The following is a 60,948-nucleotide window of genomic DNA, read 5'->3' as shown; positions in this document are numbered from 1 at the left end:
TTTTTTCCGTCGTGGTGGTGGTCATCTTAATTACTTCTGGCCACTTGGAGTGGGCATCTACCGCTATTAGGAACATCGAGTCCATAAATGGACCAGCAAAGTCGATGTGTACTCTTTGCCAGGGAGATGAGGGCCACTCCCATGGGTGCAGAGGAGCCTGTGGTGGCGCATTCTGAACCCTCTGACATCCTAGGCAATTCTTCGTGATCTCCTCTATGTCCCCATCGATGCCTGGCCACCACACAAACGCCCTTGCTAGATTCTTCATCTTTACGCCACCCAGGTGTCCTTCGTGCAGCTCCTTGAGTACCCTCTTTTGGAGTTTGGGTGGAATCACCACTCTAGACCCACACATCAGGGTTCCTCGACACACTGACAGTTGTTCTTTCCTCTGTGCAAATGCTTGCAGTGTTGGTTCGCACTGTGCTGGCCATCCCTCCACCGTTAAATCATAGACTCGTGAAAGAGTCGGGTCATTCCTTGTCTCATTCTCAATCATTGAGTTTGTTATCGGCAGACACTCCACTATTGATGAGTGGAACAACTCTACTGGGTCCACTGTCCTCGCTTCTTCTACCATCGGCAATGGCAAGCGTGATAGCCCATCAGCGTTTCCATGCTGTTTGGACCGTTTGTATTCAATATCATACTGGTGTGCCCCAAGTAACACGGACCACCTTTGTAACCTTTGTGCTGTCATGGTGGAAACGGCCTTATTTGGGTTGAATATGGACACCAACGGCTGGTGGTCTGTCAGCAATGTGAACTTCTTACACTGCAGGTAATGGTTGAATTTCTTCACGCCCCACACAAGACTGAGGGCCTCCCTATCTATCTGGGCGTAATTTCGTTCCGCTGGTGTCAATGATCGGGACGCGAATGCCACCGGCCTTTCCGAGCCATTTGGTAGTCTGTGCGAAAGTACTGCCCCAATTCCGTACGGGGAAGCATCACAAGCTAGCCGAAGGGGTAATGCTGGGTTGAAATGAGCCAACACTTCTTCAGAGGTAATCAACTCCTTGCTCCTGCGAAAAGCCTTTTTGCATTCTTCACTCCACCTCCATGGTGTTTCTTTCCGCAACAGCTCATTTAGCGAATGCAGCACCGTAGATAAATTTGGCAGAAACTTGTGATAATAATTAATCAACCCCAAGAATGACCTTAGCTGTGACACGTTTCCTGGAGCGGGGGCCTTCACGACCGCTTCTATCTTTTCCGGTGACTTATGTAGTCCCTCTCGGTCAATGACATGACCGCAGTATGAGATCCGTTTTTGGAAAAACTCACACTTCTTGCGATTAACCCGAAGGCCATACTCCTTCAACCTGGTGAGTACCAGTTTCAAATTCGTGAGGTGTTCTTCCTCATCTTTTCCCGTGATTAGAATATCATCTAAGTAGCACTGCGTGCTTGGAATTCCTTGTAACACCTGTTCCATGGCCCTCTGCCAAATTGCTGGCGCCGAAGCTACTCCAAAGACCAGTCTATTATAGCGATACAAGCCTCTGTGAGTGTTGATGGTGAGGTATTGGCGTGACTCTTCCTCAACCTCCATCTGTAAATATGCCTGAGCCAAGTCTATCTTCGTGAAGTGCTTCCCTCCAGCCAATGAAGCAAAAATATCTTCAATCCGCGGAAGCGGGTATTGTACCGTGTGAAGTACCGGATTCACTGTGATCTTGAAATCTCCGCAGATACGGACCTTCCCCGGTCCCCCGGCTTATTACTTGGTGAGGATTTCATGACGGGAACAATGGGCGTGGCCCACTCACTCCAGTCTACTTTTGACAGAACCCCTGATCGTTCAAGTTCTTCTAGTTCTGCCTCTACTGCTGGTCGTATTGCGTACGGTACCGATCTGGCCTTAAAAAACTTTGGGCTTGCATGTTCTGCAATCTTGACCTTTGCTTTAATACCTCGCAGCGTTCCCAGTCCTTGCTGGAATACCTCTTTAGCTTCGTCTAATATTCTGGACAACCGTTCAGGTTTGACATCCTCTTTATCGGACTCCACCGTCATGGTGTTTAGTGCATGCCAGTCCATCTTTATTTTTCGGATCCACTCTCGTCCCAGAAGTGGTGGACCTCCCTCAGGCAACACATACAGATCTAACCGGTGGTGAACTTTATCCTGGTATCTCACCTTAACCTCTAGTTTTCCGATGGGGAATACTTTGTGCCCCGTGTATGTCTGCAGCACTAGATCCGTATTCCGTAGTGGAATATGCTTGAAAAACTTTTTATAGTCATGCTTATTCATGACAGTCAACGCCGATCTGGTGTCTTCTTCCATTTTTACTTGGACCCTCTCAATCTGTAACGTTATCCAAATAGTTTGTCGGTCGGCTTCATTGCTCACGTTGTGGATTCTCAGACTGTCCAGTCCTTTGTGTTTGGAGTGTGAGTCCGACTTCTGTATCTTCAGACTCTTCCTAGTCGCCTCTTGTACCTTTCTGTACCATTTTTGTGAGGACTCGTCATTGTTGTACGTCGTTCCTGACCGGCACACTTTAGCTATGTGCCCGATCTTGCCACATTTCCGGCATTCTTGGTTTTTACCCCAGCAACGCTTCTGGTCGTGTGTTGTCTTCCCACAACGATAGCATTTCGTAGTCCTCGAGGTGATGTGGTCCACCCCTAGTGCCACCGTCTTCCGCTGTATTACCGCCGTTCCTTTTGCTGCGGCTTCGTATGATGCGGCTATAAGGACAGCCCTGTCAAGTGTGAGGTTGTTCTCTTCCAGTAGTCGCTTTTGCGTCCCTTCTTTGGATAATCCACATACGAACTTGTCTCGCAGTGCCTCTGTCAGATTCCCTCCGAACTGGCAGTGTTTCGCTAGCCTCCGCAGTTCGACCAAGTATTCCGCGTTGCTTTCGTCTTTCTTCTGCGTTCTCGCATAGAATCTGAATCGTTCAGCCAGCTTCAACGGTGTGGGGTTCAAGTGATCCTTCAGCACCGCTACTATATCCTCGAAAGTCTGATCCGCCGGTTTAGCTGGAGAGAGAAGATGTTTCAACAACCCGAATGTTTTCGCACCCATCATGTTAAGTAAGGTTACAGCTTTTTCCTCCTTAGCTATTTTGTTAGCCTTACAATGTATCTCAATACGTTCCACGTACGTGGGCCAGTCTTCTACTTCGGAGTTAAAATCGTTGCTGTCCCCACGCTTAGGCATCTTCCTTTCTTTGGGTACAACACAAATATTTCTTTAAATTCTTATGTATTTTTTTTTTTCTAAGATGGCGGCTTTTCCCGCGAATTTGGCGGTTTCCCGCTCTTCCTTTCTCTCCCCGCCCACTTCAATGGCGGTTTCCCGCTTCTGTCAGCTCCTCCGCCTAATGGCGGCTTCCCGCGTTTCTTCCTGGTGGAAGGGGTACGTTTTCCCCGCAGCGGACAGGTTCAGCCACTGGGCTGGCTCTCGCACAGCTCCCCCTACTCGGCTCTGTCTTCTCCTCCCGCCCGCACGGCTCTACCGGCGCTGGGTACACCCCGTTAACGGAGGACAGTTCAGCCGCTGGACTGGCTCTCGCGCAGTCTCTCACCCCGTTTTCGGCTGTGTCTCTCTCCCACTCCCGCACGTTCGGTTTTGCCGGCTCTGAGTACCCCGTTGGTGGAGAACAGCTCAGCCGCTGGACTGGCTCCTCGCAGTCTCTCTCTCCGCCCCCGGCTCTCACCCGCACGGTTCCCGTTCGCCTCCCCAGCCCTCTCGCAGACCGGTGTTTCCCTCCCCGGCTGCGGCTGGGTTTCTCTTCCCGCGCCTACTCGCAGGCTCAGCGCTTCGTGGCTGCGGTCGCTGCCCGGATTTTTCCCGCCGATCGCGGTCCGGCTGTCACCCGACACCGTTGGACCTGACTTTTGACTGGCTCAGCTCCCCCTCGACCGAGGTCGAGTGCTCTGCCCTTATCCTCCGGATATTCTCTACACCTTCCCCTACTCACAGTCTCTTCGGCCGCCTTGTTCCCTGCTGATCGGCTCACTCCGCACCATGGTAGAAGGGTAGTCAGTGCCTGTTGCAGACGGAAGCTTTTGTTGCTAAAGTCTTCCACCTTTCTCCTGCTGCAGCCTCGTGTTTTCTTCCAGCAGCACGACGAGGGCGGTTGCCTCTCTTCGACGCTCTTCTTGCTTTGGTAATCTTGCCGCAGGGTACGATCGGACTCGTCGCCACTGTAAAGTCTGTGGGTTGTGCAGTTAATAAATACACAGACTTCAGGAGTAACAAACAAACAGGTCTTTACTATTCGAAGGTCCGGGCGAATCTGCCCCAGTTATCCTGTCACAACACTTATATACTGGTGTGGTCACTGTCAGTATTACAGTATACAGAAGCCAAACAAGTAGTGCCACACTTAAAGTAGTTCCCTTAAAGGTGAACGGTTACATACAATAATTTCCTTAAGGGTAGACGGGTACATACACTACACAGTCCATGAGACTGGAACACTTAATCCAGGTCGACACTCCCAGTGGCAGTACTGAGGGAGTGCAGCACTGTCAGAGGTGCCGTCTTTCAGGTGAGACACAAAACCGAGGCTCCGTCTGCCCTCTCAGGTGGACGTAAAATATCCCAGGGCAGTACATTGAAGTAGAGCAGGGGAGTTATCCCCGGTGTCCTGGGCCAATATTTATCCCTCAATCAACATCACTGAAAAACTGATTATCTGATCATTGCTGTTTGTGGGAAATTGTCTGCTGGGGTTCCTGCATTGCAGCAGTTACTACACTTCAAAACGTACTTCATTGACTGTAAAGCTCTTTGGGACGTCCTGAGGCAATTAAATGTAAGTCTTTCTTACTACTTGCTGTTCCTTCAGTGTGCAGCCCGTTGTTTACCGTGTTTTCGGTTTTCCCGCACCTCTTCCTTCTCTCAATGCCCCGCCGTGTGTAAGATTCCTCTGATGAAAATCACATCTCAGAAAGAGTAGTTTTCCTGACTGAAGCAGTTCTTTCTGCAGACATTCCCGCGACGCCTGCTTATTGAGGGGGTTGTTTGTACATCTGTGTTCCTGAGCAAATCCACTGTCATCTTCTTAAGATCAAGATATTACTTCAAACACGATCAGCAAGTGGTCAGAACATTCTGTACTCTTTCATTCTGAACAAGCGTTCCAAATACCAGGACACATTCTTTCACATTTTATTATCATCAAATTCTACACAAGATTATCATCCAGTTTCAGCCATGTGGGCAGTTGGTGGTTAATACACAACATTATTACAGCAGAGGGGATACAGCAAGGGTCACATGTAGGCAGGGACCATGCGTGGTGCCCAGGCCAGAGAGGGCAGCAATAGCACAGGGGGTGGGGTGAAAGGAAGGTAGAGTCTATTTTGGGGGCTTTGAATCAGTGGCTGTTCCAGACTCGCTCGGTGCGGCTGGAGCGTAACTCCGGCATTGCCTGGGGGACCAGGAATTTCAGGTCAGTGGCTCGGCTAAAATCGCAGCCAAAGGAAGGTCCCAGGAAATGAAGTTAACTGTTGATCGGGTAATATCTCCCCAGGAATTCCAGGCTGTGGTCTCTGGAGGGGCAGAGACTCTATTCCAGTCCAGGTTGGGCGGGGATGATAAGTTGCAGGGTGAGGGTGGGAGGGTTATTCAGTGACCCCGGCCCTGCTGGGGTTCCAGTCAAACACTGATTACAAACTGAGTTACAATTGGAAATGTTTATTACACAGAAACACCCGGGAGGAAATGGAATGAGAAACTGAAATTGGAGGCAAAATGGTGGAAACAGACCCATTACTGTTAGTGACCTTTAACCCCGCAGATTGTCAGTGGGGCGGAGTTTTTCCCTCCGACATTCCCTCCTGGACTGAAGAAGGGAAAGATTCTCTCAGTGAAAGTGTGGGTGAAAGTGTGGAGATGGGACATGTTGTCCGCATTGTAAAATGACACCTGTCCGCCCTCATAGTCCAGGTACACCCCGATCTTCCGGGGATCCATACTCGGGCTGAGGGGGGTCATTGGGGAGGTGCCGGTAAGATAGCCTCTTCCGGGTAACAGCCCCACAATCCAGTATCCGGTCTCAGGGCTCAGTCTGATTCCCCCTTTCCTCCCGGCAGATTCTCGGGCCACTCCCACACTCCACTCAGTCTTGTTCCCCATCTCCACCTCCCAGTAGTGTCTCCCTGATGTGAATCCCTCCGATCCCAGGACACAGGCCCAGTGATCAAACCTCTCCGGGGTGTCAGGGACTGGCTGCCGTTTGTTTCTGAGTCTCACTCTGGTCCGGTCCTCAGACAGGATGAGCCAGGGATTCGCTGTGTTCGGATCCAGAGTCAGAGAGGCTGGAGCTGGGGGAAAGTTAAAATAACACAGTCAGTGATTTCGGCCGCGATTTCCCCTTCCTCGACGTGTCCGTGATGGGCTGAGTTGATGGCGGGTCCCGACACCACGGCTGGCTCCAGTCCGCTGTGTGGAATGATTTCCCTCTGATTGGGTGTGTTAAGTCCCGCCCAGCACGTTTGCCGCCAATTGAAGAAAGCGGATCTGATGACGTCTATGATGACGCATCATCAGCCAGTTTCCTTAAAGGGACCATGCGCAAATTGATACTGACAGTTGAGTTATCAGTGTTCTACAGCATTGAGGTGCTGCAAACACTGACAAGCTTTGCACAGAGTTGCACGGCTACACCCAGGTTCTCCTATGACTCCTTCCGTATGCGTATGGAGGGAGTCACTGCAAACAGGGACGTTCTCTTCCCTTCCAATGGGCAGAAGAGACCTCCCAGGAGACCAATGCAGCCTGGTTGCACCTTCCACAGGAGGACACAAGCAGGGGTGTTGTCAGGAGGACCAGGCTGCAGTGACACAAAACTTTCAATGATCTCAGTAGATCACGAGACGTTACTGCCAAGCAAAACTCAACCTCTCATGCTGTGCCACTCATCACATCTCCAAAACTCTGCCTTCCCTACCCTATTCTGCACATCCTTACTCACAGCTTGCACCTCCACCCATCCCTCTCTATCTACATTATCACTTCCCCATCTCACTAGCCACCCCTCACACTCACCCTCATTCTAGTCCAATCATACCAACTGACTACACACAAGGGTAGGCACTTGTGTATTTAGCCAACGTTCGTGTGAAGTTTCTGTTAATGTGGCGGCGGGCTGACAGAGGGATCCCGACTGACCCAGCACCCAACGAGCCCGCTGACCCCCCGAAAAATTCCCCCCTTAGTTTCTTGCTCTGAGTTAATCAAACTCTGAGCGACTTTCCTCTTTAAATCCTCCGCCCTGCTGCATATTATTGAATAATTACTTCGCCTCAGTATTTATCAGCACGACTGGCAAGGTGAACATGGCATTAGAAAAAGATCAAACAAGATGTGAGGTCATTTAAGGTAGAAATGGGGTGTTAATTGATAAACTAATCAAACGTAGACAGGATAAAAGCCCTGGTTTGGATGGATTGCACCGACATGCATTAAAATAAATTAGCAAAAATATGGCACCATTACATGTATAGATAAATACTAGCTGGCGTGCCTGGCGGTGCCGAGGCTTTTTCGAGGGCATGTTGTTGTTGGAAGAGAGAGAGAGAGCGACTGGGGGGGGAAGAGAGAGAGCGACTGGGGGGGGGGGGAAGAGAGAGAGCGACTGGGGGGGAAGAGAGAGAGCGATGGGGGGAAGAGAGAGAGCGACTGGGGGGGAAGAGAGAGAGCGACTGGGGGGGAAGAGAGGGAGCGACTGGGGGGGAAGAGAGAGAGCGACTGGGGGGGAAGAGAGAGAGCGACTGGGGGGGAAGAGAGAGAGCGACTGGGGGGAAGAGAGAGAGCGACTGGGGGGAAGAGAGAGAGCGACTGGGGGAAGAGAGAGAGCGACTGGGGGAAGAGAGAGAGCGACTGGGGGGAAGAGAGAGAGCGACTGGGGGGAAGAGAGAGAGCGACTGGGGGGAAGAGAGAGAGCGACTGGGGGGAAGAGAGAGAGCGACTGGGGGGAAGAGAGAGAGCGACTGGGGGAAGAGAGAGAGCGACTGGGGGGAAGAGAGAGAGCGACTGGGGGGAAGAGAGAGAGCGACTGGGGGGAAGAGAGAGAGCGACTGGGGGGGAGGAGAGAGAGCGACTGGGCGGAAGAGAGAGAGCAACTGGGGGGAAGAGAGAGAGCGACTGGGGGGAAGAGAGAGAGCGACTGGGGGGAAGAGAGAGAGCGACTGGGGGAAGAGAGAGAGCGACTGGGGGGAAGAGAGAGAGCGACTGGGGGGAAGAGAGAGAGCGACTGGGGGAAGAGAGAGCGCGACTGGGGGAAGAGAGAGCGCGACTGGGGGAAGAGAGAGCGCGACTGGGGGGAAGAGAGAGAGCGACTGGGGGGAAGAGAGAGAGCGACTGGAGGGGAAGAGAGAGAGCGACTGGGGGGGAAGAGAGAGAGCGACTGGGGGGAAGAGAGAGAGCGACTGGGGGAAAGAGAGAGAGAGACTGGGGGGAAGAGAGAGAGCGACTGGGGGGAAGAGAGAGAGCGACGGGGGGAAGAGAGAGAGCGACGGGGGGAAGAGAGAGCGACTGGGGGGAAGAGAGAGAGCGACTGGGGGGAAGAGAGCGGCGGGGGGAAGAGCGAGAGCGACTGGGGGGAAGAGAGAGAGCGACTGGGGGGAATAGAGAGAGTGACGGGGAAGAGAGAGAGCGACTGGGGGAAGAGAGAGAGCGACTGGGGAAGAGAGAGAGCGACTGGGGGAAGAGAGAGCGACTGGGGGAAGAGAGAGTGACTCGGGGGAAGAGAGAGAGCGACTGGGGGGAAGAGAGAGAGCGACTGTGGGGAAGAGAGCCAATGACTGGGGGGAAGAGAGAGAGCGACTGGGGGGAAGAGAGAGGGCGACGGGGGGAAGAGAGAGCGACTGGGGGGAAGAGAGAGAGCGACTGGGGAGAAGAGAGAGAGCGACTGGGGGGAAGAGAGAGAGTGACTGGGTGGATGAGAGAGAGCGACTGGGGGGAAGAGAGCGACTGGGGGGAAGAGAGAGCGACTGGGGGGGAAGAGAGAGCGACTGGGGGGAAGAGAGAGAGACTGGGGGGAAGAGAGAGAGCGACTGGGGGGAAGAGAGAGCGACTGGGGGGAAGAGAGAGAGCGACGGGGGGAAGAGAGAGAGCGACTGGGGGAAGAGAGAGAGCGACTGGGGGGAAGAGAGCGAGCGACTGGGGGGAAGAGAGAGAGCGACTGGGGGGAAGAGAGAGAGCGACTGGGGGGAAGAGAGAGAGCGACTGGGTGGAAGAGAGAGAGCGACTGGGCGGAAGGGGGGGAAAGGGGAGGGGGGGTGGGGGGGTGGGAGGGGGGAGAGGGGGAGGGGGAGCGGTGGGGAGGGGAGGGGGAAGAGGGGAGTGGGGGGAGAGGAGGGGAAGGGGAGCGGGGGGGAGATAAGGGGAGGGGGAGGGGAGGGGGGAAAGGGGAGGGAAGTGGAGGGGGGGAGTGGGGGGGAGGGAGGGGGAGGGGGAGAGGGGAGGGAGAGGGGGGAGGGGAGGGGGAGAGAGAGGTGAGGAGAGGGGGGTGAGGGGGGAGGGGAGGGGGATAGGGGGGAGCGGAGGGGGATAGGGGGCAGGGGGAAAGGGGAGGGGGATAGGGGGTGGGGGGGAGGGGAGCGGGGGGTAGCGGAGGGGGAGGGGGAGGGAGAGGGGGGGCGGAGGAGGGGAGGGGGAGGGGAGGGGAGGGAGAGGAGGGGAGGGGGAGAGGGGGGAGGTGGGGGGGAGGTGGAGGGGAGGGGGAGAGGAGGGGAGGGGAGGGGGAGAGGGGGGCGAGGGGGGAGGGGAGGGGAGGTGTGGGAAGGAGGAGGGGAGAAAGGGAGGGGGGAGCCAGCAGACCCTCTCCCCTCTGCCGGCGATGGCTCCACTGAGCTCCGTGCCGCCCCATGCACTGACATGCCGAGCGCAGCGCCCCGCTCAGCCCGAGCCCTGCCCTCCCGAGACCGGGACTGAGGCGGCTTGAGACGGCCGATTGCGGCTGGCCGGGCCCGGTTGCCTTGGTAACCCTCTTCCCCTATCCGCCTGCTGATCTCCGGGACCGGGCCTGGGCCTGAGCGGCTTGAGATGGCCGATTGCGGCTGGCGAGCCCAGTTGCTGGGGTAACCCTCTCCTCTCCCGCTCACCCTCCCCTCCTGAGCCCCGCCCCCCCACCGCCCCCAGCTAACCTGCTCGCTTCCCTCTGGCCGCACTCTGTGTGGAGGTGCGCGTGCGCCGTGCAGCGCGAGGAGCTTGCATGGAGCCCAGCCAGCCTTTACCAAGATGGCTGGCCGCTGGTTCGGAATCGGGCCCAGCGGGGGGGGTGGGGGGTGAGGTGTGGGAGGAGCTTGCCACAAAACAATTGCCTAGGATCCAGCATGGCTGGCAACAGACGCCCAGGCTTCGAGGCCCACCTGCAAAACCGGGGAAAGGTAGGAAAATTAATGAGATTAGATAAAAGATTTAGAAAGTAATTAACTTTTTTTTTAAAAATGTGTTTTAAAAGCAACTTTTTTTTTAAAGACGCAGAAAGCGGGAAAAAGAAATGAAAAGTTTGGAATCAAGATGGCGGTGACTCACCTCGATTCAGAACGATAAGGCCTGCCCACACACGCAGGTGACCATCAGGTCACCGAAGCGTAGGATTGGTCAATCGTCCCGTCACTCGATTCTAAGAGGGCCCGCCCGCACGCGCCAGGAACCCGCCCCCGCCACGCAGCGATTGGTCGACCGTCGGGTCGCTCGACCGTACGATTGGTCGACCTCGACGTCACTCTATTGCTAATGAGCGGATAATGAGATGCTAATGAGCAGAATTTTGAACGTTTTTTGGATACCGCAGGCGCAATTTTTGTCTCGCCAAAACGTAAATACGCTTATGACCGTTCCGGAATCGTAAGCTTTCCTTTGATGTGACGCACATGTAGGTATGCTCTATAACTTTAGAGTGTATAGCCGGACAAACACACCGAAGGACAGACAGACAGACAAGACAGATCAATCCTTTTATATATATAGATAATGAGAAAAGGGAATAGAAACATAGAAGATAGGAGCAGGAGTAGGCCATTCGGCCCCTTGAGTCTGCTCCGCCATTCAATGAGATCAGGCTGATCATCCAAATTCAGTACCCTGTCCCTGCTTTCTCCCCATATCCCTTGATCCCTTTAGCCTTAAGAAATATATCTAACTCCTTCTTGAATATAATAGAAACATTATAGTGCCAGAGGACTGGTGGACAGCTAATGTGATTCCTGTATTTACACAGGGAGATGGAACAAGTACAACGAACTATAGGCCAGTTAGTTTAATGTGGGTGGTAGGACAGATCATGGAATCTTTACTCAAACATGTAATTGAAAAACATCTAGAAACTGAAAATATGATAAAGTTGTCAGGATGGATTTCAAAAGGGAAGGCCATGCTTGACCAACTTTATTGAATTGTTTGAAGAACTAACAGAAGAGTAGACAAGGGTAATGTAGTAGATGGACTATATTTGGATTTCCGAAACTCCTTAGATAAGGTACCGCATAGTAGACTCGTGATTAAGGTCAGAACATGTGGAGTCAGAGGATAAGTAGCAGAATGGATAGCAATCTCGTTCAAAACAGAAAACAGAGAAAGGGTTAAGGGTAGCGACTCAGACTGGCAAAAGGTGGGAAGTGGTGTTCCACAAGGATCAATGCTGGAACTACTGTTGTTAACCAATTACAGAAACGATTTGGACTCTGGAATGAGAAGTACAATTGTGGATGACACCAAATTTGGGGGGCGGGGGTCTAATTAATGCAGAGGAGGACTGTGACAAAATACAAGAAGATGTTAATGAACTTGCAGAAGGGGCGTGTAATTCCCAAATTAACTTCAATATAGATAAGTGTGAGGTGGTGAATTTTGGTAGGAAGAATTAGGAGCTCACACACTCGTTGAAAATAACAATCTAAATGGGGTAGAGGAGCGAAGGATCTGGGGGTACAGATACACAAATCACTAAAAGTAGCGATGCAGGTTAATAAGGTATTAAAAGGCAAACTGATCACCGATGTTCATTTCTAGAGTGATAGGGCTGAAAATCAGGGAAGTTATATTAAACGTGTATAGAAACTTGGTTAGACCTCACTTAGAGTATTGTGAACTTTACTGGATTTCATATTATAAAAAGGATATAGAGGCTTTGGAGGAGGTGAAAATAGATTTACAAGGGTGATATCATTCAAGGGTGAGAGGTTATAATTATCAGGAAAGACTGAACAGACTGGGGCATTTTCTCTAGAGCTGGGAAAGCTGAGGGGTGACCTGATAGAGGACTTAATATTATGAAAGAGTTTGATTGGGTAGACGTAGAGAAGATGTTTCCACTTGTGGGCGAGACCAAAACAAGGGATCATAAATCTAAGATGTTCACTAATAAATGTAACAGGCGATTAAGGAGAAACTTCTTTACCCAGAGAGTGGAGAGAATGTGCAACTCGCTCCCACATAGAGTGGTTGAGGTGAATCGCACAGATGCATTTAGGGGAAGCTCGATAAATACATGAGGGAGAAAGGAATAGAAGGATATGGTGATGGAGTGTGATGAAGAGGGGTGGGAGGAGGCTCGTGTGGAGCATAAACACCGACATGGACCTGTTGGGCCGAATGGCCTCTTGCTGTGTTGTAAAGACTTTGTAAAAATAAATCATCAGGCTGGGGCATCGAAGCATTGTTAGGGAACCAAAGGGGCAGGACAGTGCACCAGGAGGGCGGGGAGGACCCCTCGAGGGAACAGGTTGGGGGGTGGTTTGATGGGACGGTGCTTCTCGAAGGTGGGGGAGGCCCTTGGAGGCGGAGGGAGGGGGGGGCACAGGCCGCTGAGCCAAGTTCCTGCCAGGGGAGGAGGAATCGTGGATTCCATTCCATTGTATCTTGAACCTTTTTGTGACCAGCAGTCTGGGTATTTTTCAGACGCTGCAGAGTGACCCGTCAGTCTGAAGGGTGAGAACATTGTTCTGTGTCACCAATAATACACACTGCTTCTGTACAGCATCGTCACTCCTGGATCTGATGTGTGGTCAGAGACAGGAACACTGATTTCACAAACCAGTTTCAAACTCCTTGTGGAGATTATTTCATGATGTTTTTGTTCCTAATTGTCTAAATACTGTAGCTGTATTTCATTTGTTCGATGCGATCACACGACGAGACTTTTACAAAGTCTGAAAAAGGGGTGATGAAAACTCTTTACCTGGGCTGATGCTCTCTATCATTTCTTTCCACGCTATGTACTGTCCGGGCCCTTTGAATATTCCCAGCGGCAGATTCCGGCTGTCCAATGAAAGGAGATTTCTCTCTTCACTGATTCTGAAAATATCAAACATTCAACTCTAGAATTCTCGCCGTTTGTTCCTTTAACAGGTTAAATAACATTTCAGTAGAGAGAACGTCATACCTTCTTATCCGGGAAGCTGCCTCCTGAAATAAAACAGAAACACGGATCTGAGTTCACAGTCAGGGTCTGGGAGCAGAAATTCAGAATTCAGCATCACACACTGCAACATGACAACAAGTGTGAAATATTTCAGCTGTGTCAGTGGGAGGAACAGCCCCGAACAGTGAGAGGACCGAGTTACTGTTCGGATTTACACCGGGAAATGACCTTGGTAAAGTTATATAAGATAGTATTTAGTTAAATACACAGAGCAACACCTGAAGTCAGATACGTTATACTTTTCTGTAAAACTGTGTTGTTGATATTAACAGTTTATTGATTCATTCCTTGGACGGCAGCGCTGTGACAACTGAATCACGAGAGCTGACAGAGTCGTGGCAAACTGTGAGGGAGATGGCTATCCCCAAACTTGAGAACAATAAAGATATTTAATAATGTAGAAATCCTGGGTGTGTATCTATATATTGTCTCACAGCCATGTGCGGTTTCTAGGGCTTATAGTTTTGAAGGTGAGAATAACCAGAGACTAACTGTGATATTTCAACTTGTGGCCAAACTATTTCACAATAAGGTCAAGAGCTGTGAGGAGGTACTGACTTAATTCAATCCCCATTTTATAGTCATCCTGTCCGCATTGTGACTGTTCTGGATTTATGGACATTACGGACATTTTACATGCAGATAGCACCCTCTGGTGGTGGTTATTGTGTTAGCATTGTTTGTATGTAGCAGAGGTCCTTTGACCTTTCTACCTTTCTTCTTGTTTGACCCAGGAAGTAGAATTCCAGGAAGAACCTGGCTTGAGTAATGGAGAATTCCATGAGGGATTTGCAATCCAATGTAATCTGATCTCATATGTTAGGCCAGGTGCAATATCTGTGAGTATCTTTGTCTGGTAGCATGATAGTAACTTTGTCAGCGTAGTATTTTGATAACACTATGTTTATAAAAGGTTAATATTTGATATTTACAGAAGTACAGTCATAGAAACATAGAAACATAGAAGATAGGAGCAGGAGTAGGCCATTCGAGCCTGCTCCGCCATTCAATGAGATCATGGCTGATCATCCAAATTCAGTACCCTGTCCCTGCCTTCTCCCCATATCCCTTGATCCCTTTACCCTCAAGAAATATATCCAACTCTTTCTTGAATATATTTAATGAACTGGCCTCCACCGCCCTCTGTGGCAGAGAGTTCCACAGGTTCACCACTCTCTGGGTGAAGAAATTCCTCCTCATTTCAGTCCTAAATGGCTTACCCCTTATCCTTAGACTATGACCCCTGGTTCTGGACTCCCCGGCCATCAGAAACATCCTTTCTGCATCTAGTCTGTCCAGACCTGACAGAATTTTATAGGTTTCGATGAGATCCCCTCTCAATCTTCTAAACTCCAGTGAGTATAAGCCTAATTGACACAATCTCTCCTCGTACGTCATTCCTGCCATCCCAGGTATCAGCCTGGTGAATCTTCGCTGCACTCCCTCCATGGCAAGAACGTCCTTCCTCAGGTAAGGTGACCAAAACTGCACACAATACTCAAGGTGCGGTCTCACCAAGGCCCTGTACAACTGCAGCAAGACATACTTGTTCTTGTACTCGAAACCTCTTGCTACGAAGGCCAACATACCATTTGCCTTCTTAACCGGCTGCTGCACCTGCATGCTTACCTTCAGCGACTGGTGCACAAGAACACCCAGGTCTCTTTGCACTTCCCCTTCTCCCAATCTATTGCCATTCAAATAATAATCTGCCGCCTTGTTTTTGCCACCAAAGTGGATAACCTCACATTTATCCACATTATAGTGCATTTGCCATGTTTCTGCCCAATCACCCAACCTGTCCAAATCGTACTGGAGTTTCATGACATCCTCCTCACAGCATACCCTCCCACCCAGCTTTGTGTCGTCTGCAAATTTGGAGATATTACATCCAATTCCCTCGTCCAGATCATTAATATATATTGTGAACAGCTGGGGTCCTAGGACCGATGCTTGCGGTACCCCACTAGTCACTGCCTGCCACTCGGAAAATGACCCATTTATTGCAACTCTTTGCTTTCTGTCCGCCAACCAGTTCTCTATCCAAGTCAATACCTTGCCCCCAATCCCATGTGCCTTAATTTTGCACGCTAATCTCTTATGCGGGACCTTATCGAAAGCCTTCTGAAAGTCCAAATACACCACATCCACTGGTTCTCCCTTATCTATTTTACCAGTTACATCCTCAAAAAATTCCAGTAGATTAGTCAAGCATGATTTACCTTTTGTAAATCCATGTTGACTTTGTCCAATCCTGTCACTGCTTTCCAAGTGCTCTGCTATTACATCTTTTATAATGGACTCTAGCATTTTCCCCACTACCGATGTCAGGCTTACTGGTCTATAATTCCCCGCTTTTTCTCTGCCACCTTTTTTGAATAGTGGGGTAACATTAGCTACCCTCCAATCCATGGGTACTCTTCCAGAGTCTATTGAGTTCTGGAAGATGACCAGCAATGCATCTACTATTTCTAGGGCCACTTCCTTAAGTACCCTGGGATGTAGATTATCAGGCCCTGGTGATTTATCTGCCTTCAGTCCCATCAATTTTCCTAACACCATTTCCCTACAAATACTGATATCTTTCAGTTCCACCCTTTCATCAGACCCTATGTTCCGCGGTATTTCTGGGAGGTTATTTGTGTCCTCCTTTGTGAAGACAGAACCAAAATATGTATTTAGTTGGTCTGCCATTTCTTTGCTCCCCATTATAAATTACCCCGATTCTGACTGCAAGGGACCTACGCTTGACTTCACTAATCTTTTTCTCTTTACATATCTATAAAAGCTTTTACAGTCAGTTTTTATGTTCGCTGCAAGCTTATTCTCATATTCTATTTTCCCTTTCTTAATTAATCCCTTTGTCCTCCTTTGTTGAATCCTAAACTGCTCCCAATCCTCAGAATTATTGCTTTTTCTGGCCAATTTGTATGTCCTCTCCTTGGATCTTATGCTATCCCTAATTTCCCTTGTTAGCCACGGTTGAGTCACCTTTTTTGTTTTATTTTTATGCCAAACTGGGATGAACAACTTCTGTAGTTCATCCATTCGGTCTTTGAATGTTTGCCATTGCCTATCCACCGTCAACCCTTTGAGTGACATTCCCCAATCAATCCTTCCCAACTCGCTCCTCAGACCATTGTAGTTTCCTTTATTTAAATTGTCCAAATGTTAGTTAGTTGTACAATTAGTCTATTCTACTGTTGTAAATATGTTTATATCTTATGTAATATCGAATGTATAGTACTCAGTTTATGTACAAAACATACTTTGTCTACAGTTTCACAAATTTGTTCAAGTAAAGCTTCAAAACAGCAAAACGGCTTCACGAGGAATTATTTGAATGAGTGTTTAACTTGCTGGATAACTAGATAGGAGCACGTCTAGCGAGGCCAGTACAGTGAAAAGATAGCAATGTGGCTAGCTGTAAAGAGTGGAGCAGGAGGAACCCAGTGTAAACCTTAACCTCGTAGAGCACACCTACCTCACATCAACATGTCAGAAGATAATAACAAAAATGCTTTGCAGCGAGGAGAAGACCTTAAACGGGCAGACAAAACTGTAAAAGGTGACAATCGGTCTATAAGCTCCGGTTACGTTAAATCGCAAGCTGGTTCACGTTCATCAGGTGGTTCTAGAGTAAGCGTGGCCATCACCAGAGCACGGGCTAAGCTAGTAGCAGCTCAAGCCAGAGCTGCGCATGCGAAGAGTGAAATAGAAATAAAAGTAAGACAGGCCCGTCTCCGAGCTGAACCCCAAGCTGAACAGGCCCGATTCCAAGCCGAACAGGCCCATCACCAAGTTGAACGCCAGGCTGAACAGGCCTGTCTCCAAGCCACATTAGAAGCTCTGCAGCAACAAAAAGAGATAGATGCTGCATTAGCCGAGACACAAGTATTCGAGGCAATTTTGGAGGCAGCTGATCCCGAGACAGCTTATAAACCTTTAATTCCCGTTTCGTGACAGAGTCCACGACAGCGCACCATAGATTACGTGAGTGACCATGCCGACATACAGTTTACAAGAGAAAGGGATGAAGGCCCGCTCATCTCTACAGACGCAAGCACTTCATATAACATGCCACAAGTTACCAACCAAGGTCAAAGCAGACGGCGTCCCTCAAGCTGCAGAGTCTCCCCCAGCAGGATGGAAGACACGGTGCAGAGGAATAGAACGTTGAATAGAGAAAGTCAGCAGCAAATCCCTTTCGTTTCCTTGAGACCCCCAGAAGCAGAGCCCCTAGTCAAGGCAACCCTGGCACAGGTCCCAGTACCTACGACCTTGCCAAATACCTTGCACGCACCCAGCTGGTGACTACAGGGTTAACCAAGTTTGATGACAGGCCGGAGGATTATCGGGCTTGGAAGTCCTGCTTCCACGATGCCATATCGGGCTTAGACCTGTCGGCAGGAGAAGAGCTCGGCCTCCTTATCAAATGGCTCGGCCCAGAGTCCGCCGGACAGGCCTGCAGGATAAAAGCGGCCAATGTGGGACGTCTGCCAGCGGGGTTGAAGATGGCTTGGGCGAGGCTGGAAAAAAGCTACGGCTCGCCGAAGCCATTGAAAGGGCTCTCTTTGACAGGTTGGAGAACTTTCCGAGGTTGACGAAGCTCCGCGACCTTGGAGATCTGCTGTCGGAACTCGAAGCCGCAAAGCAGGACGGCTACCTACCTGGTCTATCGTACTTAGACAGTTCCGGAGGGGTAAGTCCCATCGTTGAAAAGCTTCCATCTAACCTGCAGGAGAAGTGGATAACGTTTGGATCAGAGTTCAAGCTAAAGCACAACGTGGCCTTCCCACCATTCTCTGCATTCGCCAAATTCATCCGTAAAGAAGCCAAAGCCAGGAACGACCCCAGTTTCAACCTCTCCTCCTCCCACCCAGCACTTGCCAGAAGAGACAAGTTTGACAGACATGGAAAGACACCAATATCTGTCCACAAAATGCAAGTGTCCTCAACTGAGCACACAAAGATTCAGAAGAAACCTGAGGATATGAGCAAACAATGCCCTATCCACAACAAGCCCCATCCTTTAAAGAAGTGCAGAGGCTTCAGGGAGATGTCCCTGGAAGATCAGAAACAGTACCTCAAAGAGAACTCTATATGTTTCAAGTGCTGCTCTTCCACGAGCCATCTCGCCAAGAACTGCAAGGTAGATGCAAAATGCACTGAATGTGAAAGTGATCGGCACATTTCAGCACTCCACCCAGGCCCAGCTCCTTGGAAATCAGGGTCGCCTCCTCCTGCCTCAGAGCACGGCGGGGAGAGAGAGGGAGCTGCCGGTCCAGAGATTACATCCAGGTGCACCGAGGTGTGTGGAGAAGGAGTGAGTGCAAGAGCATGCTCCAAGATATGCCTCGTTAATGTGTACCCTGTAGGATGTCGCACACTAGAGAAGAAGCCAAAGATGAAAGCACACTTCCTAGAATTTGTCAAGAAAATGCTTGTCAATGATCATGCAGAGATAGCTCCTCCACTCCAGGAAGGCCAAGAGCGTTGGTACCTCCCTTCCTTCGGAGTCTATCACCCCAAAAAGCCGGAACAGATCCGCGTGGTGTTTGACTCCAGTGTACCATATCAGGGAGTCTCTCTCAACGACGTACTCCTCACAGGGCCCGATCTTAACAACAGCCTCTTGGGAGTACTCATGAGATTCAGGAAAGAGCCCGTCACCATCACTGCTGATATCCAGCACATGTTTCATTGCTTTGTGGTGAGAGAAGACCACAGAGACTTCCTCCGCTTCCTGTGGTATCGAGACAACGACCCCAATAGAGACATTGTGGACTACAGAATGGGTGTCCATGTCTTTGGGAATAGCCCGTCCCCTGCTGTCGCCATATACGGACTGAGGAGGGCTGCCAAGGAAGACGACGACTTTGGCAGTGATGTGAGAGGGTTCATCGAACGAGAGTTCTATGTCGACGACGCACTGAAGTCATTCCCGACCGAAGCAGAGGCCATCAGTACCCTCGGAGGAGCTCAGGAACTGCTCGCACTATCCAACCTCAGGCTGCACAAGATAGCCTCTAACAGACCAGCAGTGATGGAGGCATTCCCCCCTGAAGATCATGCTAAGGACGTCAAGGATCTAGACCTCTTCACTGATGACCTCCCCTTACAGCGTAGCCTAGGACTGTCTTGGAACAAAGCAACAGACACATTCACGTTCCAAGTCTTAGATGCCAAGAAACACTTCACACGTAGAGGAGTGCTCTCTACAGTCAACAGCCTATACGACCCTCTCGGCTTCTTAGCCTCTGTCACCATACAAGGCAGGCTGTTCCTCAGAGAACTCTCCACACGCGCTGAAGAGTGGGATTCACCTCTCCCTGAAGAGCTGCAAGCAGAGTGGGACAGATGGAGAGAATCACTCCAAGACTTACAGGAGATCCGAATACCTCACTGCTATGCATCTTTCTCTCCCTTAAATGCCCAATTCAAAGAGCTTTGTGTCTTTGCAGATGCATCCGCTAAGGCCATTGCAAGTGTGGCTTATCTGAAGGTCACCACTCAAGATGGACAAAGCAAAATCGGCTTCGTCGTTGATAGGGGCAAGTTGGCGCCTCAGCCAGATCTCACCATACCCAGATTGGAACTGTGCGTAGCAGAACGCAACCTACCCCCTCACAGCAGTCTACGGAAGCTGCATCCTATTGTCGACACCGACGGACAGTCTCTGAGGTGGTTCTCCTTTTGTCGCCAGAGGACCCCAGTGACAAGTAGAGTTCGGACTATGTGGAGTCGTTAACGACCCCAGACAGGGAGTGTTCTGGACTTATGGACATTATGGACATTTTACATGCAGATAGCACCCTCTGGTGGTGGTTATTGTGTTAGCAGTGTTTGTATGTAGCAGAGGTCCTTTGACCTTTCTACCTTTCTTCCTGTTTGACCCAGGAAGTAGAATTCCAGGAAGAACCTGACTTGAGTAATGGAGAATTCCATGAGGGATTCTCAATCCAATGTAATCTGATTTCATATGTTAGGCCAGGCGCAATATCTGTGAGTATCTTTGTCTGTTAGCATGATAGTAACTTTGTCAGCGTAGTATTTTGATAACACTATGTTTATAAAAGGTTAATATTTGATATTTACAGACAGTCCAAATGTTAGTTAGTTATACAATTAGTCTATTCTACTGTTGTAAACATGTTTATATCTTATGTAATATCGAATGTATAGTACTCAGTTTATGTACAAAACATACTTTGTCTTTGTTTACAGTTTCACAAATTTGTTCAAGTAAAGCTTCAAAACAGCGAAACTGTAGTGTATGTACTTTGCAGAAGGAACTATATTCTGCAGCCCCTGTATACTGCAGTACCAGTAGTGACCACCCCTCTATATAAGCCTGTGTAGTAACTTTGCATAGTTAGTTCCAGTTTGTCTCCATTCAGTAAAGACCTGTTGTAACCAAACCCTGCAGTCCGTGTCTCAATTACACACGGACATAATACTGGCGACGAGCAGACCTGAACATACCTACAGTTCTGCACCACCTCATGGGGATCCATCCCTGAAGTGAAGTTGTTAGAGGTCGAGGCCAGAAGGAAGAAAGAAAAAAACAAACAAACAGAAGAAACGGGCATCGACCATGGGCAACCGCCTCTGATTCATCGGAGTTGAACCACGGTGGCATAGTGGTTAGCACTGTTGCCTCACAGCGCCAGAGACCCGGGTTCGAATCCGGCCTCAGGCGACTGTCTGTGTGGAGTTTGCACATTCTCCCCGTGTTTGCGTGGGTTTTCTCCGGGTGCTCCGGTTTCCTCCCACAGTCCAAAGATGTGCGGTTAGGTTGATTGGCTATGATAAATTGACCCTTAGTGTTAGGGGGATTAAATACGTGGGGTTACAGGGATAGGGTGGGATATGTGTTGGTGTAGGGGTTACGGGGATCGGGTGGGATATGTGTCGGTGCAGGCTCGATGGGCCGAAATGGCCTCTATCTGCACTGTGGGGTTTCTGTGATTCTGTGATTCTGATTTGCAGGAGAGGCTGTCGAGAGCGGGGCTTGGTTATCCTGTCCATGGTGTTCCAGCTAATCGGGCTGGTGGCAGGTAGTACACTGATCCTTCCTGGGCTGCGGCGGGCTAGAGCTCGATCGGGTGGCTTTTCAATGGGGCCGAGCAGCGTTGTCGGGAAGAGGAGAGAGAGAGAGAGGGTGGAGCACACAGGGCGCGGCCGGTGCTACGAAGCCGGGCAGCGTACAGACCCGAGAAGAGGGAGGAAAGTGTCCCGTAGGGTTGCTGTGACGACGGGAAGATAAAAGAAATTGGACGCGCAGAAAGCCGCGAGGAGCTGCAGTTTGCCACGGGAACCGCGGAGAGCAGCGTTAGCAGCAGCGCGGGGGGAAGTGCGCGAAGACCATAGGGCGTCGCCATCAAGGCATAAAACGCCAGCAACAGCGCTAGCAGCAGCGGAGAAGAAGGCAAAGCACGGGAGGCACCATTTTGTTAAATCGGGGAAGAAGGCAAAGCGTGGGAGGCGCCATCTTAGATTTCCAAGATGCCGAAGACTGGCAATATCACTGCCTTCGATAATGCAATAGAAGACTGGACCACGTATGTGGAAAGAGTCGAAGTATATTGCAAGGTAAACGAAGTAGCCGATGAGAAAAAGGCATCGGTACTACTAAACTTAATGGGCGCAAGAACATACGGCCTATTGCGGAACCTGATCACTCCAGCCAAACCGATGGCGAAGAGTTTAACGAAATTGTTGATATCCTACAGGAACACCTAAATGCTACACCGCTGCTGATAGCAGAAAGATTTAAATTCCACAGGAGAAATCAGCATAAAGATGAGAGCAATGCTGATTTCCTTACCTACGCAAACTATCAAAGCACTGCCAGTTTGGAGCAGGACTGACAGATACTCTACGGGACAAATTTGTCTGTGGACTCCTGAGTGAAGGAACCCAGAAGAGGTTACTCTCAGAGAAAGAGCTGACGCTAGATAAGGCTTTCAGCGTGGCAGTATCGCATGAAGCAGCAGCAAGGGGAGCTGCGGAAATATAGCAAAAGCCACAGGAATACGGCACCCACGAAATGACACGGGGATTTGAAAAATGTTATCGCTGCGGCAGAACAACCCATGACCAGAAGGACTGCTGGTCCAAGGACAAAATATGCAGGCAATGCGGAAAGATGGGACACATTGCACGAGTTTGCAGGTCTGGGAAGAAGACTAACGACAACAAAAAGGCTACGAAGGAACAGTAAAGGAAAGTACAAAAGATGACGGACAGTAGTTCCGAAGACCAGAAGAGCGATAGTGAATCCGGGAACAAGAGACTAAGCTGTCTCAAACTTCACAACGTAATCGCAAAAGAGGATCACCGAACCATTTGGGTCACCCTCACGATAGCAGGGTCCCAAGTCAAAATGGAATTGGATACAGGATCAGCCCTGACCATCATGAATCGACGAGACTACGAGCGGCTATTCTCACACATACCCTTGAAAGAGACATCCATTGTCTTGAAGACATATACGGGGCAGAAAGTATACCCCAGAGGGAAAATAAGGGTGCCTGTCGAATACAATGGCAAGGAAATACAGAAATTGTATCTGTACATACTGCAAGATGGTGGACCACCGTTATTGGGACGTGAATGGATCAGAAAGATAAGTTTAGACTGGCACTCCATTCAGGCACTGACGGTGGCTGGTAAAAAGGATGACGACGTCACACCTGCACGATTGTCAAAAATCTTAGCTAACGCCAAAGAGGTATTTCAACAAGAACTGGGAACTCTTAAAGGCGTAACCGCCTCGATAAAAATAGAAGAGAATGCAATTCCCAAGTTTTTCAAAGCAAGACCGGTACCGTATGCAATTCGCCCAGCCGTCGAGGCAGAGCTGGAGAATCTGGAGAATGCAGGCGTGTTATCTAAGGTAGACTGGAGCGAGTGGGCGACACCCATCGTTCCTGTTATGAAGAAAACGTTAAACAATAAGTCTGAGGAGCCAAGGAAGGTTCGCATCTGTGGGGACTTCAAGGTGACGGTGAACCCAGTCCTTCACACAGTACAATATCCTCTTCCAAGGATAGAAGATATCTTCGCCTCACTATCTGGAGGGAAGCGTTTTACAAAAGTTGACCTAGCCCAAGCACATTTGCAGATTGAGGTTGAAGAATCCTCCAGGAAGTATCTCACGATAAACACTCACAAAGGTCTTTACCAGTATAATCGACTGGTATTCGGAGTAGCATCAGCTCCGGCGACATGGCAAAGAGCGATGGAACAAGTCCTGCAAGGGATTCCGGGGACTCAGTGTAACTTGGACGACATCCTAGTGACAGGTGAAGATGACAGTGAACACCTTGCCAACCTAGAGCAGGTGCTCACTAGACTAAGAGAACATGGTCTACGAGCCAATCGCCCGAAGTGCGAGTTTTTTAAGAAACAGATATCGTATTGTGGCCACATGATTGATGAAGAGGGGTTACATAAGTCCCCTGACAAAATTGAAGCGGTGGTTAAGGCTCCAGTGCCTGAAAATGTGTCGCAACTGAGGTCATTCCTCGGATTGGTGAATTACTACCGTAAGTTTTTGCCGAATTTGTCCACAATTCTGCACCCACTGAACGCCCTACTACAAACTGGAGTAGCATGGAAATGGAGCGATGAATGTAAGCGGGCCTTTCAGAAGAGTAAAGACCTAATCATTTCAAGAGAAGTATTGGCTCACTACAACCCATCACTACCGATAAGACTGGCGTGTGATGCGTCTCCCTACGGCATTGGAGCGGTACTGTCACATAAATTCCTTGATGGTCCAAAGAGGCCGATAGCTTTTGCGTCACGCTCGTTAACTTCAGCCGAGCATAACTACGCCCAGATTGACAGAGAGGCCCTCAGCCTGGTGTGGGGGGTGAAGAAGTTCAATCACTACCTGCACGGTCAGAAATTTACTCTACTAACTGATCAGCAACCTCTTGTCTCCATTTTCAACCCTCAGAAGGGCGTTCCGATAATGACTGCACAACTGCTACAGAGGTGGTCACTTTTCCTAGGGGCACACCAATATGACAGAGTACAAAGGAACTAAACGGCATGGGAATGCTGATGGATTGTCGCGCTTACCGTTGCCGATGGTGGAAGAAGCATCTGCAGTGGATCCTGTGGAGATATTCCACTCGACCATAGTCGAATGTCTACCTGTGACGAATGCAAACATAGAAAAGGAAACACGAAATGACCCGACACTCTCCTGGGTCTATGATTTAACGGTGAAGGGATGGCCAGCACATGGTGAACCACTGTTGCCAGCATTCTCGCCAAGAAGAGAACAGCTGTCAGTGTACAGAGGAACCTTGATGTGTGGATCCAGAGTAGTAATTCCACCCAAATTGAAGGATAGAGTACTCAATGAGCTTCGTGAGGGTCATCTGGGAGGGGTAAAAAAGAAGAACTTAGCCAGAGCGTTTGTGTGGTGGCCGGGAATCGATAGAGAAATCGAAGAGATGACCAAGAGCTGTACAGGATGCCAGAAGGTCCAAAACGCCCCACCACAAGCCCCTCTACATCCATGGGAGTGGCCATCATCTCCATGGCAAAGGGTGCACACTGATTTTGCTGGTCCATTTTGTGGTAAACCACTGTTATTGTTGTTCACCGTTGTTGTTGTTGTTGCACACTGTTGTACCTATGCATGCCTCAGCATGTCTCTGTTGGCTCCGCCCCTGACTCCACCCACAGGCCCAGGTATAAAGGTGATTGCTCTGCAGCCCCCTGCCTTCTTGGAACCCAGTCAACCACGAGAGGCATGCTCTGTTCTTTGCTAATAAAAGCCTTTTAGTTACTCTCCTAACTCTCCGTCTTTTATGAGTAATTGATAGCGCATCACATTTATGGACTCGATGTTTTTAATTGCGGTGGATGCACATTCAAAGTGGCCAGAGGTAATAAAAATGTCCTCAACCACCACAGAAAAAACTATCACAGTCTTACGAACCATATTCGCCAGAAATGGGCTGCCTGAACAGATTTGCTCCGACAATGGACCACAGTTTGTGTCTGAAGAGTTCCGGAGGTTCTTAAAGAACAATGGTGTTAAGCATTACACATCCGCCCCATATCATCCAGCCACCAATGGATTGGCTGAGAGGTTCATTCAAACATTCAAGAAGGCTATCAAGGCAATGTGTAATGAAGACATACCCCTACAACACAAGGTGGATAACTTCTTGTTTGCCTACCGGAATGCGACACATGCGGTTACCAACCAAACTCCAGCCATAATGTTCTTCAATCGAAGACTACGATGCCGCTTGGATTTGGTAAAGCCAAACGTCAGAAGAGATGTGGAGAACAGGCAGTTTCAGAATATGAATGAAAGGCCGACCAGGAGTTTTAAGATAGGTCAACCAGTTTTGGCCCGGGACTACCGCACAGAGAAATGGCAGCCAGGAACGATCTGCACACGGCAAGGACCCCTAATGTATACCGTGGATGTTGGAGAGAGCATTGTAAGACGCCATGCTGACCAGATTCTAGAGTCACTGGAAAACGTCAATTCCACACCACGATCCGATACACCTGGTGATGAAACTGAAGTACCAATTGCATCTACCTCAGTATTATGTCCGTGTATAATTGAGGCACGGACTGCAGGAGTTGATTATAACAAGTCTTTACTGAATGGAGACAACCTGGAAACTGAAACTACAGAAGCCTGCTAGGGCCTTTTATACAGGGGTGGTCACTGCCGGTACTGCAGTCTGAGACCAGTTATTCCCTTAAAGGTACATACACAACAATTCCTCCCCTTTTAGATAAACAGTACATAACATTCATTTAACAACTAAATAATAACTAATTACAATTACAATTACGGTTGCTAGATACATTGCACGGAGGTTGAAGTTAAGCAATTATAAGTTCAGTCTTTGAGGAGGCTTCCTGATTCTGTCTGGATAACGCCTCTTTGGGATATCAGGTTGTTCTGGCAAGGTTGAGTCGGGATCAATTTCATTGTTTGGTTCGTCTGCTTCCAATATCACCGATTCTGCGGTAGATGCAATTGGTACTTCGGTTTCATCGTCAGGTGTATCAGATCGTGGCGTGGAGTTGACGTTTTCCAGTGACTCTAGAATCTGGTCAGCATAGCGTCTTACAATGCTCTCCCCAACATCCACGGTATACATTAGAGGTCCTTGCCGTGTACAGATCATTCCTGGCTGCCATTTCTCTGTGCGGTAGTCCCTGGTTGACCTATCTTAAAACTCCTGGTCGCCCTTTCATTCATATTCTGAAACTGCCTGTTCTCCACATCTCTTCTGACGTTTGGCTTAACCAAATCCAAGCGGCATCGTAGTCTTCGATTGAAGAACATCATGGCTGGAGTTTGGTTGGTAACCGCATGTGTCGCATTCCGGTAGGCAAACAAGAAGTTATCCACCTTCTGTTGTAGGGGTATATCTTCATTACACATTGCCTTGATAGCCTTCTTGAATGTATGAACAAACTTCTCGGCCAATCCATTAGTGGCTGGATGATATGGGGCGGATGTGTAATGCTTAACACCATTGTTCTTTAAGAACCTCCGGAACTCTTCAGACACAAACTGTGGTCCATTGTCAGAGCAAATCTGTTCAGGCAATCCATTCCTGGCGAATATGGTTCGTAAGACTGTGATAGTTTTTTCTGTGGTGGTTGAGGACATTTTTATTACCTCTGGCCACTTTGAATGTGCATCCACCGCAATTAAAAACATCGAGTCCATAAAGGGACCAGCAAAATCAATGTGCACCCTTTGCCATGGAGATGAGGGCCACTCCCATGGATGTAGAGGGGCTTGTGGTGGGGCGTTTTGGACCTTCTGGCATCCTGTACAGCTCTTGATCATCTCTTCGATTTCTCTATTGATTCCCGGCCACCACACAAACGCTCTGGCTAAGTTCTTCATTGTTACCCCTCCCAGATGACCCTCATGAAGCTCATTGAGCACTCTATCCTTCAATTTGGGTGGAATTACTACTCTGGATCCACACATCAAGGTTCCTCTGCACACTGACAGCTGTTCTCTTCTCGGCGAGAATGCTGGCAGCAGTGGTTCGCCATGTGCTGGCCATCCCTTCACCATTAAATCATAGTCCCAGGAGAGTGTCGGGTCATTTCGTGTTTCCTTTTCTATGTTTGCATTCATCACAGGTAGACATTCGACTATAGTCGAGTGGAATAACTCCACTGGATCCACTGCCAGTACTTCTTCCACCGTCGGCAACGGTAGGCGCGACAATCCATCAGCATTCCCATGCTGTTTAGTTCCTTTGTACTCGATGTCATATTGGTGAGCCCCTAGGAAAAGGGACCACCTTTGTAGCCGTTGTGCCGTCATTATCGGTACGCCCTTCTGAGGGTTGAAAATGGAGATGAGAGGTTGATGATCAGTTAGTAGAGTAAATTTCTGACCGTGCAGGTAGCAATTGAACTTCTTCACCCCCCACACCAGGCTGAGGGCCTCTCTGTCAATCTGGGCGTAGTTACGCTCGGCTGAAGTTAACGAGCGTGACGCAAAAGCTATTGGCCTCTCTGAACCATCAAGGAATTTATGTGACAGTACCGCCCCAATGCCGTAGGGAGACGCATCACGCGCCAGTCTTATCGGTAGTGATGGGTTGTAGTGAGCCAATACTTCTCTTGAAGTGATTAGGTCCTTACTCTTCTGAAAGGCCCGCTTGCATTCATCGCTCCATTTCCATGCTACTCCCATTCGTAGTAGGGCGTTCAGTGGATGCAGAATTGTGGACAAATTCGGCAAAAAGTTATGGTAGTAATTCACCAATCCGAGGAATGACCTCAGTTGCGACACATTTTCAGGCGCTGGAGCCTTAACTACCGCTTCAATTTTGTCAGGGGACTTATGCAACCCCTCTTCATCAATCACGTGGCCACAATACGATATCTGTTTCTTAAAAAACTCGCACTTGGGGCGATTGGCTCGTAGCCCATGTTCACGTAGTCTAGTGAGCACCTGCTCTCGGTTGGCAAGGTGTTCACTGTCATCTTCACCTGTCACTAGGATGTCGTCCAAGTAACACTGAGTCCCCGGAATCCCTTGCAGGACTTGTTCCATCGCTCTTTGCCATATCGCCGGAGCTGATGCTACTCCGAATACCTTTGTGAGTGTTTATCGTGAGATACTTCCTAGAGGATTCTTCAACCTCCATCTGCAAATATGCTTGGGCTAGGTCAATTTTTGTAAAACGCTTCCCTCCAGATAGTGAGGCGAAGATATCTTCTATCCTTGGAAGAGGATATTGTACTGTGTGAAGGACTGGGTTCACCATCACCTTGGAAGTCCCCACAGATGCGAACCTTCCTTGGCTCCTCAGACTTATTGTTTAACGTTTTTTTCATGACAGGAATGATGGGTGTCGCCCACTCGCTCCAGTCTACCTTAGATAACACGCCTGCATTCTCCAGATTCTCCAGCTCTGCCTCGACGGCTGTGCGAATTGCATATGGTACCGGTCTTGCTTTGAAAAACTTGGGAATTGCATTCTCCTCTATTTTTATCGAGGCGGTTACGCCTTTAAGAGTGCCCAGTTCTTGTTGAAATACCTCTTTGGCGTCAGCTAAGATTGTTGACAATCGTCCAGGAGTGACGTCGTCATCCTTTTTACCAGCCACCATCAGTGCCTGAATGGAGTGCCAGTCTAAACTTATCTTTCTGATCCATTCACGTCCCAATAACGGTGGTCCACCATCTTGCAGAATGTAGAGATACAATTTCCGTATTTTCTTGCCGTTATATTCGACAGGCACCCTTATTTTTCCTCTGGGGTATATTTTTGCCCCGTATACGTCCTCAAGACAATGGATGTCTCTCTCAAGGGTATGTGTGAGAATAGCCGCTCGTAGTCTCGTCGATTCATGACGGTTAGAGCTGATCCTGTATCCAATTCCATTTTGACTTGGGACCCTGCTATCGTGAGGTTGACCCAAATGGTTCGGTGATCCTCTTTTGCGATTACGTTGTGAAGTTTGAGACAGCTTAGTCTCTTGTTCCCGGATTCACTATCGCTCTTCTGGTCTTCGGAACTACTGTCCGTCATCTTTTGTACTTTCCTGTATGGTTCCTTAGTAGCCTTTTTGTTGTCGTTGGTCTTCTTCCCAGACCTGCAAACTTGTGCAATTTGTCCCATCTTTCCGCATTGCCTGCATATTTTGTCCTTGGACCAGCAGTCCTTCTGGTCATGGTTTGTTCTGCCGCAGCGATAACATTTTGCAAATCCCCATGTCATTTCGTGGGTGCCGTATTCCTGTGGCTTTTGTTGTATTTCCGCAGCTCCCATTGCTGCTGCTTCGTACGATACTGCCACGCTGAAAGCCTTATCTAGCGTCAGCTCTTTCTCTGAGAGTAACCTCTTCTGGGTTCCTTCACTCAGGAGTCCACAGACAAATTTGTCCCGTAAGGTATCTGCCAGTCCTGCTCCGAACTGGCAGTGCTTTGATAGCTTGCGTAGTTCCGTAAGGTAATCAGCATTGCTCTCATTTTTATGCTGATTTCTCCTGTGGAATTTAAATCTTTCTGCTATCAGCAGCGGTGTAGGATTTAGGTGTTCCTGTAGGATAGCAACAATTTCGTTAAAACTCTTCACCTTCGGTTTGGCTGGAGTAATCAGGTCCCGCAATAGGCCGTACATTCTTGCGCCCATTAAATTTAGCAATACCGATGCCTTTTTCTCATCGGCTATTTCGTTTGCCTCACAATATACCTCGACTCTTTCCACATACGTGGTCCAGTCTTCTATTGCATTATCGAAGGCAGTGATATCGCCAGTCTTTGGCATCTTGAAAATCTAAGATGGCGCCTCCCGCCCTTTTCCTTCTTCCCCGCCGAGTTAAGGTGGCGCCTCCCGCGCTTTCCCGCCGCTGCCGCTGCTGCCAACGCTGTTGCTGGCGATTATATTTATTTTACTATCCTGTAATGGCGACGCCCTATGGTCTTCACGCCTCCCCGATCGCTGCTGCCAACGCCGCTCTCTGTGGTATTTTTATTTTTCTATCGCGCTTCAATATTTGCTCCGTTAATTGAAGAACCGTTCCCGTCGTGGAGCGGACCCTCTGGGACACTTCCCTCCCTCTTAGGTCCGAACGCTGCCCGGCTTCGAAGCACCGGCCGCGCCCTGAGTGCTCCACCCTCTCTCTCTCTCTTTGCTTCCCGACTCGCTGCCCGGCCCCGTTGCAGAGCCACCCGATCGAGCTCTAGCCCGCCGCAGTCCAGGAAGGATCAGTGCACTACCTGCCACCAGCCCGATTAGCTGGGAAACCACAGACTGGAGAACCAAGCCTGGCTCTCGACAGTCTCTCCTGCGATTTTTCAATTCGATGATTTGGAGGGCGGTTGCCCACAGTCGACGCCCGTTTCTCGAGTTTCTTTGGATTATTTTTTTTTTTCTTTCTTCTGGCTCCGACCTTCAATAACGTCGTCTGAGGTGCTGCCGAGTTGCAGGTAAGTTCGTTTCTTACTCGTCGCCAGTATTATGTCCGTGTATAATTGAGGCACGGACTGCAGGAGTTGATTATAACAAGTCTTTACTGAATGGAGACATCCTGGAAACTGAAACTACAGAAGCCTGCTAGGGCCTTTTATACAGGGGTGGTCACTGCCAGTACTGCAGTCTGAGACCAGTTATTCCCTTAAAGGTACATACACAACACTCAGAATCGGTGATATTGGAAGCAGATGAACCAAACAACGACGTTGATCCCGAATCAACTTTGCCAGAAGAACCTGATACCCCAAAGAGGCGTTATCCAGACAGAATCAGGAAGCCTCCTCAAAGACTGAACTTATAATTGCTTAACTTCAGCTAATGTATCTAACAACTGTAATTGTAAATATGTTATTTAATTATTAATCGAATGTTATGTACTGTTTAGCTAAAAGGGGAGGAATTGTAGTGTATGTACTTTGCAGAAGGAACTATATTCTGCAGCCCCTGTATACTGCAGTACCAGTAGTGACCACCCCTCTATATAAGCCTGTGTAGTAACTTTGCATAGTAGTTCCAGTTTGTCTCCACTCAGTAAAGACCTGTTGTAACCAACTCCTGCAGTCCGTGTCTCAATTACACACGGACACAATAAGCATGGGAATGCTGATGGACTGTCGCACCTACCGTTGCCGACGGTGGAAGAAGCACCTGCAGTGGATCCTGTGGAGATGTTCCACTCGACCATAGTCGAATGTCTACCTGTGACGAATGCAAACATAGAAAAGGAAACACGAAATGACCCGACACTCTCCTGGGTCTATGATTTAACGGTGAAGGGATGGCCAGCACATGGCGAACCACTGTTGCCAGCATTCTCGCCGAGAAGAGAACAGCTGTCAGTGTGCAGAGGAACCTTGATGTGTGGATCCAGAGTAGTAATTCCACCCAAATTGAAGGATAGAGTGCTCAATGTGCTTCATGAGGGTCATCTGGGAGGGGTAAAAATGAAGAACTTAGCCAGAGCGTTTGTGTGGTGGCCGGGAATCGATAGAGAAATCGAAGAGATGACCAAGAGCTGTACAGGATGCCAGAAGGTCCAAAACGCTCCACCACAAGCCCCTCTACATCCATGGGAGTGGCCCTCATCTCCATGGCAAAGGGTGCACATTGATTTTGCTGGTCCATTTAGGACTCGATGTTTTTAATTGCGGTGGATGCACATTCAAAGTGGCCAGAGGTAATAAAAATGTCCTCAACCACCACAGAAAAAACTATCACAGTCTTACGAACCATATTCGCCAGAAATGGACTGCCTGAACAGATTTGCTCCGACAATGGGCCACAGTTTGTGTCTGAAGAGTTCCGGAGGTTCTTAAAGAACAATGGTGTTAAGCATTACACATCCGCCCCATATCATCCAGCCACCAATGGATTGGTTGAGAGGTTCGTTCAAACATTCAAGAAGGCTATCAAGGCAATGTGCAATGAAGACATACCCCTACAACACAAGGTGGATAACTTCTTGTTTGCCTACCGGAATGCGACACATGCGGTTACCAACCAAACTCCAGCCATGATGTTCTTCAATTGAAGACTAAGATGCCGCTTGGATTTGGTTAAGCCAAACATAAGAGATGTGGAGAACAGGCAGTTTCAGAATATGAATGAAAGGCCAACCAGGAGTTTTAAGATAGGTCAACCAGTTTTGGCCCGGGACTACCGCACAGAGAAATGGCAGCCAGGAACGATCTGCACACGGCAAGGACCTCTAATGTATACCGTGGACGTTGGAGAGAGCATTGTAAGACGCCATGCTGACCAGATTCTAGAGTCACTGGAAAACGTCAAATCTACACCATGATCCTATACACCTAGTGATGAAACCGAAGTACCAATTGCATCTACCTCAGAATCGGTGATATTGGAAGCAGACGAACCGAACAACGACGTTGATCCCGAATCAACTTTGCCAGAAGAACCTGATACCCCAAAGAGGCGTTATCCAGACAGAATCAGGAAGCCTCCTCAAAGACTGAATTTATAATTGATTAACTTCAGCTAATGTATATAGCAACTGTAATTGTAAATACGTTATTTAATTATTAATCGAATGTTATGTACTGTTTAGCTAAAAGGGGAGGAATTGTAGTGTATGTACCTTGAAGAAGGAACTATATTCTGCAGCCCCTGTATACTGCAGTACCAGTAGTGACCACCCCTGTATATAAGCCAGTGTAGTAACTTTGTATAATAGTTCCAGTTTTGTCTCCATTCAGTAAACACCTGTTATAACCAACTCCTGCAGTCCGTGTCTCAATTACACACGGACGTTACAGCGGGGACCGAAGACAATGGCTTAGGGCTTCCCCATATTTAATTGGAGGAAATTTCTGCTCATCCATTACTGGATGTTGGACTAGCAACGTGACACATCAGAGGCAGTGGAGGGGTCGAGAGAGGTGGGGATGAGGTAGAGCTGGGTGTCGTCAGCCTATATGGCATTGTGTTTTCAGATGATAACAATAATGAAGGAAAAAATTAACAGGCACTTGGAGATGTTTAAGCTAATTAAGGAGAGCCAACACAGATTTGTAAAAGGCAGATCATGTTTGACTAATCTAATTGAACTTTTTGATAAAGTAACAGGGAGGATTGATGAAGGGAATGCAATGGATGTTGTCAACATCGATTTTAGGAAGGCATTTGACAAAGTACCACATAGAAGGCTGGTTAACAAAATTGAGGCTCATGCAATAGGTGGGTCAGTGGCAGCTTGGATAAGGAATTGGCTGAAGGACAGAAAACAGCGAGTTGTGGTTAAGGGCAGATTTTCAGACTGGAGGATGATCTGGATATTGGAATACAGAGTAGAATTTCTAAATTTGCCGATGACACCAAACCTGGTGGGGTGGCAAACAGTGAGGATGATACCAATCGACTGCAACAGGACATAGAAAGGCTAGCAGAATGGGCAGACAACTGGCAGATGGAATTTAATACAGAGAAGTGTGAGGTGATGCATTTTGGCAGAAGGAACAGGGAGAGGCAATATACACTTAATGGCACAGTTTTAAAGAGTGCGCAGGGACAGAGGGACCTGGGAGTTAATGTGTATAGATCCCTGAAGGTGGCGGGACGTATTGCGAGAGTGGTTAGCCAAGCAAATGGGATCTTGGGCTTCATAAATAGAGGTATTGAGTACAAAAGTAGAGAAGTTAGCCTGAACCTTTATAAAGCGCTGGTTAGGCCACAACTGGAGTATTGTGTCCAGTTCTGGTCACCACACTTTAGGAAGGATGTGAAGGCCCTTGAGAGGGTGCAGAGGAGATTTACCAGAATGGTTCCAGATATGGGGGATCTTAGCTACAAGGACAGGTTGGAGAAGCTGGTAGTAATCTCAGGATTGCTACCAGTGCCACGTGCTAGTCAGAGTAGAAATAGAAGGATATTTCAGATGAATACGTGGCTAGAGGAATGGTGCAAGGGGGAGGGATTCAAATTCCTGGGACATTGGAACCGGTTCTGGGGGATGTGGGACCAGTACAAACTGGACGGTTTGCACCTGGGCAGGACTGGGACCGATATCCTAGGGGGAGTGTTTGCTACTGCTGTTGGGGAGGGTTTAAACTAAACTGGCAGGGGGTGGGGAACCTGTGCAGGGAGACAGAGGAATGGGAAACAAGGATAGAAGCAAAAGACAGGAAGGAGAAAAGCAAAAGTGGCAGTCAGAGAAATCAAGGGTTTAAATCAAACATGGCCACAATAAATAATAATTCTAAAAGGTCTAAGAGTGTTAAAAAAACAAGCTTGAAGGCTTTGTGTCTTAATGCGAGGAGCATTCGTAATAAGGTGGATGAATTAGCTGCGCAAAATGATGTAAACGGATATGATTTAATTGGGATTAAGGAGACATGGCTCCAGGGTGACCAAGGCTGGGAATTCAACATCCAGGAAAGACAGGCAAAAAGGAAAGGGAGGTGGGGTAGCATTGCTGGTTAAAGAGGAGATTAACACAATAGTAAGGAAGGATATTAGCTCTGATGATGTGGAATCTGTATGGGTAGAGCTGAGAAATACCAAGAGGCAGAAAAGGCTGGTGGGAGTTGTATACAGACCCCCAAACAGTAATGCTGAGGTTGGGGATGGCATTAAACGGGAAATTAGAGACGCGTGCAATAAGGGCACAGCAGTTATCATGGGTGACTTTAATCTACATAGAGATTGGGCTAACCAAATTAGTAACAATACTGTGGAGGAGGAATTCCTGGAGTGTATACGGGATGGTTTCCTGGACCAATATGTCGAGGAACCAACTAGAGATCAGGCCATCTTAGACTGGGTATTATGCAATGAGAAAGGATTAATTAGCAATCTTGTTGTGCAAGGCCCCTTGGGGCAGAGCGATCATAATATGATCGAATTCTTCATTAAGATGGAGAGTGAAGTATTTGACTCAGGGACTAGGGTCCTGAATTTAAATAAAGGAAACTATGATGGTATGAGGCGCGGCTTGGCTAGGATGGATTGGGGAACGTTACTTAAAGGGTTGACCGTGGATAGGCAATGGCAGACATTTAAAGATCGCATGGATGAACTGCAGAATTTGTTCATCCCTGTTTGGCATAACAATAAAACAAAAAAGGTGACTCAACAGTGGCTAACAAGGGAACTTGGTATTTGTAGGGAAATGGTGTTAGGGAAATTGATGGGATTGAAGGTCAATAAATCCCCAGGGCCTGATAATCTACATCCTAGGGTACTTAAGGAAGTGGCCCTAGAAATAGTAGATGCATTGCTGGTCATCTTCCAAAATTCTATAGACTCTGGAACAGTTCCCATAGATTGGAGGGTAGCTAATGTAACCCCACTATTCAAAAAAGGTGGTAGAGAGAAAACGGGGAATTATAGAGCGGTAAGCCTGACATCGGTAGTGGGGAAAATGCTAGAGTCCATTATTTAAAGGATGTAATAGCAGAGCACTTGGAAAACAGTGACAGGGTTGGACAAAGTCAACATAGATTAACAAAAGGTAAATCATGCTTGACTAATCTACTAGAATTTTTTGAGGATGTAACTGGTAGAATAGATAAGGGAGAACCAGTGGATGTGGTGTATTTGGACTTTCAGAAGGCTTTCGATAAGGTCCCGCATAAGAGATTAGCGTGTACAGTCAAAGCACATGGGATTGGGGGTAAGGTACTGACTTGGATAGAGAACTGGTTGGCAGATAGGAAGCAAAGAGTTGGAATAAATGGGTCTTTTCTGAGTGGCAGGCAGTGACTAGTGGGGTACCGCAGGGATCGGTGCTCGGACCCCAGCTATTCACAATATATATTAGTGATCTAGACAAGGGAACTAGATGTAATATCTCCAAGTTTGCAGACGACACAAAGCTAGGTGGGCGTGTGTGCTGTGAGGAGGATGCCGAGAAACCCCAGGATGATTTAGACAGGTTGGGTGATTGGGCAGATGCATGGCAGATCCAGTATAATGTGGATAAATGTGAGGTTATCCACTTTAGTGGCAAAAACAGGAAGGCAGATTATTATCTGAACGGTAATAGATTGGGAGAAGGGGAAGTGCAACGAGACCTGGGTGTCCTTGTGCACCAGTCGCTGAAGGTAAGCATGCAGGTGCAGCAGGCGGTTAAGAAGGCAAATGGCATGTTGGCCTTCATAGCGAGAGGATTCGAGTACAGGAACAAGGATGACTTGCTGGAGTTGTACAGGGAGCTGGTGAGACCAAACCTTGAGTATTATGTGCAGTTTTGGTCGCCTTATCTGAGGAAGGATGTTCTTGCCATGGAGGGAGTGCAGCGAAGATTCACCAGACTGATACCTGGGATGGCAGGAATGACGTATGAGGAGAGATTGGGTCGATTGGGCTTATATTCGCTGGAGTTTAGAAGAATGAGAGGGGATCTCATTGAAACTTATAAAATTCTAACAGGACTAGACAGACTAGATGCAGGAAGGATGTTCCCGATGGCGGGGGAGTCCAGAACCAGGGGTCACAGTCTAAGGATAACGGGTACGCCATTTAGGACAGAGATGAGGAGGAATTTCTTCACCCAGAGAGTGGTGAACCTGTGGAATTCTCTACCACAAAAGGCAGTTGAGGCCAATTCACTAAATATATTCAAGAAGGAGTTAGATATATTTCTTAAGGCTAAAGGGATCAAGGGAAATGGGGAGAAAGCAGGGACAGGGTACTGAATTTGGATGATCAGCCATGATCTCATTGAATGGCGGAGCAGGCTCGAGGGGCCGAATGGCCTCCTCCTGCTCCTATCTTCTATGTTTCTATGTTTTCATTAGAGCAAAGCAGGTTGAGGGGTGATGTGATAGAGGTGCAAGATTAGGACAGGTTTGGATAGGCTAGACGGGGAAAGGATGTTCCCACTAGTTGATGGTACAAGGACCAGGGGGCACAGATTTAAGGTTTTGGGCAAGAGATACAGGGGGGATGTGAGGAAAACCTTTTTCTATGCAGCGAGTGGTGAGGACCTGGAACTCGCTGCTGACGGAAGTGGTGGAAGCGGAGACACTCAATGTTTTCCAGGGGAGACTGGATAGGCACTTGAGGGAAATAAACTTGCAGGACTACGGGGATAGAGCGGGGGAATGGGACTGACTGGATTGCTCTACAGAGAGCCGGCACGGACTCGATGGGCCGAATGGCCTCCTTCTGTGCCATTATGACACTATGATGTCACCGAGGGGCAGCATGTATTTAAATAAAAGGTCTTACCTTCAGAAATGTGACTGTGTCTTGTTCCTCCATCTGTCTCTGTAACTTGGATATTTCTCGCCCAACACAATCTAACTCCTGTTGGATTACACGGAGGTTTTTCTCCATCGGTTCCAGAATCTCCCCCTCTTGTTCCCTGAGATCTTTGATTAAACGCTGCTCTCTCTCAGTGAGAATCTGGTGCATTTTAGCGAACTCGGATGTGATGTGGGTCTGCAGACTGCTCGACTGTTCCTGCAAAATAAAAATGTGAAACATAATTAATGTACCGCGATAAAGGGAACAAAACTAACCGAGATCCCAGAAAATCAGCACAGGGAGACCTTACCCTAACTGCGGAAATCTGCTGTTCCTGCCGCCGTGCGGTGTCCAGAGCCGAATACTTTCTCTTTGTAGCCGATCCTAAGTATGGTTTCAGTTTATCCTGGAATTAGAAGTTAACTGAATGTAAAGTTTAAACACGAAAAACAGAGACAGAAATGTTACCAGAGATTCTACCCTCCATCTTACCCGGTACATCTGCACAGCCTCGTGTATCGGCATGAAGTTGTGGGACTTGTGACCCCGCCGGTCTTTAGCAACAAGACAAGTCACACAGATCAGTTTCTTGTCAGTTTCACAAAACAGCGTCAGTTCTTCCTGATGTTCCTCACATTGATGTTTAATTTCCTTCTCTTTCGGATTCAGCTTCAGATTCCGAACTTTCTCGGCCAGATTCGCTAAGGCCCGATTAACCCTGAGGTTTCTTTCCGGAAACTCCGCTCTACATTCCGGGCAGGAGTTTGTCTCCTCATTTTCCCAATACCGTGTGATACAGGAGCGGCAGAAGTTGTGGCCACACTCCAGTGAAACCGGACCGGTGAAGAAATCCAGACAAATGGGACACATTAATTCATCTGTTAGACTCTCGGCCTGCTGTCTGTTCGCCATGTTCACACTCGGCACTTCCTGATTCAAACCGCTTTCAGTTTATGTCTGCGACAGGGTGGATCCAGCCTGAGTTACCGCACACACCAGCCCGTTCCGTCAGTGCTGAATTATTTACCAGTGCACAGAGAAATGTTTCAAATCTCGCTTGGAATATATAGAGAGGTGGATCGATCGATAGACAGACAGACAGATAGACGGACAGGCAGACAGAAGGAGTCCTCAAGGTTTACAAAAGTTGCTTTATGTCTGTTTTTCCCACTTCCTGCCCCCTGGTGGGACTGTTGTCTCTTCAGTTCCAGCAGGCGCTCGGTTCTGCCAGAGATAGAGACATAACGGCACAGGAGGAGGCCATTCGATCCATCCAGTCCCTGCCGGCTCTCTGTAGAGCAACCCAGTCAGTCCCATTCCCCCGCTCTATCCCCGCAGCCCCGCCACTTTATTTCCCGCAAGATGCCTGCAGCTGTTCCCAGTAATGTACAATGAAAGTAGTCCTGCCTCAGAACCAGTCAGCGGGGCAGGCAAACACACCCAGAGAGAGGGATGTTCAGTTCAGCACGATGCAAACAAAGGAACATCGCAATTGCCAGCCGCAAAAGGACTGAGGTCCACCAAGTTCGCCTTCTACCATCGTGGTAGTCGCAGAATAGAACAATATTGGAGATGGTGACAAATCATAGCAAAACTGACAGCGTCAAGAATGATTCGGGCCTTTCCCACTTAGAACCTTTAAATTAACCAGGGAACAGAGACCAACCGAACCAGATATAAATATCGCATGGCCACTATCTCCAGGAATAGCAGGGGGGAGTTATCCCCGCTTTCCTGGCCAGTATTTATCCCTCAATCAACATCATTAAAGACAGATTATCTGATCATTTGAGAACAGGTTGTGGGGGGTGTGATGGGACAGATGCCCTCGATGGTGGGGGAGGGCCTTGGAGGAGGGGGGGGGGACGGGCCACTGAGCCCAGTTTCTGTCAGGGGGGTGGGTTTCACTGTTTCCGGTCCATTATATATCAAACCTTTTTTGTAACTAGCAAACTGGGTATTTTTCTGATGCTGCGGAGTCACCCGTCAGTGTGTGTCACCAATAATATACACTGCTTCTGTACAGCATCGTCACTCCTGGATCTGATGTGTGGTCAGAGACAGGAACACTGATTTCACAAACCAGTTTCAAACTCATTGTGGAGATTATTTCAGGAAGATTGTTGTTCCTAATTTTCTAAATATTGTAGTATAAGTATTTCATTATTTCGATGTATTCACACAAGGAGACTTTTACAAAGTGTGAAATAGGGGCGATGAAAACTCTTTACCTGGGCTGATGTTCTCTATCATTTCTTTCCACACTGTGTACTGTCCGGGCCCTTTGAATATTCCCAGCGGCAGATTCCGACCGTCCAATGAAAGGACATTTCTCTCTTCACTGATTCTGTAAATATCAAACATTCAACTCTAGAAATCCAGCCGTTTGTTCCTTTAACAGATTAAATAACATTTCAGTAGAGAGAACGTCATACCTTCTTTCCCGGGAAGCTGCCTCCTGAAATAAAACAGAAACACGGATCTGAGTTCACAGTCAGGGTCTGGGAGCAGAAATTCAGAATTCAGCATCACACACTGCAACATGACACCAAGTGTGAAATATTTCAGCTGTGTCAGTGGGAGGAACAGCCCCGAACAAACAGTGACAGGACCGAGTTAGTGCTCAGATTTACACTAGGAAATTAAATTGGTAAAAGAACATTATAAGGTAATTTTTCGGGAAATACACCGAGTAATATTTGAAGTCAGATATTTTACACTTCTCCTTAAAAATGTGTTGCCGCCATTAACAATTTATTGATACAATCCTTAGGCGGCAGCGCTGTGACAACTGGATCTCGACAGCTGACAGTCGTGACAAACTGTGAGGGAGATGGCTATCCCCAAACCTGAGAACAATACAGAAGTTTAATAATGTACAAATCCTGGGTGTGTATCTATATATTGTCTGACAGCCATGTACGGTTTCTAGGGCTTATAGTTTTGAAGGTGACAATAACCAGAGACTAACTGATGTTTCAACTTCTTGCAAAGTGACTTCACAATAAGGTCAAGAGCTGTGAGGATGTACAGACTTAATTCAATCCCCATTGTATAGTCATCCTGTCCACATTGTGACACTTCTATGATGAAATGCTCCTCCTACACTTACAATAGAAGCTCTGTAGACCTCCAGCCTGCCTTGCTGTAGTTACACAGTCGCCCACTGCTGGGGCCGCAGCGCCTCCACTGGTAGCTGCGTGTAGTTGCAGCCTGACATGTCCACAGAATACAATGCGAATATAAGTGTGGACACAGCAATTTATAATGGGAGAAAGTGCAGAACATTTCCAATATCTTAGACAGTGGAAGATAGATAGATGCGAGGAGAGAGCCTCCATGCCTGCCGCCTCTCACCTGGTTTTAAAAGCGCAACCTATCACCAGCATAGCTTTACACATGCGTGCTCTGCCCCTGTACAATGTGAGGTTAGCAGTCAGAGTCATCACAGCTGGAGCCTGCCAGCTGTGGACTGTAATATAATGGCACCCTACACCAAGGCACTCTTACTTCTCCCTCTCTCTCTCACACACACACAGATTGGTTCAGGTGCAGCAAGATAACATCACTGTAACTAGAAACTGATCGAATGTACTTTCTACACAAACTACCCGAGAGGTGGAAAAACCTCCTCAGCAATTTTTGAACCGGACCCCCCACCACCCGGAGTTACACTCTGCAGGTAGCACCGTGAGAGGCGCTTCTCCCTGGGATCTCACACCGCTTGGATTCAGTGCATTGAGAGTCAGTTTGGTACCTTTAATTGCCTGACCTGGTTATAAGTAATGATCAGGTAGATGAGCTAAATGTTGGTGCCCACCTTATCATTAGGTGTAAGTCGAACTATAACGGAAAAGGTCAGTAGAAACTGAGAATGGAGTAAGGCAGATTTCAGTAAAATGAGGAGCGAGCTAGCCAAGGTGAGGTGATAGAAGACATTAATACACAGGACTGAAGAGCAACAATGGGATATTTTCAACAAGGGATTCGAAAGGTATAGAATAAGTATATTCTGTTAAAAACAAGGAAACTGCTAGTAGTTTTAGAAGGCCCTGGATAAATAATGAAGTAGGAAACCAATTGAAATTAAAACACAGATTTCAAAAGAGGTGATCTTGCTGGAAATATTTCTTGATTTCTTTGAAGATATGATAGACATGGTAGATCATAAGAACATAAAAACATAAGGAATAGAAGCTGGAGTCGGCCATTTGGCCCTTCGAGCCTTCTCCGACTTTCAACAAGATCATGGCTGATCTTCTACCTCAACTCCACCATCCCGCACTATCCCCATATCTCTTAATTCCCTTAGTTCCCAATAATTTATCGACGTCTGTCTTGAATATACTCAACGACTGAGCATCGACAGCTCTCTGGGGTAGAGAATTCCAAAGATTCACCACCCTCTGAGTGAAGAAATGTCTCCTCATCTCAGTTCTAAATGGCCGACCCCTTATTCTGAGACGGTGACCCCGTGTTCTAGACTCCCCATCCAGGGGAAATATTTTCTCAGCCTGTCAAGTCCCTTAAGAATTTTACATGTTTCAATTAGAACACTTCTCATTCTTCTAAACTGTAGGAAACATAGGCCTCGTCTACTTAATCTCTCCTCATAGGGCAGTCCGCCCATCCCAGGAATCAGTCTGGTGAACCTTCATTGCACTCCCTCTAAGGCGAGTATGTCTTTCCTTAGGTAAGGAGACCAGAACTGTATACTGATGGGGAAATACAGTGAATGTAGTGTACATGGATACAAAAGCAAAATACTGCAGATGCTGCCAATCTGAAATAAAAACCCCAGAAAATACTGGAAATACTCAGCAGGTTTGGCAGCATCTGTGGAGAGAAACACAGCTAACATTTCCGGTCGATGTCCTTTCATCAGAACTGGAAAACGTTCGAGATGTGACAGGTTTTAAACAAGTACAGAGGCAGGGAAATGGGGGAGGGGAGGAAAGAACAAAAGGGAAGGTCTGTGATAGGGTGGAAGGAAGGAGAGATTAAATGACAAAAGGTAGTGTACATGGACTTTAGGAAAGCCTTGATAAGATACCACACAGGCGATTACTAGAGAGACTCATGTGGTATGGAATTTGGGGAGGATAGTAAACTGGATTAAAAATGAACTAGAAGGGAGAAAACAGAGAGTAGGAATTACGGGTGTGTTTTCAGAGTGATTAGAGGTGGATAGTGGTGTCCCACAGGGTTCCGTTCTGGAGGTAGAGTTAGTTTGGTAGAGGACCAAAGGAAGCGGTGAAGGGATATTAATAAGATGAGGGAATGGGATTAATCTTGGTGGACAGAATTAAATGGCAGTGAGTGTGGGCTGAGACAGGGGAAGTAACAGCAGGAATTCTGCTCCCAATGGAAGTAGTCTCGGTGCGGTAGAAGAGCAGAGGGATTTGGGGCCACAGGTTCACTGAGCATTAAAGGCAGCACCTCAGGTTGATAAGGCTGTTTAAACAATCTAATAGAATTCTAGGTTGTATCACAAGAGATATCGAATATGAAATCTCAGAGGTAATGGCGCAGTATTATGTTCCAGACCAGAGGGACGGTATTGTGGGTTTACAGAGGATACAGCAGATATTGACTGGGATGCTGCCTGGTTTCAGGAAATTCAAAGATGAAGAAAGATTAAAAATATGGGGCTATTTTCTTTCGAAAAATCAAATGATGTGACAATATGAGAACAGCTTTGACCAGTGTGGACAAGGTAGGTAGAAAGAAACAGTTTCCAATAGATAAGGGGTCTAAAACTAAGGGATATAGAAATAAGATGAAATGTAAGAGATTTAGTACAGGGGGCAGGAGATACTTACTTACACAGAGTTGTGCGGCTGTGGAATTCACATCCAACGTTAATGGTTGAGGTAGAAACTACGTCAACATTAAAGATTAGATTGGAGAGGTGGATGAAGGGATATGAAAAGAGTGTGAGTAAATGTGAATAGAACTGTTTACTCTCTCTAATTTATGCAGTTGTACAACAAGAACAGCAACTTGCATTTATATAGCTCCTTGAACGTAGTAAAATGATCCAAGGAGCTTCGCAGGAGCGTTACCAAACAACATTTGACACCTAGCCAAATAAGGAGGTATTAGGACAGGTGTCCAAAAGTTTAGTCAAAGTGGGAGGTGTTTAGGAGACTCTTAAAAGTGGAAAGAGAGGTAGAGAGAGGGAGAGGTTTAGGGAGGGAATTCCAGAGCTCAGGTCCTCGGCAGCTGAAGGCACGGCCGCTAATGGAGGAGCGATTAAAATTGGGGATGTGCAAGAGGCCAGAATTGGAGGAGTGCAGCGCTCTTTGAGGGTTGTAGTGCAGGAGGAGGTTGCAGAGATAGGGAGGGGCGAGGCCATGGAGGGATTTGAAAACAAGGATGAGAATTTTGAAATTGAGACGTTGCTTAACCAGGAGCCAGTGTAGGTCAGCGAGTACAGGGGTGATGGGTGAACGGGACTTGGTGCGAGTTAGGATATGGACAGCGGAGTTTTGGACAAGCTCAAGTTTATGGAGGGTGGAAAATAGGAGGCCAGCCAGGAGAGCTATGGAATAGACAATTCCATCGGGAGCAAAGGCACGGATAATAGTTTCAGCAGCAGATGTGCTGAGGCAGGGGCTGAGACGGGCGATGTTACGGAGGTGGAAGTAGGTGATTTTGATGATAGCGTGGATATGTGGTCGGAATCTCATCTCGGGTCAAATAGGACGCCAAGGTTACCAACGGTCTTGATCAGCCTCTGACAATGGCCAAGGAGAGGGATGGAGTCGGTGTCTAGGGAACGGGGTCTGTGGCGGGACCGAAGACAATGGCTTCGAGCTTCCCAATATTAAATTGGAGGAAATTTCTGCTCATCCATTACTGGATGATGGACAAGCAACGTGGCACATCAGAGACAGTGGAGGGGTCGAGAGAGGTGGTGATGAGGGAGAGCTGGGTGTCGTCAGCCTATATGACGTTGTGTTTCCAGATGATGTCACCGAGGAGCAGCATGTATTTAAATAAAACAAGGTCTTACCTTCAGAAATGTGACTGTGTCTTGTTCCTCCATCTGTCTCTGCAACTCTGATAGTTCTCGCCCAACACAATCTAACTCCTGTTGGATTCCACTGAGGTTTTTCTCCATCGGTTCTAGAATCTCCTCCCCCTCTTGTTCCCTGAGATCTCTGATTAAACGCTACTCTTTCTCAGTGTGAATCTGGCGCATTTGAGCGAACTCGGATGTGATGTGGGTCTGCAGACTGCTTGACTGTTCCTACCAAATGAAATGTGAAACATAATTAATGTACCACGATAAAGGGGACAAAACTAACCGAGATCCCAGAAAATCAGCACAGGGAGACCTTACCCTAACTGCGGAAATCTGCTGTTCCTGCCACCGTGCGGTGTCCAGAGCCAAATCCTTTCTCTTCGTAGCCAATTCTAGGGATGATGTCTGTTTATCCTGGGATTAGAAGTTAACTGAATGTAAAGTTTAAACACAAAAAACAGAGAGAGAAATGTTCCCAAAGATTCTACCCTCCATCTTACTCGGTACATCTGCGCAGCTTCTGTCAGTCCCATGAAGTTGTGGGACTTGTGACCCCGCCCCTCTGTCGCCACAAGACACTTCACACAGATCAGTTTCTTGTCAGTTTCACAAAACAGCGTCAGTTCTTCCCGATGTTCCTCACAGTGATGTTTAATTTCCTTCTCTTTCGGATCCAGGTTTAATTTTCGAGCTTTTGCGGCCAGACTCGCTAGGGCCCGATTAACCTTGAGGGTTAATTCCGGAAACTCATCTCTACATTCCGGGCAGGAGTTTGTCTCCTTCTTTTCCCAACACTGTGTGATACAGGAGCGGCAGCAGTTGTGGCCACACTCCAGTATTACCGGGTCGGTGAAGAACTCCAGACAAATGGGACAAATTGCCTCCTCGGTGCAACTCTCCATCTGCTGTCTGGACGCCATGTTCACAGTCAGCACTTCCTGATTCAAACCGCTTTCAGTTTCGATGTTCGTTAAAGGGAGGATCCATATCGAGTGTCGACACATACTTGCTCGTCCTGTTCAGCACTGAGGTGTTTACCAGCACACAGAGGTGAAAGTCTCCATTAGAATACATTAGGAAACAGATTGAACAAACCTCCGATTAGCTCCGTGCTGTTCCTCCGCTCTCTCCTTTTATGTCCCACCACTGATACCTCCGATTAGATCCATGCTGAGAGTGAGAATGTGTGTGTGTGTGTGTGTGAGTTAAAGTGTGTGTGAGAGAGAGTATGTGTGTGAGTTAAAGTGTGTGTGAGAGAGAGTATGTGTGTGAGTTAAAGTGTGTGTGAGAGAGAGTGTGTGTGAGTTAAAGTGTGTGTGAGAGAGAGTATGTGTGTGAGTTAAAGTGTGTGTGAGAGAGAGTATGTGTGTGAGTTAAAGTGTGTGTGAGAGAGAGTGTGTGTGTGAGTTAAAGTGTGTGTGAGAGAGAGTGTGTGTGTGAGTTAAAGTGTGTGTGAGAGAGAGTATGTGTGTGAGTTAAAGTGTGTGTGAGAGAGAGTATGTGTGTGAGTTAAAGTGTGTGTGTGAGAGAGTATGTGTGTGAGTTAAAGTGCGTGTGAGAGAGAGTATGTGTGTGAGTTAAAGTGTGTGAGAGAGAGAGTGTGTGTGTGAGTTAAAGTGTGTGTGAGAGAGAGAGTATGTGTGTGAGTTAAAGTGTGTGTGTGAGAGAGTATGTGTGTGAGTTAAAGTGTGCGTGTGAGAGAGTATGTGTGTGAGTTAAAGTGTGTGTGAGAGAGAGTATGTGTGTGAGTTAAAGTGTGTGTGAGAGAGAGTATGTGTGTGAGTTAAAGTGTGTGTGTGAGAGAGTATGTGTGCGAGTTAAAGTGTGTGTGAGAGAGAGTATGTGTGTGAGTTAAAGTGTGTGTGAGAGAGAGTATGTGTGTGAGTTAAAGTGTGTGTGAGAGAGAGTGTGTGTGTGAGTTAAAGTGTGTGTGAGAGAGAGTATGTGTGTGAGTTAAAGTGTGTGTGAGAGAGAGTGTGTGTGTGAGTTAAAGAGTGTGTGTGAGAGAGAGTGTGTGTGTGAGTTAAAGTGTGTGTGAGAGAGAGTATGTGTGTGAGTTAAAGTGTGTGTGAGAGAGAGTGTGTGTGTGAGTTAAAGTGTGTGAGAGAGAGAGTATGTGTGTGAGTTAAAGTGTGTGTGAGAGAGAGAGTATGTGTGTGAGTTAAAGTGTGTGTGAGAGAGAGTATGTGTGTGAGTTAAAGTGTGTGTGAGAGAGAGTGTGTGTGTGAGTTAAAGTGTGTGTGAGAGAGAGTATGTGTGTGAGTTAAAGTGTGTGTGTGAGAGAGTATGTGTGTGAGTTAAAGTGTGTGTGAGAGAGTATGTGTGTGAGTTAAAGTGTGTGTGAGAGAGTGTGTGTGTGAGTTAAAGTGTGTGTGAGAGAGAGTATGAGTGTGAGTTAAAGTGTGTGTGAGAGAGTATGTGTGTCAGTTAAAGTGTGTGTGAGAGAGTATGTGTGTGTGAGTTAAAGTGTGTGTAAGAGAGAGTATGTGTGAGTTAAAGTGTGTGTGTGAGAGAGTATGTGTGTGAGTTAAAGTGTGTGTGAGAGAGAGTATGTGTGTGAGTTAAAGTGTGTGTGAGAGAGAGTATGTGTGTGAGTTAAAGTGTGTGTGAGAGAGAGTATGTGTGTGAGTTAAAGTGTGTGTGAGAGAGAGTATGTGTGTGAGTTAAAGTGTGTGTGAGAGAGAGTATGTGTGTGAGTTAAAGTGTGTGTGAGAGAGAGTATGTGTGTGAGTTAGTGTGTGTGTGAGAGAGAGTATGTGTGTGAGTGAAAGTGTGTGTGAGAGAGAGCGTGTGTGTGAGTTAAAGTGTGTGTGAGAGAGAGTATGTGTGAGTTAAAGTGTGTGTGAGAGAGAGTGTGTGTGTGTGTTAAAGTGTTTGTGAGAGAGAGTATGTGTGTGAGTTAAAGTGTGTGAGAGAGAATATGTGTGTGAGTGAAAGTGTGTGTGAGAGAGAGTTTGTGTGTGAGTTAAAGTGTGTGTGAGAGAGAGTATGTGTGAGTGAAAGTGTGTGTGTGTGAGAGTATGTGTGTGAGTTAAAGTGTGTGTGAGAGAGAGTGTATGTGTGAGTTAAAGTGTGTGTGAGAGAGAGTGTGTGTGTGAGTTAAAGTGTGTGTGAGAGAGAGTATGTGTGTGAGTTAAAGTGTGTGGGAGAGAGAGTATGTGTGTGAGTTAAAGTGTGTGTGAGAGAGAGTATGTGTGTGAGTTAAAGTGTGTGTGAGAGAGAGTGTGTGTGTGAGTTAAAGTGTGTGTGAGAGAGAGTATGTGTGTGAGTTAAAGTGTGTGTGAGAGAGAGTGTGTGTGTGAGTTAAAGTGTGTGAGAGAGAGTGTGTGTGTGTGAGTTAAAGTGTGTGTGAGAGAGAGTATGTGTGTGAGTTAAAGTGTGTGTGAGAGAGAGTGTGTGTGTGAGTTAAAGTGTGTGTGAGAGAGAGTATGTGTGTGAGTTAAAGTGTGTGTGAGAGAGAGTGTGTGTGTGAGTTAAAGTGTGTGTGAGAGAGAGTGTGTGTGTGTGAGTTAAAGTGTGTATGAGAGAGAGTATGTGTGTGAGTTAAAGTGTGTGTGAGAGAGAGTATGTGTGTGAGTTAAAGTGTGTGTGAGAGAGAGTGTGTGTGTGAGTTAAAGTGTGTGTGAGAGAGTATGTGTGTGTGAGTTAAAGTGTGTGTGAGAGAGAGTGTGTGTGAGTTAAAGTGTGTGTGAGAGAGAGTGTGTGTGTGAGTTAAAGTGTGTGTGAGAGAGAGTGTGTGTGTGAGTTAAAGTGTGTGTGAGAGAGAGTATGTGTGTGAGTTAGTGTGTGTGAGAGAGATTGTGTGTGAGTTAAAGTGTGTGTGAGAGAGAGTGTGTGTGTGAGTTAAAGTGTGTGTGAGAGAGAGTGTGTGTGTGAGTTAAAGTGTGTGTGAGAGAGAGTGTGTGTGTGAGTTAAAGTGTGTGTGAGAGAGAGTATGTGTGTGAGTTAAAGTGTGTGTGAGAGAGAGTATGTGTGTGTGAGTTAAAGTGTGTGTGAGAGAGAGTGTGTGTGAGTTAGTGTGTGTGTGAGAGAGAGTATGTGTGTGTGAGTTAAAGTGTGTGTGAGAGAGAGTATGTGTGTGAGTTAGTGTGTGTGAGAGAGAGTATGTGTGTGAGTTAAAGTGTGTGTGTGAGAGTATGTGTGTGAGTTAAAGTGTGTGTGAGAGAGAGTATGTGTGTGAGTTAAAGTGTGTGTGAGAGAAAGTGTGTGTGAGTTAAAGTGTGTGTGAGAGAGAGTGTGTGTGTGAGTTAAAGTGTGTGTGAGAGAGAGTATGTGTGTGTGAGTTAAAGTGTGTGTGAGAGAGAGTGTGTGTGTGAGTTAAAGTGTGTGTGAGAGAGAGAGTATGTGTGAGTTAAAGTGTGTGTGAGAGAGAGTATGTGTGAGTTAAAGTGTGTGTGAGAGAGAGTGTGTGTGTGAGTTAAATGTGTGTGAGAGAGTGTGTGTGTGAGTTAAAGTGTGTGAGAGAGAGAGTATGTGTGTGTGAGTTAAAGTGTGTGAGAGAGAGAGTATGTGTGTGAGTGAAAGTGTGTGTGAGAGAGAGTGTGTGTGAGTTAAAGTGTGTGTGAGAGAGAGTGTGTGTGTGAGTTAAAGTGTGTGTGAGAGAGAGTATGTGTGTGAGTTAAAGTGTGTGTGAGAGAGAGTGTGTGTGAGTTAAAGTGTGTGTGAGAGAGAGTGTGTGTGAGTTAAAGTGTGTGTGAGAGAGTGTGTGTGAGTTAGTGTGTGTGTGAGAGAGAGTATGTGTGTGTGAGTTAAAGTGTGTGTGAGAGAGAGTATGTGTGTGAGTTAGTGTGTGTGAGAGAGAGTATGTGTGTGAGTTAAAGTGTGTGTGTGAGAGTATGTGTGTGAGTTAAAGTGTGTGTGAGAGAGAGTATGTGTGTGAGTTAAAGTGTGTGTGAGAGAAAGTGTGTGTGTGAGTTAAAGTGTGTGTGAGAGAGAGTGTGTGTGTGAGTTAAAGTGTGTGTGAGAGAGAGTATGTGTGTGTGAGTTAAAGTGTGTGTGAGAGAGAGTGTGTGTGTGAGTTAAAGTGTGTGTGAGAGAGAGTATGTGTGAGTTAAAGTGTGTGTGAGAGAGAGTATGTGTGAGTTAAAGTGTGTGTGAGAGAGAGTGTGTGTGTGAGTTAAAGTGTGTGTGAAAGAGTATGTGTGTGAGTTAAAGTGTGTGTGAGAGAGAGTATGTGTGTGAGTTAAAGTGTGTGTGTGAGAGAGTATGTGTGTGAGTTAAAGTGTGTGTGAGAGAGAGTATGTGTGTGAGTTAAAGTGTGCGTGAGAGAGAGTATGTGTGTGAGTTAAAGTGTGTGTCAGAGAGAGTATGTGTGTGAGTTAAAGTGTGTGTGAGAGAGAGTATGTGTGTGAGTTAAAGTGTGTGTGAGAGAGAGTATGTGTGTGAGTTAAAGTGTGTGTGTGAGAGAGTATGTGTGTGAGTTAAAGTGTGTGTGAGAGAGAGTATGTGTGTGAGTTAAAGTGTGTGTGAGAGAGAGAGTATGTGTGTGATTTAAAGTGTGTGTGAGAGAGAGTATGTGTGTGAGTTAAAGTGTGTGTGAGAGAGAGTATGTGTGTGAGTTAAAGTGTGTGTGTGAGAGAGTATGTGTGTGAGTTAAAGTGTGTGTGAGAGAGAGTATGTGTGTGAGTTAAAGTGTGCGTGAGAGAGAGTATGTGTGTGAGTTAAAGTGTGTGTCAGAGAGAGTATGTGTGTGAGTTAAAGTGTGTGTGAGAGAGAGTATGTGTGTGAATTAAAGTGTGTGTGAGAGAGAGAGTATGTGTGTGAGTTAAAGTGTGTGTGTGAGAGAGTGTGTGTGTGAGTTAATGTGTGTGTGAGAGAGAGTATGTGTGTGAGTTAAAGTGTGTGTGAGAGAGAGTATGTGTGTGAGTTAAAGTGTGTGTGAGAGAGAGTGTGTGTGTGAGTTAAAGTGTGTGTGAGAGAGAGTATGTGTGTGAGTTAAAGTGTGTGTGAGAGAGAGTGTGTGTGTGAGTTAAAGAGTGTGTGTGAGAGAGAGTGTGCGTGTGAGTTAAAGTGTGTGTGAGAGAGAGTATGTGTGTGAGTTAAAGTGTGTGTGAGAGAGAGTGTGTGTGTGAGTTAAAGTGTGTGTGAGAGAGAGAGTATGTGTGTGAGTTAAAGTGTGTGTGAGAGAGAGAGTATGTGTGTGAGTTAAAGTGTGTGTGAGAGAGAGTATGTGTGTGAGTTAAAGTGTGTGTGAGAGAGAGTGTGTGTGTGAGTTAAAGTGTGTGTGAGATAGAGTATGTGTGTGAGTTAAAGTGTGTGTGTGAGAGAGTATGTGTGTGAGTTAAAGTGTGTGTGAGAGAGAGTATGTGTGTGAGTTAAAGTGTGTGTGAGAGAGTGTGTGTGTGAGTTAAAGTGTGTGTGAGAGAGAATATGTGTGTGAGTTAAAGTGTGTGTGAGAGAGTATGTGTGTCAGTTAAAGTGTGTGTGAGAGAGTATGTGTGTGTGAGTTAAAGTGTGTGTGAGAGAGAGTATGTGTGAGTTAAAGTGTGTGTGTGAGAGAGTATGTGTGTGAGTTAAAGATTGTGTGAGAGAGAGTGTATGTGTGAGTTAAAGTGTGTGTGAGAGAGAGTGTGTGTGTGAGTTAAAGTGTGTGTGAGAGAGAGTATGTGTGTGAGTTAAAGTGTGTGTGAGAGAGAGTATGTGTGTGAGTTAAAGTGTGTGTCAGAGAGAGTATGTGTGTGAGTTAAAGTGTGTGTGAGAGAGAGTGTGTGTGTGAGTTAAAGTGTGTGTGAGAGAGAGTATGTGTGTGAGTTAGTGTGTGTGAGAGAGTATGTGTGTCAGTTAAAGTGTGTGTGAGAGAGTATGTGTGTGTGAGTTAAAGTGTGTGTGAGAGAGAGTATGTGTGAGTTAAAGTGTGTGTGTGAGAGAGTATGTGTGTGAGTTAAAGATTGTGTGAGAGAGTGTATGTGTGAGTTAAAGTGTGTGTGAGAGAGAGTGTGTGTGTGAGTTAAAGTGTGTGTGAGAGAGAGTATGTGTGTGAGTTAAAGTGTGTGTGAGAGAGAGTATGTGTGTGAGTTAAAGTGTGTGTGAGAGAGAGTATGTGTGTGAGTTAAAGTGTGTGTGAGAGAGAGTGTGTGTGTGAGTTAAAGTGTGTGTGAGAGAGAGTATGTGTGTGAGTTAAAGTGTGTGTGAGAGAGAGTGTGTGTGTGAGTTAAAGTGTGTGTGAGAGAGAGTGTGTGTGTGTGAGTTAAAGTGTGTGTGAGAGGGAGTGTGTGTGTGTGAGTTAAAGTGTGTGTGAGAGAGAGTGTGTGTGTGAGTTAAAGTGTGTGTGAGAGAGAGTATGTGTGTGAGTTAAAGTGTGTGTGAGAGAGAGTGTGTGTGTGAGTTAAAGTGTGTGTGTGAGAGAGAGTGTGTGTGTGTGAGTTAAAGTGTGTGAGAGAGAGTATGTGTGTGAGTTAAAGTGTGTGTGAGAGAGAGTATGTGTGTGAGTTAAAGTGTGTGTGAGAGAGAGTGTGTGTGTGAGTTAAAGTGTGTGTGAGAGAGTATGTGTGTGTGAGTTAAAGTGTGTGTGAGAGAGAGTGTGTGTGTGAGTTAAAGTGTGTGTGAGAGAGTGTGTGTGTGAGTTAAAGTGTGTGTGAGAGAGAGTATGTGTGTGAGTTAGTGTGTGTGAGAGAGAGTGTGTGTGAGTTAAAGTGTGTGTGAGAGAGAGTGTGTGTGTGAGTTAAAGTGTGTGTGAGAGAGAGTGTGTGTGTGAGTTAAAGTGTGTGTGAGAGAGAGTGTGTGTGTGAGTTAAAGTGTGTGTGAGAGAGAGTATGTGTGTGAGTTAAAGTGTGTGTGAGAGAGAGTATGTGTGTGTGAGTTAAAGTGTGTGTGAGAGAGAGTGTGTGTGAGTTAGTGTGTGTGTGAGAGAGAGTATGTGTGTGTGAGTTAAAGTGTGTGTGAGAGAGAGTATGTGTGTGAGTTAGTGTGTGTGAGAGAGAGTATGTGTGTGAGTTAAAGTGTGTGTGTGAGAGTATGTGTGTGAGTTAAAGTGTGTGTGAGAGAGAGTATGTGTGTGAGTTAAAGTGTGTGTGAGAGAGAGTGTGTGTGTGAGTTAAAGTGTGTGTGAGAGAGAGTGTGTGTGTGAGTTAAAGTGTGTGTGAGAGAGAGTATGTGTGTGTGAGTTAAAGTGTGTGTGAGAGAGAGTGTGTGTGTGAGTTAGTGTGTGTGAGAGAGAGAGTATGTGTGAGTTAAAGTGTGTGTGAGAGAGAGTATGTGTGAGTTAAAGTGTGTGTGAGAGAGAGTGTGTGTGTGTGTTAAAGTGTGTGTGAGAGAGTGTGTGTGTGAGTTAAAGTGTGTGTGAGAGAGAGTATGTGTGTGTGAGTTAAAGTGTGTGTGAGAGAGAGAGTATGTGTGTGAGTGAAAGTGTGTGTGAGAGAGAGTGTGTGTGAGTTAAAGTGTGTGAGAGAGAGTGTGTGTGAGTTAAAGTGTGTGTGAGAGAGAGTGTGTGTGTGAGTTAAAGTGTGTGTGAGAGAGAGTATGTCTGTGAGTTAAAGTGTGTGTGAGAGAGAGTATGTGTGTGAGTTAAAGTGTGTGTGAGAGAGAGTGTGTGTGTGAGTTAAAGTGTGTGTGAGAGAGAGTACGTGTGTGAGTTAAAGTGTGTGTGAGAGAGAGTACGTGTGTGAGTTAAAGTGTGTGTGAGAGAGAGTATGTGTGTGAGTTAAAGTGTGTGTGAGAGAGTATGTGTGTGAGTTAAAGTGTGTGTGTGAGAGAGTATGTGTGTGAGTTAAAGTGTGTGAGAGAGAGTGTGTGTGTGAGTTAAAGTGTGTGTGAGAGAGAGTATGTGTGAGTTAAAGTGTGTGTGAGAGAGAGTGTGTGTGAGTAAAAGTGTGTGTGAGAGAGTGTGTGTGAGTTAAAGTGTGTGTGAGAGAGAGTATGTGTGTGAGTTAAAGTGTGTGTGAGAGAGAGTGTGTGTGTGAGTTAAAGTGTGTGTGAGAGAGAGTGTGTGTGTGAGTTAAAGTGTGTGAGAGAGAGAGTATGTGTGTGAGTTAAAGTGTTTGTGAAAGAGTATGTGTGTGAGTGAAAGTGTGTGTGTGAGAGAGTATGTGTGTGTGAGTTAAAGTGTGTGTGAGAGAGAGTGTGTGTGAGTTAAAGTGTGTGTGAGAGAGAGTATGTGTGTGAGTTAAAGTGTGTGTGAGAGAGAGTATGTGTGTGAGTTAAAGTGTGTGTGAGAGAGAGTATGTGTGTGAGTTAAAGTGTGTGTGAGAGAGAGTGTGTGTGAGTTAAAGTGTGTGTGAGAGAGAGTATGTGTGTGAGTTAAAGTGTGTGTGAGAGAGAGTATGTGTGTGAGTTAAAGTGTGTGTGAGAGAGAGTGTGTGTGAGTTAAAGTGTGTGTGAGAGAGAGTATGTGTGTGAGTTAAAGTGTGTGTGAGAGAGTATGTGTGTGAGTTAAAGTGTGTGTGTGAGAGAGTGTGTGAGTTAAAGTGTGTGTGAGAGAGTATGTGTGAGTTAAAGTGTGTGTGAGAGAGAGTGTGTGTGAGTTAAAGTGTGTGTGAGAGAGAGTGTGTGTGAGTTAAAGTGTGTGTGAGAGAGAGTGTGTGCGTGTGAGTTAAAGTGTGTGTGAGAGAGAGTGTGTGTGTGAATTAAAGTGTGTGTGAGAGAGTATGTGTGTGAGTTAAAGTGTGTGTGAGAGAGAGTATGTGTGTGAGTTAAAGTGTGTGTGAGAGAGAGTGTGTGTGAGTTAAAGTGTGTGTGAGAGAGTGTGTGTGTGTGAGTTAAAGTGTTTGTGAGAGAGAGTGTGTGTGTGAGTTAAAGTGTGTGTGAGAGAGAGTGTGTGTGAGTTAAAGTGTGTGTGAGAGAGAGAATGTGTGTGAGTTAAAGTGTGTGTGAGAGAGAGTATGTGTGTGAGTTAAAGTGTGTGTGAGAGAGAGTATGTGTGTGAGTTAAAGTGTGTGTGAGAGAGAGTATGTGTGTGAGTTAAAGTGTGTGTGAGAGAGAGTGTGTGTGTGAGTTAAAGTGTGTGTGAGAGAGAGTGTGTGTGTGAGATAAAGTGTGTGTGAGAGAGAGTGTGTGTGTGAGTTAAAGTGTGTGTGAGAGAGAGAAGTGTGTGAGTTAAAGTGTGTGTGAGAGAGAGTGTGTGAGTTAAAGTGTGTGTGAGAGAGAGTATGTGTGTGAGTTAAAGTGTGTGTGAGAGAGAGTATGTGTGTGAGTTAAAGTGTGTGTGAGAGAGAGTATGTGTGTGAGTTAAAGTGTGTGTGAGAGAGTGTGTGTGTGTGAGTTAAAGTGTGTGTGAGAGCGAGTATGTGTGTGAGTTAGTGTGTGTGAGAGAGAGTGTGTGTGTGAGTTAAAGTGTGTGTGAGAGAGAGTATGTGTGTGAGTTAAAGTGTGTGTGAGAGAGAGTGTGTGTGTGAGTTAGTGTGTGTGAGAGGAAGTATGTGTGTGAGTTAAAGTGTGTGTGAGAGAGAGCGTGTGTGTGAGTTAAAGTGTGTGTGAGAGAGAGTATGTGTGTGAGTTAAAGTGTGTGTGAGAGAGTGTGTGTGTGTGAGTTAAAGTGTGTGTGAGAGAGAGTGTGTGTGTGAGTTAAAGTGTGTGTGAGAGAGAGTATGTGTGTGAGTTAAAGTGTGTGTGAGAGAGAGTGTGTGTGAGTTAAAGTGTGTGTGAGAGAGAGTGTGTGTGTGAGTTAAAGTGTGTGTGAGAGAGAGTGTGTGTGTGAGTTAAAGTGTGTGTGTGAGAGAGTGTGTGTGAGTTCAAGTGTGTGTGAGAGAGAGTGTGTGTGTGAGTTAAAGTGTGTGTGAGAGAGAGTATGTGTGTGAGTTAAAGTGTGTGTGAGAGAGAGTGTGTGTGTGAGTTAAAGTGTGTGTGAGAGAGAGTGTGTGTGTGAGTTAAAGTGTGTGTGAGAGAGAGTATGTGTGTGTGAGTTAAAGTGTGTGTGAGAGAGAGTATGTGTGTGAGTTAAAGTGTGTGTGAGAGAGAGTATGTGTGAGTTAAAGTGTGTGTGTGAGAGTATGTGTGCGAGTTAAAGTGTGTGTGAGAGAGAATATGTGTGTGTGAGTTAAAGTGTGTGTGAGAGAGAGTATGTGTGTGAGTTAAAGTGTGTGTGAGAGAGAGTATGAGTGTGAGTTAAAGTGTGTGTGAGAGAGAGTATGTGTGTGAGTTAAAGTGTGTGTGAGAGAGAGTATGTGTGTGTGAGTTAAAGTGTGTGTGAGAGAGAGTATGTGTGTGAGTTAAAGTGTGTGTGAGAGAGTGTATGTGTGTGAGTTAAAGTGTGTGTGAGAGAGAGTATGTGTGTGAGTTAAAGTGTGTGTGAGAGAGAGTATGTGTGTGAGTTAAAGTGTGTGTGTGAGAGAGTATGTGTGTGAGTTAAAGTGTGTGTGAGAGAGAGTATGTGTGTGAGTTAAAGTGTGTGTGAGAGAGAGTGTGTGTGTGAGTTAAAGTGTGTGTGAGAGAGAGTGTGTGTGTGAGTTAAAGTGTGTGTGAGAGAGAGTATGTGTGTGAGTTAAAGTGTGTGTGTGAGAGAGAGTGTGTGTGTGAGTTAAAGTGTGTGTGAGAGAGAGTATGGGTGTGAGTTAAAGTGTGTGTGAGAGAAAGTGTGTGTGTTTGAGTTAAAGTGTGTGTGAGAGAGAGTATGTGTGTGAGTTAAAGTGTGTGTGAGAGAGAGTGTGTGTGTGAGTTAAAGTGTGTGTGTGAGAGAGAGTGTGTGTGAGTTAGTGTGTGAGAGAGAGTATGTGTGTGAGTTAAAGTGTGTGTGAGACAGAGTATGTGTGTGAGTTAAAGTGTGTGTGAGAGAGAGTGTTGTGTGTGAGTTAAAGTGAGTGTGAGAGAGAGTATGTGTGAGCTAAAGTGTGTGTGAGAGAGAGTATGTGTGTGAGTTAAAGTGTGTGTGAGAGAGAGTGTGTGTGTGAGTTAAAGTGTGTGTGAGAGAGAGTATGTGTTGTGAGTTAGTGTGTGTGAGAGAGAGTATGTGTGTGAGTTAAAGTGTGTGTGAGAGAGAGTATGTGTGTGAGTTAAAGTGTGTGTGAGAGAGTGTGTGTGAGAGAGAGTATGTGTGTGAGTTAAAGTGTGTGTGAGAGAGAGTGTGTGTGAGAGAGAGTATGTGTAGTGAGTTAAAGTGTGTGTGAGAGAGTATGTGTGTGAGTTAAAGTGTGTGTGAGTGAGAGTATGTGTGTGAGTTAAAGTGTGTGTGAGAGAGAGTATGTGTGTGTGAGTTAAAGTGTGTGTGAGAGAGAGTGTGTGTGTGAGTTAATGTGTGTGTGAGAGAGAGTATGTGTGTGAGTTAAAGTGTGTGTGAGAGAGAGTATGTGTGTGAGTTAAAGTGTGTGAGTGAGAGAGAGTATGTGTGTGAGTTAAAGTGTGTGTGAGAGAGAGTGTGTGTGTGAGTTAAAGTGTGTGTGAGAGAGAGTATGTGTGTGAGTTAAAGTGTGTGTGAGAGAGAGTCTGTGTGTGAGTTAAAGTGATTTTGAGAGAGAGAGTATGTGTGTGAGTTTAAAGTGTGTGTGAGAGAGAGTATGTGTGTGAGTTAAAGTGTGTGTGAGAGAGAGTGTGTGTGTGAGTTAGTGTGTGTGAGAGAGAGTATGTGTGTGTGAGTTAAAGTGTGTGTGAGAGAGAGTGTGTGTGTGTGAGTTAAAGTGTGTGTGAGAGAGTATGTGTGTGAGTTAAAGTGTGTGTGAGAGAGAGTATGTGTGTGAGTTAAAGTGTGTGTGAGAGAGAGTGTGTGTGTGAGTTAAAGTGTGTGTGTGAGAGAGTGTGTTGTGTGAGTTAAAGTGTGTGTGAGAGAGAGTGTGTGTGTGAGTTAAAGTGTGTGTGTGAGAGAGAGTGTGTGTGTGAGTTAAAGTGTGTGTGAGAGAGAGTATGTGTGTGAGTTAAAGTGTGTGTGAGAGAGAGTATGTGTGTGAGTTAAAGTGTGTGTGAGAGAGAGTGTGTGTGTGAGTTAGTGTGTGTGTGTGAGAGAGTATGTGTGTGAGTTAAAGTGTGTGTGAGAGAGATTGAGTGTGTGAGTTAAAGTGTGGTGAGAGAGAGTGTGTGTGTGTGAGTGAAAGTGTGTGTGAGAGAGAGTGTGTGTGTGAGTTAAAGTGTGTGTGAGAGAGAGTATGTGTGTGAGTTAGTGTGTGTGAGAGAGAGTATGTGTGTGAGTTAAAGTGTGTGTGAGAGAGAGTATGTGTGTGAGTTAAATTGTGTGTGAGAGAGAGTGTGTGTGTGAGTTAAAGTGTGTGTGTGAGAGAGTATGTGTGTGAGTTAAAGTGAGTGTGAGAGAGAGTATGTGTGTGAGTTAAAGTGTGTGTGAGAGAGAGTGTGTGTGTGTGAGTTAAAGTGTGTGTGAGAGAGAGTGTGTGTGTGAGTTAGTGTGTGTGAGAGAGAGTATGTGTGTGAGTTAAAGTGTGTGTGAGAGAGTGTGTGTGTGTGAGTTATAGTGTGTGTGAGAGAGAGTATGTGTGTGAGTTAAAGTGTGTGTGTAGAGAGAGTATGTGTGTGAGTTAAAGTGTGTGTGAGAGAGAGAGTATGTGTGTGAGTTAAAGTGTGTGTGAGAGAGTGTGTGTGTGTGAGTTATCGTGTGTGTGAGAGAGAGTATGTGTGTGAGTTAAAGTGTGTGTGAGAGAGAGTGTGTGTGTGAGTTAAAGTGTGTGTGAGAGAGTGTATGTGTGTGAGTTAAAGTGTGTGTGAGAGAGAGTATGTGTGTGAGTTAAAGTGTGTGTGAGAGAGAGTATGTGTGTGAGTTAAAGTGTGTGTGAGAGAGAGTATGTGTGTGAGTTGAAGTGTGTGTGAGAGAGAGCATGTGTGAGTTAAAGTGTGTGTGAGAGAGAGTATGTGTGTGAGTTAAAGTGTGTGTGTGAGTTAAAGTGTGTGTGTGAGTTAAAGTGTGTGTGAGAGAGAGTGTGTGTGAGTAAAAGTGTGTCAGAGAGAGAGCATGTGTGTGAGTTAAAGTGTGTGTGAGAGAGTGTATGTGTGTGAGTTAAAGTGTGTGTGAGAGAGAGTATGTGTGTGAGTTAAAGTGTGTGTGTGTGAGTTAAAGTGTGTGTGTGAGTTAAAGTGTGTGCGAGAGAGAGTATGTGTGTGAGTTAAAGTGTGTGAGAGAGAGTGTGTGTGTGAGTTAAAGTGTGTGTGAGAGAGAGTATGTGTGTGAGTTAGTGTGTGTGAGAGAGAGTATGTGTGTGAGTTAAAGTGTGTGTGAGAGAGTGTGTGTGTGTGAGTTAAAGTGTGTGTGAGAGAGAGTATGTGTGTGAGTTAAAGTGTGTGTGAGAGAGTGTGTGTGTGAGTTAAAGTGTGTGTGAGAGAGAGTGTGTGTGTGAGTTAAAGTGTGTGTGAGAGAGAGAGTGTGTGTGAGTTAAAGTGTGTTTGAGAGAGAGTATGTGTGTGAGTTAAAGTGTGTGTGAGAGAGAGTGTGTGTGTGAGTTAAAGTGTGTGTGAGAGAGAGTGTGTGTGTGAGAGAGTGTGTGTGTGTGAGTTAAAGTGTGTGTGAGAGAGTATGTGTGTGTGTGAGTTAGTGTGTGTGTGAGAGAGAGTATGTGTGTGAGTTAAAGTGTGTGTGAGAGAGAGTGTGTGTGTGAGTTAAAGTGTGTGTCAGAGAGAGTATGTGTGTGAGTTAAAGTTTTGTGTGAGAGAGAGTATGTGTGAGTTAAAGTGTGTGTGAGAGAGAGTATGTGTGTGAGTTAAAGTGTGTGTGAGAGAGAGTGTGTGTGTGTGAGTTAAAGTGTGTGTGAGAGAGAGTATGTGTGTGAGTTAAAGTGTGTGTGAGAGAGAGTATGTGTGTGAGTTAAAGTGTGTGTGAGAGAGAGTATGTGTGTGAGTTAAAGTGTGTGTGAGAGAGAGTGTAGTGTGTGAGTTAAAGTGTGTGTGAGAGAGAGTATGTGTGTGAGTTAAAGTGTGTGTGAGAGAGAGTATGTGTGTGAGTTAAAGTGTGTCTGAGAGAGAGTGTGTGTTTGAGTTAAAGTGTGTGTGAGAGAGAGTATGTGTGTGAGTTAAAGTGTGTGTGTGAGAGAGAGTGTGTGTGTGAGTTAAAGTGTGTGTGAGAGAGAGGATGTGTGTGAGTTAAAGTGTGTGAGAGAGAGTGTGTGTGTTTGAGTTAAAGTGTGTGTGAGAGAGAGTATGTGTGTGAGTTAAAGTGTGTGTGTGAGTTAAGTGTGTGTGAGAGAGAGTGTGTGTGTGAGTAAAGTATGTGTGTGAGTTAAAGTGTGTGTGAGAGAGAGTATGTGTGTGTGAGTTAAGTGTGTGTGAGAGAGAGTGTGTGTGTGAGTTAAAGTGTGTGTGAGGAGAGTATGTGTGTGAGTTAAAGTGTGTGTGAGAGAGAGTGTGTGTGTGAGTTAAAGTGTGTGTGAGTTAAAGTGTGTGTGAGAGAGAGTATGTGTGTGAGTTAAAGTGTGTGTGAGAGAGAGTATGTGTGTGAGTTAAAGTGTGTGTGAGAGAGAGTATGTGTGTGAGTTAAAGTGTGTGTGAGAGAGAGTGTGTGTGAGTTATAGTGTGTGTGAGAGAGAGTATGTGTGTGAGTTAAAGTGTGTGTGAGAGAGAGTATGTGTGTGAGTTAAAGTGTGTGTGTGAGAGTGTGTGTGTGAGTTAAAGTGTGTGTGAGAGAGTATGTGTGTGAGTTAAATTGTGTGTGAGAGAGAGTATGTGTGTGAGTTAAAGTGTGTGTGAGAGAGTGTATGTGTGTGAGTTAAAGTGTGTGTGAGAGAGAGTATGTGTGTGAGTTAAAGTGTGTGTGAGAGAGAGTATGTGTGTGAGTTAAAGTGTGTGTGTGAGAGAGTATGTGTGTGAGTTAAAGTGTGTGTGAGAGAGAGTATGTGTGTGAGTTAAAGTGTGTGTGAGAGAGAGTGTGTGTGTGAGTTAAAGTGTGTGTGAGAGAGAGTGTGTGTGTGAGTTAAAGTGTGTGTGAAGAGAGTATGTGTGTGAGTTAAAGTTGTGTGAGAGAGAGTTGTGTGTGTGAGTTAAAGTGTGTGTGAGAGAGAGTATGGGTGTGAGTTAAAGTGTGTGTGAGAGAGAGTGTGTGTGTTGAGTTAAAGTGTGTGTGAGAGAGAGTATGTGTGTGAGTTAAAGTGTGTGTGAGAGAGAGTGTGTGTGTGAGTTAAAGTGTGTGTGAGAGAGAGTGTGTGTGTGAGTTAGCGTGTGTGAGAGAGAGTATGTGTGTGAGTTAAAGTGTGTGTGAGACAGAGTATTGTGTGTGAGTTAAAGTGTGTGTGAGAGAGAGTGGTGTGTGTGAGTTAAAGTGTGTGTGAGAGAGAGTATGTGTGAGCTTAAGTGTGTGTGTGAGAGAGAGTATGTGTGTGAGTTAAAGTGTGTGTGAGAGAGAGTGTGTGTGTGAGTTAAAGTGTGTGTGAGAGAGAGTATGTGTGTGAGTTAGTGTGTGTGAGAGAGAGTATGTGTGTGAGTTAAAGTGTGTGTGAGAGAGAGTA

The 60,948-nt window shown here is 46.7% G+C and overlaps 3 protein-coding genes across 3 annotated transcripts; all 3 read right to left on the bottom strand.

The window, feature by feature from the left end:
• Positions 1-4,212: 4,212 nt before the first annotated feature.
• On the bottom strand, positions 4,213-39,052 carry LOC147096448 (nuclear factor 7, brain-like). The gene is made up of 6 exons (XM_085975246.1): positions 38,113-39,052; positions 37,931-38,026; positions 37,603-37,836; positions 13,358-13,380; positions 13,154-13,269; positions 4,213-6,290 (listed from the first exon to the last, which is right to left on the bottom strand). The coding sequence occupies exons 1-6, from the start codon at positions 38,530-38,532 to the stop codon at positions 5,743-5,745; spliced, it is 1,437 nt and encodes a 478-aa protein (XP_085831372.1). The 5' UTR covers positions 38,533-39,052; the 3' UTR covers positions 4,213-5,742.
• A 761-nt stretch (positions 39,053-39,813) lies between these two features.
• LOC147096447 (E3 ubiquitin-protein ligase TRIM69-like) lies at positions 39,814-44,756 on the bottom strand. The gene is made up of 3 exons (XM_085973826.1): positions 44,639-44,756; positions 40,056-40,078; positions 39,814-39,967 (listed from the first exon to the last, which is right to left on the bottom strand). The coding sequence occupies exons 1-3, from the start codon at positions 44,744-44,746 to the stop codon at positions 39,814-39,816; spliced, it is 285 nt and encodes a 94-aa protein (XP_085829952.1). The 5' UTR covers positions 44,747-44,756.
• A 41-nt stretch (positions 44,757-44,797) lies between these two features.
• On the bottom strand, positions 44,798-46,855 carry LOC147096446 (nuclear factor 7, brain-like). Its single transcript, XM_085973824.1, has 3 exons — positions 45,151-46,855; positions 44,954-45,064; positions 44,798-44,875 (listed from the first exon to the last, which is right to left on the bottom strand). The coding sequence occupies exons 1-3, from the start codon at positions 45,652-45,654 to the stop codon at positions 44,798-44,800; spliced, it is 693 nt and encodes a 230-aa protein (XP_085829950.1). The 5' UTR covers positions 45,655-46,855.
• Positions 46,856-60,948: the final 14,093 nt, after the last annotated feature.

Source organism: Somniosus microcephalus, unplaced genomic scaffold, assembly GCF_052327205.1.
Source record: "Somniosus microcephalus isolate GS21.2 unplaced genomic scaffold, FLI_Smic_1.0 unresolved_chr1, whole genome shotgun sequence".
Lineage (NCBI taxonomy): Eukaryota > Metazoa > Chordata > Chondrichthyes > Squaliformes > Somniosidae > Somniosus > Somniosus microcephalus.
The sequence above is the reverse complement of the archived record's forward strand: the minus strand, read 5'-3'. Positions and strand labels throughout refer to the sequence as shown.

Coding starts and splice junctions, on each gene's coding strand:
- LOC147096448 (XM_085975246.1), bottom strand. CDS start 38,532: ATGGCGAACAGACAGCAGGCCGAGAGTCTAACAGATGAATTAATGTGT. Junction 37,837..37,930: donor AGCAGATTTCCGCAGTTAGG/GTAAGGTCTCCC, acceptor TTTATTTTGCAG/GAACAGTCGAGCAGTCTGCA. Junction 6,291..13,153: donor GATAGAGAGCATCAGCCCAG/GTAAAGAGTTTT, acceptor ACTTTCCCCCAG/CTCCAGCCTCTCTGACTCTG.
- LOC147096447 (XM_085973826.1), bottom strand. CDS start 44,746: ATGGAGAAAAACCTCAGTGGAATCCAACAGGAGTTAGATTGTGTTGGG. Junction 40,079..44,638: donor ACACAGTCACATTTCTGAAG/GTAAGACCTTGT, acceptor GTTTTATTTCAG/GAGGCAGCTTCCCGGGAAAG. Junction 39,968..40,055: donor GCAGCTTCCCGGGAAAGAAG/GTATGACGTTCT, acceptor TGATATTTACAG/AATCAGTGAAGAGAGAAATG.
- LOC147096446 (XM_085973824.1), bottom strand. CDS start 45,654: ATGTGTCGACACTCGATATGGATCCTCCCTTTAACGAACATCGAAACT. Junction 45,065..45,150: donor AAGCTGCGCAGATGTACCGA/GTAAGATGGAGG, acceptor TTCTAATCCCAG/GATAAACAGACATCATCCCT. Junction 44,876..44,953: donor TTAGGGTAAGGTCTCCCTGT/GCTGATTTTCTG, acceptor TTCATTTGGTAG/GAACAGTCAAGCAGTCTGCA.